The following is a 72,089-nucleotide window of genomic DNA, read 5'->3' as shown; positions in this document are numbered from 1 at the left end:
CATATTTTACTACGTGTAATAACTTACTTTAATAATACCTATCATATTATCTTTATAATATTAAATGAACCCTATAAATTTTATTACTTAATATATATAAAAGTATATTTTATTATATAAATATAATATAAAATTTTATTTATTAATAAATAAATTATATTATTTACTCTAATAAATCTTTTAAAAATATTTAAAAATATAAAACGACGATATTTAAACTATATATTAATCATGTATAGATTTTTTGGAAATTATTTTGAGTCAAATTTACTTTTGTTGACTTTTGCATATTAGTCTCGAGCATTAGGATTGTGGTACACTATGACTTGACCTAATTTGTTAGACAAATATTGACCAACACATAAATATATATAATTAATTTAGGTTCGTGAATCTGAGGCCAACATTGCACTTGTTCAATGACGTTATATGTATTTTTACTACGAAATACAGTATGGTGAGTTTCATTTGCCTTTTTACCCTTTATATTTTTGGGACTGAGAATACATGCGCTTTTATAAATGTTTGATGAAATAGACACAAGTAATTGAAACTACATTCTATGGTTGAATTATCGAAATCGAATATGCCCCTTTTTATTAAAGTCTGGTAATCTAAGAATTAGGGAACAGACACCCTAATTGACGCGAATCCTAAAGATAGATCTATTGGGCCTAACAAACCCCATCCAAAGTACCGGATGCTTTAGTACTTCGAAATTTATATCATGTCCGAAGGAGGATCCCGGAATGATAGGGGATATTCTTATATGTATCTAGTTAATGTCGATTATCAGGTGTTCACCATATGAATGATTATTTTTTGTCTCTATGCATGGGACGTATATTTATGAGAACTGAAAATGAAATTCTTGTGGTCTATTAAAATGATGGAAATAAATGATTATGATAAACTAATGAACTCACCAACCTTTTGGTTGACACTTTAAAGCATGTTTATTCTCAGGTGTTAAAGAAATCTTCCGCTGTGCATTTGCTCATTTTAAAGATATTACTTGGAGTCTTTCATAGCATATTTCGAAGAACGTTGCATTCGAGTCATTGAGTTCATCAAAGATTATTATTAAATCAATTTATAGTTGGATAGTGGATATTATGAAATGGTATGCATGCCTATCAATTTTTTATGTAAAGAAAGATTGTCTTTTAAAAACGAATGCAATGTTTATAAAATGTATCATATAGAGGTCAAATACCTCGCAATGTAATCAACTATTGTGAATCGTTTATAATGTATATGAACGGGTCCTTTCAGTTACCCTAAACATTATTACGTTCGAGATTCACGACGGCGGTTTGTTTTCCGATGACATGGACCGCTACGTGGTAGTGCGGATGGTTATTATACCGATTAATCGGTATTTAGTTTATGTACTAGTTTTTTTTTATGTAATCGTGTGTTTTTTTTTGTACTTGTTTTTTTTTTTTTTTTTTTTGTATTCGTAGTTTAATTTTAATGTAAGCGTATTTTTATTACTTTATGTAATCGGCTTTTTTATTATTTTTAATGTAATTCGTATTTTTTGTTTTTTTAGTTTATAAATGTTATTTATATTTATATTTTAAGTTTTAAATAATAATAAAAAATGGGTAAAGTGGGGTGGTGAAGTTTATGATTGTGAGTGTTTAGTGAAAGAAATGTAAAAGAAATGTTAAAAGGTTTGTGCTGATTTGGCGTTGATGTGGCGGGTAAAATGAGTGTGAAAGAAACTAACGATTGCATGTGGCCTTAGTGTGAGTTAGGAGTATTCTGGTGATGTGTCAAAATATAATTGGGTAAGTATTAAAAAAGGGATAAAAATAATATTTTCAATTAATATTAAATTGATAAAAAAAAAAAAAAAAGCAACGGATGTTGCCTTCTCATTCGTATTTCAACCAACGCAAATTAAAATAAAATCTAACACATGAATACGGATGAAATGAGGCATTGCCTCTTTGCCACCTTGGATCCAATGGGGTTGGACCTCACCCGATACACTACAAACGGTCTTAAGGCCACATGTAGTGGTTCGCCAGAGGAACCGCCACAGGCCGCCACCCCTTTCACCCCCACCACCAGCGCGTCGCCACCACCTCTGCCATTCACGTTTCTAACGGCCTGAATTTGTGGGCCCCACATCGATTATTTTTTTCCTTTTCTTTTTTCCAACCCAATCCATATACATATACACCATTCACAACCTAAATCCAAAAAAAACACGTATCTTAGTTATCTACACTTAAAACGAACCGCAAACTATCACCGTCATTGACGGTAGCGGCGGCGCTGTCACCGTCGTTGATGACTTCGTGAAAAGAGGTACTGCGAAGTGAGGGGGTGATTGGCAAAAGGGTTATTGCAAAGTAAATTAAAGGGATGATGGGAATAGGGTTATTGTTAATTGAATCAATTAACAAGTTATAGTTCTTGTGAATGAAAAGAAATGTGATGTGTGAAGAAGAAATGTAAAAGGGATTATTTTTATACGGTAATTTTTATCTTTTTCTTTATTTTAATTCTAGGTCACAATTTCCATGAATGTTTTTAATAATATAATGTTTTAAATTTATTTAATAAAATGTTATTTGTATTTATTTATTGTATTTAAGTAATAATTTAAAATTGGTTAAAGTTGGAAATGAAGTGTATGATTGTGAGTGTTTAGTGAAAGGAATATGAAAGAAATGTTAAAGGGTTTGTGCTGATGTGGCGCTGATGTGGATGAGAGAAGTTCAGTGAAAGGAGAGAACGGTTGTGTGTGGCCTAAAAATGTATTGATGCAAACTATGTGGTTTTGTACGGCCAATACAGTGCATTCTTAAAACTACTAAACGATTAAGTTTTTTTTTTTTTTTTTTTTGTGTTTTTTTAAAGGCGTGTATTTAATTTTTTTCCTGACTGGTTGTTCATTGAGTATATCCCTAGCTTTTGAGTATTAGACTCCTTGAAAATTGGTACCGGAATGAGAAAAAGATATGAAAATGAATTTACATGTTCAAAATACCGGTGTCACGTAACTCTACAGGTTTCTCTGCCTACTATTCAATAGTTTCATACATATTTCCTTACCCATACAATATTTATTTGTAACAAATACTCTGTTATTTTTATGTGGCCCTAGTATCTTGCATATGTGCTTTTGCAAAAAAAAAAACAAAGCAAGTACAATAAGAAACGAGGGTATATGAGTTTTTGGTATTGTATAAAGAGGTACAATCACAAATCACATGCAACACTGCAAGCACATTGTTATGCACCTCTTCATTTTCTAGCGTACATGTTCATTGTTCTCACAAAATAAGCTTACAAGTTACAACCAGTCAAGAATTTGCGAAACGTTATTATGTAGCTAGAAATTACAACTAAGTTAGTACTAATTTTGTAAGTTGTAAAGTAGATTCTCATATTATCAAAAACTATGAAAAATCACGGTTGTGATTACTTATTTGGTTTGAGCTCCATTCACAGTTAAAGATTGTTTGTGTTTGCATTTTGTATAGGTTATTTAACTATTGCAAAAAATCAGGGTCGAACGTAATTACAAAACACAATTACATAAAAACAAATCGTAGTAACAACATTTAATATGAAAGGTCGAACTAGGACACGGTTATGAAATAATATTTTAGTTCACCATCGATAGAATTCAATTAGTTTAGTTCCATATTTCATCAACACCTTTGTTTCAATTTACTTGAATACGACATGCAATAAAGTACTATTTTGTTAGAAACGAAGATAGCTATTTCTAAAATTAGAAAGAATAAGTACTAAAACAAGTTATGTTAAAAAGTAAAAGGCGAAACCCATATCCACTTTATTATTCACATACGGCGCAAATATCTCATCTCACGTGGTTAGTGTTCCTCCACCGCAAATGTAGCTTTCTAAATACACCAAACTCCTTGTTGCAACATTTGTTTGTACGGTATAACTAGCTAACACTTCTCATTCATGCATCAAGTACTTCTAGTGTAATTGCATGAATAGAGTGCTTCTATAGAGCAAATCAATCATCTTAAGTTAGTTTAGTGGTTGGACCTCTGAGATCCTTGCAAGAGGTCTCGGTTCGAATCATGAGGTGGCCAGAGAAGGGTTGGAAACAGCTAGAGAATATTCCTGATTGGCTGCGTACACTAGAGTATGATGTCGAATTACTCGCACTTAGCTTTCTGGGTAACCCGAACAGTGAAAACCTTACAACTTGTATAGAGCAAAATCGAGCTTGAACTTGATCGAGTTGTAATTTTATTAAGTACAAGTACGAACTCGAGCATAAGAAGTGAGCTCGAAATATATATCTAGTGGATTTTGAACTTTTAAGACCTCAATTCGGACTATCATCGAGTTTTTAGTACCATAGTATATGTATATGTGTATCTGCAAGTTTGCAAAATTTGGTATTTGAAGATTAATCGGTTGCGACTTTGAAAGGGGTAATCGATAATTCGGTGATTAATCGGAAATTTATCAGATTATACTTTGTACATTTAAATATTACAGTAGATTTCAACAATTATGTGTAGATATAAAAGAAAACCATAAACATAAACTTTAACATATTTGTATATAATCGTTCATTTTTTTTTCAAAAACTCTAAAATTCTAGTTTAAAATCATGTTAAAATGTTGACCAATTTTGCCTTTAACCAACTTTGATTATCAAATTCGATTTTGATCTATCAATCGACATTAACCGATTAATCAAACGGATTTTGAAAATTCGGGACGAATTACTTTTAAAAATGATTAATCGTTTAAAAATGATTAATCGCGGAGTAATAGAGTTTTTTTGCAAGAGTGTATGTATGTACATATAAACATAATTTCACCTTTAATATGGGTGTTTTCGACAAACTAGTTTTTTAGGAGCTTTTAAAACTTCAAACTTATGTAACCTTTACAAAATGCCTACAATCCTACATTACCTTCAATTGAATTGAATTAAAGAGGTCGATGAAATTTTGATATCAAATTCATTATTCCAATATAATCTAACAAATTAAAATAACATTGTTATTAATTATTATTACTATATATACATTTGCTATACACTTCCAAAATAAAGAGATGTATTGCCATTACATGTCATTATAACTTATTAATTATAAACGTCTAGCATTATAGAAAGTATGATCATTTCATTCTACTTCTTATTGAGAAGTAAAAATAAACATAGAATAGAAATACAAATGTGAAAACAAAATAAAACCAAATGCTTATCGAGTCCTAGAGGTGAAGAAAGAAAATACAGATTAACACCAATATACGTAACCAATTGAGGGGCAACAGATATGCAGAGTTTAAAGGTTGGTAGACATTTGTATTTGGGGAAGGGTAACCACAGTTTTGCATATATGGTTGACAGTTCCCCAAAACCGGCGGTGGTGGCACTCCATACAGAGGTCCGGTAGGCAATGGTGGTGCTGGTGCTTGTGGTGGCCCACAAGAAGGACAGTTAGATGAGGGTGGGGTATCGTACACGGGTTCGGTTGGTGGTGGTGGGGGCGGACACACGGGCTCAATCGGTGGTGGTGGTGGCGTTCCATATGTTGGCCGAGAGGGCACTGGTTGACAAGAGGGATACTCACAATTTACGGGCAAATCGATGCCATCGGACCTCACGAAACTTACGTAGAAAAGCAATAAGAAAAACATTTTTCTTGTAACAAAATGATGATCAAAGTTCTAAGATGGTTGTGATTGATATAATTTGAATATATGGTTATTTTTGATAAGTATGTGTGTAAACGTTAAGGGTATGAAAATAAGACATAAATAACATAGAGAATGACACTTGGGAAGTGTGGTTTGACTGATAAAGCACACCTAGATAGTGTGGTTTGAAGCCATGTGGCACTAAGCTGACTAGGTGGGTCAGGTTTGATCTCAGCTAAATGGTGCACGATTTGAAAACATTTAGGTAATGCATTCAATTGAAATCTTACAACCATACTTTAGATTAATGATTACCTTCAAATTCGAATTATTACCATCCCAAGTAAATATACGCCTTCATATTTGCTTACCGTTATTTACCCCTTATTTACCCCTTATCTTATAATACTGAAAAGGCGTGGGTATATGTGTCGTATGTGTGTCGTATGACACAACCAAAAGGCCAAAACATGTACAAAACGACACCCCACCAAACTCAATTCAAAAAAATCCAATGAACCCCACTCACCTATAACCAACTTATAAAACCTACACCAAACTTCAGGGGGTAAAACATAAATTCTCTTACTTAAAATAAAAAACTCCACCCAAACACTTCGACAGTCCGTATCTTCCTGCTCACCACGAGTTAAATTCCACCGATCCCACCGTTAAACTCGACATACTATTATGAACAAAACGAAACTAACTACGCTCGAAATGGACATTTTTAAAAAAACGCTAAACACAACGACAACCCGCATCTTCCTGCTCGCCGCGAGTTAAATTTTAACGACAGCACCGTCAGACTCGAAATAATTTTATGAACAAAACGAAACTAACTACGTTCGAAACGGACACTTTTTAAAAAATGCTAAATACAACGACAGCCCGTATCTTCCTGCTCGCCACGAGTTAATTTTTTTCGACAGCACCGTTAGACTCAAAATAATTTTATGAACAAAACGAAACTAACTACGTTCAAAACGGCCACTTTTTAAAAAACGCTAAAGACAACGACATCTACAACGGCACTTAACACATGTGTCGTTTTCCCTTCTGTAAAGACATAAAGCTACGTTAAATATGAATACGCTGGCCGAAAGCCCCCGCCGCATCGCGCGGACCGGATCCGGACTAGTTATTGAATATAAGTAATATAGAAATTTACCCCAATTACTGGATGGGGTACTGGAGAACAGCTTTACTAAGTTAACAACGGTTCGAAGCGTCTTGGTGTTGACATGTCTCACGATGTAAATTTTTTGTAACAATTTGTGTACGAAACTGAATGATTATAACATAACAGATTACAATAAAATATAACCGTATATGAATTAACCAGAAAACACTTGTCAGAAATCAACAATGCCATTATGCTATAGTGGCTCAATTTCAATTCCAAAATCCGTAACTGCAGATGCAATTAACAGCATTAGTGAAGTTGTTATGGGTCTGAAAAGCTCTTTGGACTGCAGCAAACAACTAAATTTGACATAAGATATCTCATTCACTTTTATACCGTTTTGAACACATCTTAGTTCAATTTGCATTGAATACTCACTAACTAAATATTAATATATATTACTTCACCATATAATCATATATTAATTGGTGTTCAAAGTTAGTAAATATACGCTTTTCAACAATTAACCTTGGCCATAGCATTGAAAACATGCGCAAATTTCTTTCGCATGCTAAACTACACTACTTCAGGTTTTCTTTTGTTGTCTCTATAATCTTCCCATTCATTATTTTCTACTCATAAAACACTTCTACAGCCCAAAACCAGCTAGCCATCCTCAATTCTATAAATGGTAGTTTGACCAGTACTTTTAGTTACTTCCATCTTACTTGACCATCATTTCACATTTTCGCATATGATTAGCAACCTCGGTTGTGTATTAGGTGACATGACGGGTGAGTGTCGGTTGATCGAGAGCAAATGGATTGGAGAATTAAACGGTGATTCACTACAAGAGGAGGCTATTTCGTCACTAACAGTACAAAATTTGTCACTAAGTCAATTTAGTGACCAAATAAATTTGTCACTTCTTGTCACAAAAGATCTGTCTCAAAAGCTATTAGAGATTAAAATATTGACTATACTTCATATGGTCACCAAATAAGCGATGATTGACACAATAGTCTTCCATAATTCTTTTTTTTTTTTTTGAACGGCAAATGCAATTTTATTTGGCCTATAGCAAGGAACTAGAAGGCAACAAAAGCAAACATACAAATAGAAAGTTACAACGGCTTCGATAGCCAATTGTTATAATTAACTTTATCTCTACTTCTATAATAAAGCCAAAATCAAATTGAATAAGTCGTCTCTATTTAGCACCTCGTCCTAAAAAACAACACCATTTCAAAAACGCCACATAATCCAAAAATAAGCAGCCACAATACAATAAGCACGAATTTTAATCTTATTGAGCCTAGCCCAATTTTCATACCATGAGGACCATTCGTTCCAGGTAGAAAAATTACAACCAACTATGCCACAACAATAACCCCTTAATCCAAAAAATCTTTTCAGGGGAAAAAAAACAAAAAAGATTTTCAATCACTAAATTCTACCAAGTATCTCATATGATTGCTGAAACATCATTTGCATGTCATATCGTTTTCAGCGGATTTTGAGTACCCTAGGTATGAACGAACATCTTTTGTCATTTCCTTTCATCAAGTTTGATATGTTTTTAAAATAAAACATTAACACAATATTAACAGTGGTTCCTCGTTCTCACGAGGAATCCGAATAGCTTTATCGTAACAGACAATCTCAACTCTATTCTTGAATAATCGATCCATACCAATCACAACATCGAAACTTCTTAGCTTTATATGTATCAAATCTACCTCAAAACTTCTATCGGCCAGAACTATATTACAATTTCGTTACACATTTTCGGCCTTAAGAATCTTACCATCAGCTACTTCTACTATATACATTTTGTCTAACGACGATAATGAAGTGATGATCGTAGGACTCAAGTTGCGAGACACAAAACTCAAATCCCCCCAGAATCAAATTAGACATAAATCATTAGATTGTTGACTGAGAACATAACTGTAACCAACTCAGGATCTTCTTCCGCCTCCTGAGCATTAATATTGAACGCGCTCCCACGAGCATTCCCACCAATCTTCTTCTTATCTGGACACTTGTCACGAAAGTGTCATGTTTTTCCGCACCCGAAACAAGTCTTCGGCGTACTAGGATTAGCTTTAACAACCGGTGTAGCATTAGTCGCAGAAATCTTACAATCTTGCCAACATGGCCCTGTTTATTACACTTCTCACACACCACGATACAGAAACCAGAGTGGTGCTTGTAACATCTTGGGCAAGTTGGGCGTTGATTACGCTGATTAGAGTTCGAAGTCGACTGTTTCTTCTTAGATGCTAGATCGAATTTCGGTTACCATCCCATTTCCTTTTACCTTTATCCTTTACCAAAACTTTCACTAGTCTCCCTAGACGGAGTTTTCTTCTCAAACAAGGGTAAGAAAGAAAGAAATAATCAAATACTTAAAGTGTATTGATTGGTGCGATTTGGAATGAAGACTTAGCCCCTCTTATATAACCAAGTCACTCACCCCTCACATCTTCCTCCCACCTATGTGGGATACACATATCTTCTACTAGCCAAAATAAACCAACAAATCTCCACCTTTTGGATAGAAGAAGATAACCATACATCCACATTGCGAAGATAACCGACGTAGATGCTTCCTCGACGACAACTTCAAGATCCTCATCTTCATGCCGTTGACATTATCTCTAACCCAATAAATAAAATTTGCATCTTCATCAAACATTGTCAATACCCGACAATCATTGTCATCACAGACAATCATAACTCTTAACAGAATTATCATACTCCACCATTAAGAGTATAGCACTTAGAATATCACATTCCAAGCATTTCACCTCGGCACATGTTGTATAACCAGCTGAACAGTTATGGTGCAACTTCCTGTTTGGCTTTCCCTGGAAGTTTCATCAGCTACAACATCAGTTTCCACCACACACCTTGCATCAACGCCAAACCAATGCCCATGTACAATTTGTGAAACCGCTAACGAACATCCCTTTCCATGGTGGCGCGGACACACCATGAGGATGATGTGACTTCAGAAGAATTCGTCACTCTCCGTAACGACGGAGACAATGTTAGCATCTTTGGAGCCATTTGCCGGATTAGTTCCACCTGGACAATTAACCCTTACATGCCCAGTCTTCCCGCACCTCCAGCATACCAGATTCTTCCCAGAGTTTCTCTTTCGCATATCCGAACACAACACTATCGTATCTCCTGATGATGAGACCCCGTTACCTTCCAGTCTTTTCTCCTCGGATAGGAGCTTGCTAGTAACGTCTTCTGATGTGGTAGCGGAGGGGTATAAAATACTATTAAATTTTTACAAGGAAATACTATTAAATACGATACAATTTTACACAAGTTATTTATTTATTTATCGAGTGGGATATACTTAAACCTTGCTACAACACTTATAGGCAGTGTACCTAATCGTATTATAGTATAGTTTTTAGTAAGTCCGGTTCGTTCCACAGGGAGCTCGTGAAGTTTAACGCTATATTTTTTTACACACAATATTTGTAAAAATACAAAAACATATATGTACTAGTAGTATTATTATTATAAAAGGGGGGTTTTTACCGTTTAATGACCGGTTTGTCGATTTTAAAACTTTAGTCGCAGTTAAAACCAAATGTAAAATATTAAAAATAAATACAAGACTTAAATTAAAGCGTAAAGTAAATAACGATAATGAAATTGCGAATAATAAAAGTGCGATAAAATAAACTTGCGATAATTAAAGAGTACGATAATTAAAAGTGTAATTAAAAAAATGCGATAATTAGAAGTGCAATTAAATATAAAATAAAGGAAATTAAATATGAAATAAAAGAACTATGCTTATTTAAACTTCCGTAATCATGATGTTTGACGTGTTGATTTTAGTTTTATGCCCATGGATTAATTGTCCTTTGTCTTGGATTATTTAATATGTCCGTCTGGTTTTTGTCCATAACAGTCCATCAGTCATAAATATAAAGTGCGAGTGTCCTCGTCAAATTATTCTTATACCCGAAGTTAAATATTCCAACTAATTGGGGACTTAAACTGTAACAAGATTTTAATATTTTATTTAATAATTACACCAGGATGTCGACTGAGTGTAACCCAAGGTTTTAATATTTTGTTATCAATTATACCAAGTGTCCTTGTACATAATTTCACCCCTGTTTTAATTATTCTAGTGGCTATTAATCCATTCCCGTGTCCGGTTAAATGAACGATTATTCGTACATATAAATACCCCGCCCATCGTGTCCGATTGAGTGTATATGGTAATTTATAGGGACGCCCAATTGTAAATCTTTATATTAACATTAACAAACTATCATTTAGTTAAACAAATATAAAGCCCATTAATAGCTCATAGTCTAATTTCCACAAGTGTCGTTCTTTTGTCCAAACCCCAATTATGGTACAAAGCCCAATTACCCAATTTTAGTAATTAGCCCAACATCATGATTACTTCGTTTTAAATAAGCATAATAATAACTTAGCTACGAGACATTAATGTAAAAAGGTTGAACATAACTTACAATGATTAAAAATAGCGTAGCGTTACACGGACAGAATTTCGACTTTATACACTCAAACGATCTCTATCATAAATCTTATTATTATCATAATTTAAACTTAAAATTAAGATTATTGTTATATCTTATTACATTAACATTATGATAGAGAATTATAGATATTGATATTAGATATAGAAAATAGATAGATGGATCGATATATAGATAGAAATATGATAGAAAAAGGTATATATAGATTTAAGATTAGAAAAAGATATAGAAAAGGGATCGATATATATAGAAAGATATATTTAGGATAGAAAAGGGTATCTTCCTTTCAACGGAATACGTCGCCTTTTATAGGCAAAATGTTAAATTGAATTTTCACTTACGACCCCTGAACTATGCTCAATTAACAACTTTTTATTATTTAATATTATTCTTATTATGAATTATTTAAATATTATATTTTATTCTTGTGCATAGTTGACTTGTAATTTTTACACCGTTGCGTCGAGCGTTGAGAGTTGACTCATGTCCCGGTTCTGAATTTTCGAACGCCCTTTCGTACAATTTTATATCGTGTACTTTGCGTTTTGTAACTTGTACTCTTGTCATTTTTAGACGTTCTTCATCAATAATTTAAACCTTTTTGTTTGTATCTTGTACTTTTGAGCTTTTTGGACCTTTGTGTCTTCAATTCGTCGTTTTCGCCTTTTGTCTTCGCACTTATTTAATATAAACGAATATTACTTGAAAATGGAACAATTGCAACTAAAATCTTGTATTTCTTGGGGGATAATGCTATGAAATATATGTTCCTTTTTAGCCTTATCAATATTCCCACACTTAAGCGTTGCTTGTCCTCAAGCAATATAGTCTTGAAAAACACTTGAATCACTTCTTTATTCTTCACACTTTGTACATCAGTGACTTCAATACGGCGGTATGAACAATGATAGTAACGATGTGGTTAAAGGTGGGTGTGTCATCCACAGTTGCCTTGGGTTTAGGTCAACGACACTTGCAATCAAATAGCCGATTTACTTTCGGTTTCCAAAGCAAAGTGCACATTTGAAAGGCGGTTTACAGTCCCACATGACTATAAAAATTTAGATCCTTTAAGGCAATTGGATCTTTATGAAAACATTTGATCTTTTGAAAATTCAAGCTAGATTTTACCCTAGACAAGTTTTCTGATTTGATCCATCATTGGTGTTGCAAAATATATTTGTGGATCAATATTTTGGCTAAAACTTTTAGGCTCGTGTAATCCACTGCTATCCCGGTATCGAATAGCACACATCCAGTTTACTTGTTCCGTATATTACCTTTCGGTAAACTACCGTCCGGTTGTAAAGGAAAGCGATGAACAAGAAACTGTTAAGGCAATGTCTAATGACATGTATTTGTTCATGGTCTAATTACGTGTCGGATGCTAGTACTATCCTTGGTAGGAGCAATAGTAAAGATCATCCTATGATTTTTCGGTCTGGCACAAGGTCCTGTCTCCGACCATGCTATGCAACCACCGTTCTTACGGTTGACACCCGATTTGGTTCAGGTGACCTAATGAATTCCAGGTGAATTCCTAGGATTTTACGTTCAATGGTAATGAATGCATTGAAAATGGATTTTCAGAAAACAAATCGGTTTGTATTTTTGATCAAAATATTTTCTCGTTCAAGCTCGAGTTTAGATATCATTGAATTCCATGAGTTTGAATTCTCAATCTTTAAGGTCAATCTCAAGGATTGAGTAATATCAGTCTTAAAAGCTGATTTTTAATCTTTAAGGAGATTATCCTTTCTGGGGATCTGATTCATTAGTCTTATCAAGCTAATTTGCACGGTGCCTCCCCATTGTACGAGATAAATCCTTCTCATGGTTAGGATAAATCTGACCACATGGCGACCCTGTTTGATGCTGAGGTCCGTGGATTTCCAACCGATTTTAGTGATGACTTTTCTAGATTTTTCGTCAACCTACAGCTGGTCTGGACGACAACTTCCTGACCTAAATCAAGAAGCGCGTGTCTTTTTCGAAAGACTTTACTTCCTTTTAATGATGGAATTGATTCATCGTGTAGATCCATCTATTCTTTTAAATATATTACAGTAAATTGGGTAAAACTGATTAGTATTGTCCAAAGCAAAAGTACCTGCAATAATCTTGTACAAAAATATGTGATATATGTTTTAAAGAACTTGGTAAATTCTTCCCACACTTGGCTTTTATTTATGTTTTTCTTTGCCTTTTTCTCCTCTATTCCATTCTTAAATGAATTCTAACATTTTGGTTGTTTCTCAATTTATGTCCTTTCCGAGGTAACGATAATTTCGGCTCAATGACCTAGTTTTAATCGTTCATAAATATATATAAACATGATTTTGAATTCATTTTGTTGAAAATTTTGAAAAATTTACTAGAAGTGGGTAGTCAGTATATAAGACTAGGGCTGTTTCTTGTTATCGGAGAGCACTAGATTCTAATACAACTACTGCTTTACTAGTATTTTTAATGGTAACCCAGTGTTTAAGATAAAATTTTTAAAATCCGAAAGAATTTAACCCCTTCCCACACTTAAGATCTTGCAATGCCCTCATTTGCAAGAAATCAGTAACAATTTAAATTATTGAGGGTGATTTGCGTAGAAAAATGATTAAATTTTACCAAAGTTTCCAAACATATTGGATTTTTTTTTTTTTTTAGAAATCTTTAACTTATAAAAAAAAATATTAATTAATTTTAAAAATTTGTTTCTCTTGTTATTTAGGACGAGGTCGTTTCGGATCGATGTCCTAGTCCGTCCTTCGACAAAATTTTAAAATTTGTCTTTTTGTAGCGATTGTTTTAAAAGCTAAGATTTTTAGGTTTTTTTTTTTTTTTTTTTTTTTTTTTTGTTTTTGACATACTTTAATTCAATAAGATTAAAAATAATGATAATAAAAGTTCTCGTCCCTCCCTCGGGTAAAGCAATTTCGGTTCAATGACCTAGTCTTCAACTTACGACGAATTTTAAAAATCATATTTTTAACTTAATGAGATAAAGTAAATTTTTGTTTTTAAATTCACACAATTTAAATATAAAATTCAAAATTAATATTAAAAATTCACACCAAACTTAAAATTTGAAATGCATAAAATTAAAAAATTCATATTTTAAAAATTAAAAATTCACACCAAACTTAATTTAAAAATTCATATTATAAATTCACACCAAACTTATATTAATTTTTCAAATATTTACAATTTTAAATATATTGTTTTTACAAAGTTTACAATATTAATTTAAGATTTATATATTAATTTTAAAAACATGGTAAAAATAAAATTAAAATCTTTTTGGCTTTTTATCCCACTTTAATCAATCAAATATTATCAAAAATATGCGCCCCTCTTTTCGGTAAAGTAATTTCGGTTCCAAGACCTAATTTAACTCATGACGAATTTTTGAAATATTTTGGGTTGATTGATTAAAGATATTTATACCTTAAGAATAAACGTTAAATTTCGCAGTGATGTAATAAATTTTTGAATGATATCAATAATTTCGGTCGCCAAACCTAATTTTATTCAATACCAATTTAATACTTTTTAGCGAACAAATTAGCGTTTATTATCAAAAGGTTAAAAATAAAAAAAATAAAATAAAAAATAAAAACTGTACAAACATACCTGTGAAATAGATTTCTTAGTTATATGATCTATCCCATTCATAAGATAGTCGGTTTAATTGGTTTTCCATAGCTACATAGGCGTAACCTCGAGCATTCAGTGTCTTTTCTTCTAAACATATGAACGGTCCGTCTCTGCATAAAGTAACAAATTCGGTATTTGAATAGGTTTGATTATTTGAACATTTACCTCCATGTGACCATTTTCCGCATTTGTGACATCTTTCTAGGTGTCGTGCTCTTCTTTTCACTGCAGATTTTGATTTTCCTTTACCAAATTGTAATTTATTATCTTCGCATCTGGATTCTTTTCTAACTCCGTCCATTCTTTCTCTGATTACTGATACTATTTCACTTGGTAGTATGTCATTATTTCTTTTAGTGATCAAAGCGTGTAGCATTAGACCATGGTTTAGTTCACAGGCAGTCTTCATTTCGTAAAAACCTAAAAAAAAAAATAAAAATTCAGAATGGGGGGAGAAGACTAGTTCTTTAGGGTCTGCTAGGGAAAGACCATTCGGGTTCCATTTTCGAGAACTACACGAAAACAGACAATCTAACTCTAACAGAAATACATATTATCCTTTAAAGACTTGATTCTCCCCACACTTAGTTAGCTGTGGTGTCGAAATTGTGATTAACTTCGTTGTCGACTTCCATCGGACCACGTATGTAATGTTTAACTCTGTGACCATTAACTTTAAATTCAATCCCATTTGAATTTATTAATTCTATCGTTCCGTATGGGAAAACTCTTTTGACTATGAATGGTCCAGACCATCTTGATTTCAATTTTCCAGGAAATAGCTTGAATCTTAAATTGAAAAGAAGAACTCTGTCTCCTTCTTTAAATTCTTTTGAACTTCTGATTCTTTTATCATGCCATTTCTTCGTTCTTTCTTTATAGATTAACGAATTTTCGTATGCTTCATGTCTTAATTCTTCTAATTCGTTTAGTTGACTTAATCGTAGACGTCCAGCTTCATGTAAATCAAGATTACATGTTTTCAAAGCCCAAAATGCTTTGTGTTCAATTTTTACTGGAAGATGACATGCTTTTCCATAAACAAGTCTAAAAGGTGTGGTTCCAATTGGAGTTTTGTAGGCTGTTCTAAAAGCCCAGAGTGCATCCTCCAATTTAATGGACCATTCCTTTGGATTTGATCCTACGGTTTTCTCTAGAATACGTTTTAAAGCTCGGTTGGTATTTTCAACTTGTCCACTTGTTTGTGGATGATACGCGGTTGAGATTTTATGAGTTACTCCATAACGTTTGAGAACTTTCTCAAGTTGATTATTACAAAAATGAGTTCCCCGATCACTTATTAAAGCTTTCGGTGTTCCAAACCTTGCAAAAAGACGTTTTAAAAAGTTGACTACAACTCGTGCATCGTTAGTTGGGAGAGCTTGTGCTTCCGCCCATTTAGATACATAATCAATGGCTACGAGTATATATAGATTATTATGAGATTTTGGAAATGGACCCATAAAGTCAATACCCCAAATGTCAAATACTTCACATACTTGGATGACATTTTGTGGCATTTCATCACGTTGACTTATTTTTCCGGCCCTTTGACATGCATCACAGGATTTGCAAAGAAGGTGTGCGTCTTTGTAAATTGTAGGCCAATAGAATCCAGCATCATAAACTTTTCTTGCTGTTAGTTGAGGCCCATAATGCCCTCCTGTTGGTCCTGTGTGACAATGGTTTAATATTTTACTAGCTTCATCTCCAAATACACATCGGCGTATTATTCCATCGGGACAACTTTTAAACAGATGTGGATCTTCCCAAAAATAGTGTTTTATATCACTGAAGAATTTCTTTCGTCTTTGGTACGATAATCCTTTTTCAAGGAATCCACATACTAAATAGTTTGCATAGTCTGCAAACCATGATATTTCTTTATAATCTATCTTCAATAGATATTCATCAGGAAAGTTGTCTTGTATGGCTGATTCATTTAGAACTTCTAAATCGGGATTTTCAAGACGAGAAAGATGATCAGCGGCGAGATTTTCTGCTCCTCTTTTATCTCGGATTTCAATATCAAACTCTTGTAAGAGTAAGATCCAACGGATTAATCTTGGTTTAGCATCTTGTTTTAAAAATAGGTATCTAAGAGCAGAATGGTCGGTATAGACCACTGTTTTTGCTAGAACGAGATATGATCGAAATTTGTCAAAAGCAAAGACAATAGCAAGGAGTTCTTTTTCAGTAGTTGTATAGTTCATTTGTGCTCCTTGTAACGTCTTACTAGCATAATATATAGGTTGAAATCGTTTTTCAATCCTTTGTCCTAAAACGGCTCCCATTGCAAAATCACTTGCATCGCACATTAGTTCAAATGGTAGATTCCAATTTGGTGTGATCATGATCGGCGCATTAGTGAGTTTTTCTTTAATAATATTAAAAGATTTGATACACTCATCTGAAAAGATGAATGGAGCATCCTTTTCTAGGAGTTTATTCATAGGAGTGGCAATTTTAGAAAAATCTTTTATGAAACGTCGGTAAAAACCGGCATGCCCTAGAAAACTCCTAACTCCTCTAACATTGGTGGGATGTGGAAGTTTAGAAATTACATCTACTTTAGCTCTATCCACTTCAATTCCTTCTTTTGAAATTTTATGACCAAGAACGATGCCTTCTTTAACCATGAAATGGCATTTCTCCCAATTAAGAACTAGATTTGATTGTTCGCATCTAATTAGCATTCGTTCCAGATTAACTAGACATGATTTAAATGTATCACCGAAGACTGAAAAGTCATCCATGAATACTTCCATGCATTCTTCTATCATGTCGTGAAAAATCGCCATCATACACCTTTGAAAGGTTGCAGGGGCGTTGCAAAGTCCAAATGGCATGCGTTTGTAAGCAAAAGTACCATAAGGGCACGTGAATGTGGTTTTCTCTTGGTCCTCGGGTGCTATTGGAATTTGAAAATATCCGGAAAATCCATCTAGAAAACAATAGTAACTATTTCCGGCTAATCTTTCCAACATTTGATCTATGAAAGGTAAGGGAAAGTGATCTTTTCTGGTGGCGTCATTTAATTTTCTATAATCAATACACACACGCCATCCTGTTACAGTCCTAGTAGGAATAAGCTCATTTTTCTCATTTGTAATGACAGTCATGCCACCCTTCTTTGGCACGCATTGAACTGGGCTTACCCATGGACTATCAGAAATTGGATATATCAAACCTGCATCTAGCAGTTTAATAATCTCTTTCTTAACTACATCTTGCATATTAGGATTTAGTCTTCGTTGGCGTTGCACATACGTTTTATGACCTTCTTCCATAAAGATTTTATGTGTGCAATACGAAGGACTTATTCCTTTAATATCATGAATCTTCCATGCAATGGTTGGTTTATGAGCTTTCAACACAGAAATGAGTTGTGATTTCTCATTTTCAGTAAGAGAAGACGATATTATTACAGGTAATTCAGATTCACCATGTAAATAAGCGTATTCCAAATGGTTTGGAAGTGGCTTTAACTCTAATTTCGGAGGTTCTTCTATCGATGATTTGTATCGATATCTGTCTTCTTCTTTTAGCATTTGAATTTCTTCTGTTGTTGGTTCATATCCATTAGCTATAAGTGTAGCTAACATTTCAGCTTCATCAATTGGTTCATTACCTTCTCCTAAAGAACATTCTCCTGTTCCTTGTAATTCTGGAAATTCTTCTAATAATTCTGCATGTGCATCTATAGTTTGAATATAATAACATGTATCATCTGCAGATTGTGGTTGTTGCATTGCTCTATCAACTGAAAAGGTAACACTCTCATCCTCTATACTTAGGGTCAGTTTCTTACCGAACACGTCTATCATTGCTTTAGCCGTGTTTAAGAATGGTCTTCCTAATATGAGAGGAACTTGAGAATCTTCTTCCATGTCCAAAACAACAAAATCTACTGGAAATACTAAAGTACCAACTTTAACTAGCATGTTTTCCATTATCCCTCTAGGATATTTTATTGATCTATCGGCTAGTTGTATGCTTATTCTTGTTGGTTTCAATTCTCCAAGGTCTAGTTTAGTGTATAGTGAATACGGCATTAGATTTATACTATCACCTAAGTCTGCCAATGCTTCTATTGAACTAAGACTACCCAGAAAACATGGAATTGTGAAACTTCCTGGATCAGATAGTTTTGCTGGTATCTTATTCAACAGTACTGCTGAACAATTAGCATTCATAGTAACAGCCGAGAGTTCTTCCATTTTCTTTCTATTTGAGATTAGATCTTTCAAGAATTTAGCATATCTAGGCATTCCTGAAATCACATCAATGAAAGGAAGATTTACATTTATCTGTTTAAACATATCCAAGAATTTGGATTGCTCGGCTTCAAGTTTCTCTTTCTTCATTTTACTCGGATAAGGAAGTGGTGGTTGATATGGTTTAACATAAGGTTTATCCTTAACTGTGTTATCTTCATTAACCTTTTCAACTACCAGTTCTTTTTCCTTATCTTGATCAGGTTGTGGTTCTTGTGGAGTAGGAATAGCTTCATCAGAAGTTACAGGTATTTCAGGTGGTTTAAGTGTTGTACCACTTCTTGTGGTAATGGCTTTAGCTGTTTCATTTCGGGGATTAGCATTTGTATTACTAGGTAGACTTCCAGGTTTTCTTTCACCTATTAATCTTGCTAGGTTACTTACTTCTTGTTCCAGATTTTGAATAGAAGCTTGTTGATTTCTAAATGCTTGAGCATTTTGTTCATTGGTTTGTTTTTGAGATGTGAAAAACTGCGTTTGAGTTTCAACTAGCTTCGTCATTATATCTTCTAAATTTGGCTTTTTATCATCGGTTTGTTGTGGTGGTTTGTTTTGAAAATTAGGTCTTTGCTGATTGTAAGTATTGTTGGATACTTGTTGATTGCTAGGACCTTGTTGGTTGTTGTATGGAATATTTCGGTTATAGTTCTGATTTTGATTGTAAATAGGTCTTGGCGGTTGATAATTATTCTGATAATTATTTCCAGGCCTTTGGTTTATGTATGAAATATTCTCTCTTTGTTCCATTGTTAATTCAATACTGAGACAATCTTTTGTCAAATGTGGTCCTCCACACTGCTCACAACTAATTCGTATTGAGTGAATATCTTTAGTCATCTTTTCCATTCGTCGTTCCACAGCATCTATCTTTGCGGAAATGGAATCTAAGTCATGGCTAGAATCGGCTCTAGCTGCTTTAGATGATCTAACGATATCTTTTTCTTGGTGCCACTCATGTGAGTGGGAAGCAGTGTTATCAATAATTTTGTAAGCATCAGTTTCGGTTTTCTTCATAATAGAACCACCAGCTGCTATATCTATGTCTTTCCTTGTAGTGATGTCGCATCCTTGGTAGAATATTTGTACTATTTGACAGGTGTCTAAACCATGTTGCGGACATCCTCTTAACAACTTTCCATATCTTGTCCACGCCTCATATAGAGTTTCATTTGGCTTCTGTGTGAACGTAACAATTTCTGCTTGAAGTCTTACGGCTTTAGATGCAGGAAAGAATTATTTAAGAAATTTTTCAACTAAAACGTCCCATGTATCAATCGCCCCTTCAGGTAACGATTCCAACCAATCTTTGGCTTCTCCCTTTAAAGTCCAGGGAAATAACATGAGATATATCTGTTCATCCTCAACTTCTCGGATTTTAAATAGTGTGCAGATTCTATTAAAGGTACGTAAATGTTCATTTGGATCTTCCTTCGGCGCACCACTAAATTGGCATTGATTAGTCACCATATGTAGAATTTGTCCTTTGATTTCATAATCTGGCGCATTAATGTCTGGATGAGTAATTGCGTGACCTTGGCCAGTGCGTTTAGCTCTCATTCGGTCTTCCATACTTAGAGGTTCCAGATTCTCCATAATTGAATTTGTTGAATCGGTATCACTAGATGATTCTGATTTAATGGTTCGTTCCTCAACAATCTCTGTTTGAATGATTGGTGGTTCCTGAGGAAAGTTTAATGGATCAGGGTCTAGGAATTGTCCCTGAGTATTCTCTGGATTCTCAATTGTGAGGTTTGTTTCAAAAACTGGATTATCGGAAATTTGAGTTTGAGGATTTGGTCGACTTGATGACGATTCTAAAGAAAAATCAACGACGGCGATATTCGTTAAACGATGTCTCGATCGAGTTACAGGTGGTGAACGTATGACCGGCAGCGAACGTCTTGCTCGGTGCATTCACTGAATATCCTATTAGTTTTTAAAAGGACAGAAAAATTATAATAAGTTATCCAATCAATAGACTTTTCTGATTTTGCCCACGTTTCGAATAGCCAAAAGATGCAGTAGAGGGGCAGGATTCGTTTGGTCTCAATATAATTGAGGACTGTCTGGCTCCAATAACCCGGTCCACGTACAAATCCAACTATTACTACGAACCAGAAAATTTTGATGTCTATCAATTTAACCACTTAAAATAAATTTTCGTAATTTTAAGAAATTTAGAGAAGAAGTAGAAAAAATTCTAAGTCCTAAAAACTAGAATGGCGAGAAATAAGAGAGAAAAAGAGTGCGCGTCGAAAAGTGTCGAAAAATGAAAAAGGCGAAGAGTGGCTTAAAAGTCTTTAAAACACGCGACTAATCAATCCTTATTACTATCACTATCTTAAAATTAAAATTGCAAATTGAGATCACTAATTAGAATTGTAATTGTTACATAGGTAAACGGCGTCGAAAAAATAAATAAAAATAAGAAAGTAGCACGAAAAATGGCGTCGCAAAATTCTAAAGCGCCTAAAACTTAGTTTAAGGAATAAGCACTTAAGGGATTTTACGGCAAAGCCTTAAAAAAAAATTCTAGAAATAAAAATAAAAACTACGGCAAAAACTATACTTAATACTACAAATTGTGACTAGAGTCCAAAAATCTAAAGGTAAATAAAAACTTAAAATATTTTTTTTTTAAACAGTTGAAACTTGAAATAAAAACACCCGTACAATATGATTCACAGTCCACAATAAACTAGTACATGGAAATTAAAATAGAAATGGAACATGGAACTCGTGTGTGTGTGCAGGGACGGAGCCAGAAATTTAAATGAGTGGTGTCACAAAATACTTATTGAATCCACTGGTAAAAAGAGAAAAATTAAGTGATCTACTAGTAATTAAGTGAACTGAGAAAACAGAAGTATCAAATAACAAATATATATTATAAAATATTATGAGTATCCTTGCGAATGGAGTTACGAAATTCTTTATTCAATATGTAAGATTAGTCATGATCCGGACAATTTTTTGGCGAAGACTACTTTAGAAGAATCCGGACAATTTTAAGTGGTGTGTTTTCAACAAACATTAGTCATGATCACTTTTCTTCTTTATAGAGTACTTCATTATTGCATATATTCCTACTTTACCCAAATCATTTATTGAAGTAAATTAGACTGATCACCAACCAAGACCAAGATTTTTACAAGGAGACGTGATCAAATAAAAGTCTTCACGCTTTAATTCATACTCATATATACATACAGTTACTGTCAACTTTGATCTAACAAAAGCGTATTATATATTATTATAGACACATTAAATTAAAAGATCCCAAATTGAGTGGATGCTATCCAGGTGATGTCGTATTTTTTTTTTTTTTTTTCAACACTTATTACAATATATTAAAAATAAAAATTACTTTTAAACAAACATAGTTTACAAAAATATAGCGTTTTTCAGCGTTCCCCGGCAGCGGCGCCAAAAATACTTGATGTGGTAGCGGAGGGGTATAAAATACTATTAAATTTTTACAAGGAAATACTATTAAATACGATACAATTTTACACAAGTTATTTATTTATTTATCGAGTGGGATATACTTAAACCTTGCTACAACACTTATAGGCAGTGTACCTAATCGTATTATAGTATAGTTTTTAGTAAGTCCGGTTCGTTCCACAGGGAGCTCGTGAAGTTTAACGCTATATTTTTTTACACACAATATTTGTAAAAATACAAAAACATATATGTACTAGTAGTATTATTATTATAAAAGGGGGGTTTTTACCGTTTAATGACCGGTTTGTCGATTTTAAAACTTTAGTCGCAGTTAAAACCAAATGTAAAATATTAAAAATAAATACAAGACTTAAATTAAAGCGTAAAGTAAATAACGATAATGAAATTGCGAATAATAAAAGTGCGATAAAATAAACTTGCGATAATTAAAGAGTACGATAATTAAAAGTGTAATTAAAAAAATGCGATAATTAGAAGTGCAATTAAATATAAAATAAAGGAAATTAAATATGAAATAAAAGAATTATGCTTATTTAAACTTCCGTAATCATGATGTTTGACGTGTTGATTTTAGTTTTATGCCCATGGGTTAATTGTCCTTTGTCCTGGATTATTTAATATGTCCGTCTGGTTTTTGTCCATAACAGTCCATCAGTCATAAATATAAAGTGCGAGTGTCCTCGTCAAATTATTCTTATACCCGAAGTTAAATATTCCAACTAATTGGGGACTTAAACTGTAACAAGATTTTAATATTTTATTTAATAATTACACCAGGATGTCGACTGAGTGTAACCCAAGGTTTTAATATTTTGTTATCAATTATACCAAGTGTCCTTGTACATAATTTCACCCCTGTTTTAATTATTCTAGTGGCTATTAATCCATTCCCGTGTCCGGTTAAATGAACGATTATTCGTACATATAAATACCCCGCCCATCGTGTCCGATTGAGTGTATATGGTAATTTATAGGGACGCCCAATTGTAAATCTTTATATTAACATTAACAAACTATCATTTAGTTAAACAAATATAAAGCCCATTAATAGCTCATAGTCTAATTTCCACAAGTGTCGTTCTTTTGTCCAAACCCCAATTATGGTACAAAGCCCAATTACCCAATTTTAGTAATTAGCCCAACATCATGATTACTTCGTTTTAAATAAGCATAATAATAACTTAGCTACGAGACATTAATGTAAAAAGGTTGAACATAACTTACAATGATTAAAAATAGCGTAGCGTTACACGGACAGAATTTCGACTTTATACACTCAAACGATCTCTATCATAAATCTTATTATTATCATAATTTAAACTTAAAATTAAGATTATTGTTATATCTTATTACATTAACATTATGATAGAGAATTATAGATATTGATATTAGATATAGAAAATAGATAGATGGATCGATATATAGATAGAAATATGATAGAAAAAGGTATATATAGATTTAAGATTAGAAAAAGATATAGAAAAGGGATCGATATATATAGAAAGATAGATTTAGGATAGAAAAGGGTATCTTCCTTTCAACGGAATACGTCGCCTTTTATAGGCAAAACGTTAAATTGAATTTTCGCTTACGACCCCTGAACTATGCTCAATTAACAACTTTTTATTATTTAATATTATTCTTATTATGAATTATTTAAATATTATATTTTATTCTTGTGCATAGTTGACTTGTAATTTTTACACCGTTGCGTCGAGCGTTGAGAGTTGACTCATGTCCCGGTTCCGGATTTTCGAACGCCCTTTCGTACAATTTTATATCGTGTACTTTGCGTTTTGTAACTTGTACTCTTGTCATTTTTAGACGTTCTTCATCAATAATTTGAACCTTTTTGATTGTATCTTGTACTTTTGAGCTTTTTGGACCTTTGTGTCTTCAATTCGTCGTTTTCGCCTTTTGTCTTCGCACTTATTTAATATAAACGAATATTACTTGAAAATGGAACAATTGCAACTAAAATCTTGTATTTCTTGGGGGATAATGCTATGAAATATATGTTCCTTTTTAGCCTTATCATCTTCAAACTTCAGAGTTTCTTTCCCATACATCAAAATAGGTTTCATGTGTTCATAAGACGATGACAAAGATAATATCAACCTCAAAGCTTTATCTTCATCATCCACTTTAACTCCAATAGCTTCAAGTTCTGAAACAATACCATTAAGAATACTTAGATGATCTGAAATCTTTGAACCCCCATCCATACGCAGAGTATGAAATTGTTCTTTAAGACACAACCGATTTGAGATGCCCTTGCCCTGGTACAACTGCTCTAGTTTAACCCAAAGCTCATTTTCCGTTGATAACCCGTGCACATTTGCAAGCACGTTCTTTGCAAGACACAAACGAATCGCACTTGCCGCCCTCAAATCCATATCATCCCATTCTTCTTCATCGAACTTCTTGCTAGAATCACTACCGGGAACAAGGGTGGGTTTACCCTTCAAAGCCTTGTGTAAACCAGACTGAATCAACACATCCTTGACTTGAACCTGCCATAAGCCAAAATTGATCCTCCCATCAAATTTCTCAACATCAAACCTCATTGGACTGATCTTCGACATCGTATCCGTATCCTATAAACAACACTTTCTCTGATTTTGCTCACGTTTCGAATAGCCAAAAGATGTAGCAGGTAGGCAGGACCCTTTAAATCGGAAATCCACAACTAGGCCACTAACAAATCCAACTATTACTACGAATCAGAAAAAATATTGTCTAACCAGATACCCTATACGATCAATAGAACTCGTTTCTGATGTGGACGATCCACTCCCGTGGCAACCACAGAGCATACTCCGACTCCTATAACCGAGACCCCCGTCAAACCTGACGCTCTGATACCAGTTGTTGGGAAATTACGGTCTCACTAATTCCCACCACCCAGCCCAACAATAATAGTAAAGAAATAAGAACAATACACAACACAAGATTTAACGTGGAAACTCCAAAACAGGAGAAAAACCACCGGCCCCCAAAGAGAGAAAATACACTATATCACAAATTGTTACAATGATATAGACGACTCTCTTAAGCCAACTACACTCTCCAAAATATTTAACTAATACAACTCTCAAACAAGGGTAAGAAAGAAAGAAATAATCAAATACTTAAAGTGTATTGATTGGTGCGATTTGGAATGAAGACTTAGCCCCTCTTATATAACCAAGTCACTCACCCCTCACATCTTCCTCCCACCTATGTGGGATACACATATCTTCTACTAGCCAAAATAAACCAACACTTGTGGTGCACGACTTGGTCCTCAGTTACAGGTTCTAGATGGTGACAATCTTGCAGCAAATTTTGAGTTCCTAGCATTCATAAAACAAGAAGATGACTGCATGGAGGGAACTAGCCTTTGTACTAATGGTAAAGGTAATCATTAGAATCCTTGTTTTTTGTTTCCATGCCCCACTTGAAACACACACACATACACATATTTATATATAAAACTGATGATGCTTTTATGAGGATGAATATAGGTAGGAACATACGTGGCATGGATGTCTCAGCCTCAGTGAAGTTTGCGGATCTGAAGACGAAAATCTCTCAAAGCTTTCATCTGGTTTCCAACGCTTACTGGCTCACTTACTTACTTAACGGGTCCAATGGACGGTTATGGAAAAAGCTAGATGGTGATCAAGACTTGAATACGTGCATTAGTTATTGCACAAAGGAAAAAATCATCCAACTTCTAATCCGTGTTCTACCTTGTCCCATCTCAAATCAAGGATCAGTCCACACACAATCACCCAAACCTAGTACCATCTCAAATCAAGAATCAGTCCACACACAATCACCCAAACGCATGAAGCTAGGTTGATATTTCAAGCAACACAAACGAACTTAACTGCTAAGTTTTTTTCGTTATATATTTATAATAATATTAATTAATGTGAAACACTGTTAGTTCTTATGATTATACCCGGTGGCAGTACCCGGATTTTTTTCACCGGGGGCAAAAAAAAAAAAAACGTAGCAAATTTTTTGGCCAAAATATGGAGGTTTTGGGGCAAAAAATGGAGGTTTTAGCTAAAATTTGAAGGTTTGGAGGCAAAATTTGAAGGTTTTGGGGCAAAATATGTAGGTTTTGCGGCAAAACAAAAAATTCACTGAGGCAAAGTCGAAAAATCCAACATTTTTACACTGAAAATTGCAAATCCACTGGGGCGACCGCCCGTGCTTGTCCCTTCATAAAATCGCCCTTGATTGTACCATGCTTATGAGGTTTTGTATGATCCCAATTGCTAAGTTGTTAATAACTTGAATGGTCCGTTCTACGCTTTTGAAGAAAATTGACGTTTTCAAAAGTATTATACAATTATCGAATCTTATGAATTTATCTACTCATATAATATTTAGAGTATTTGATAGTTTCCACACTCGTAATTAGTTCTGTCTATTGATTATTCATATAATAGAAACAATGATGTATATATAGTGAAATGACACGTGGAACTACGAGTTTATTTAAACGAAACAGTTTAATGACATGTATATTTATTATGTGAATGTAAATATAAAAGTCATTTAGTTTAATGACCCGTGGAGCGACGGATTCTGACTACGAATTTTGTTGTTTTTAAAAACATATTTAGCTACTTAACTTTATTATATTTCTTGTCATAAAAGTCTATATTAAAACATTTTATTGAGATGTGTATTTTATGTAACGTAATTAATTCCGTAATGAGAGCATCATTATTATAATAATTATGATAAATAATAATAATAATAAAGTTTGTTTAAAAATTGAGTATTGATAATTTTAATAATAATTATTAGTAATAACAAATGTATCTTGAAATTTTTTTGAATTTAAAATACAATTATTATTTTATGAATGTTGTACAATATATTTCAATGTTCGTACGTGTGTTCATGGGATATTTTGTAAAAGATTGTCCAATTTGTTTTAAAGTTTGTATATATGAATTTATCATAATATAAAATACTTGAGATGTCCCTGTGTTTTACCCTAAATTTCACGCGGAGTCCCTGTATTTCTATTTTGACTTGGATGGTCCCTGTGATTTGCAAATGTTACGTTGGTGAATTGTTTATAGTTAATGTCACCAAGTTTCATGTACTAGCTTCATGGCACAACAAAAATGAATGTAGTTTAAATAAAACAACTACCAATCAATGTAATAACAAAAAAACAGTCTTCTCATCTATATCTCGAATCAATGTGTATAGTTATAGATAATATGGAGTAAAACATACACGTTTGTCCTGATACAGTAAATATTGAATTGTAAACTATACTTCATAAATGAAAGAAATCATGTAACTGAATACCGATTGAAAGTCTTTGTAATGGAATGGATTCAATTTGATTGATGGATCGTGCAAAGACGATTAAATATCGATCGAAGGAGATGAGATCAGTGGAATGGATTCAATCGACCGACATCGTTTGAGTAATGTTAGAGATTGAAGGTGTGGCCCGTGGGTATGTTTTTAGAAAACTGTCGTGCAAATTATGAACCCTAATAGAAAAGGATGCAGACTCCTATTTTTCACTAACTCAACCCGTTCTCACTTGAAGTTCATTCATGGCACGTGTTTTTATAAGAGGTTAGATAGATAGTTTTATGATGTCGTGCGTTGCACGAAATTATAAAAACTAATTAAATTTAAATAATAAAAATTATAAGTAAATTGTTAAAAATAAATGAGGTTAGTTCATGATGTATATATACATTAAAAAATGACCTTAAGTAAAAACAATGATGTATATATATATACATAAATAAAAACAAGGATGTATATATACAAAATGAATTGTTAAAAATAAATGAGGTTAGTTCATGATGTATATATACATTAAAAAATGACCTTAAGTAAAAACAATGATGTATATATACACATAAATAAAAACAATGATGTATATATACAAATGAGGGTGAGCCCGACCTAACCCAAATAATAACAAATGATGGTGAGCCCATACAAAAAAGACCATAGAACAAAGACTCTTTTTGTTAACTTGTTTAATCAAATCTATGACATGATGTGAAGCAAGTCATCTTCAAATGAAACACTGAAATAGCATTTCATCAATTTTCTTTTTTAAGCTTCCGTCATTTTTCTTTCTGTCCCATGAACGAAATAGACCAACGACTCTTTTTGTTATGATAAAGATGTCAAGCAAATAATCTTTCGTTACTGTATAGTGGTGTATACAATCCTCCTTATACAGGTTCTTTTCAAAAGGTTTGAAACCTTGATGATGTAGAGATGTTTTTACAAGAAATTGATAGAAAAGCTTGCTCAAGCAGAGGCAAACCGTTTTACTTTAAAAATTCATGAAATACAACCAAACATTTACATAAAATCTAAGCATTTATCAAACACCACAATATAAGAAGGGAAAAAAAGAAAAGAAGGAAACACATCCATGGCATTTGATCATATCATGATGATAAGTAAAACACCAGAAGCAACTGATTTACTTCTTATAGTCGTAGATGCATACATTCATCAACTCTTCGTCCTCATCAACAAACTCAGAGAAATCGTCATCTTCATACAAGACGGCACTACAACTACAACGCACGGATCGCCACCGTCATTGATAAACAAAAAAGCAAGTATGATCAGAAATACATAAGAAGAAAAAGTAGAATTAGATAAAATCGGAAACATAATAAATAAATAAAAAAGAAAGAAAGAATACTGACCGCCTTCTCAAAAGGAAATGTGCTGTTAGCCATAGACGTCTACAATATATTAATTAAAATGTGAGAGGATAACACAATTAGGCAAGGTGGGGAGAGGCAGGGTTTATATATTATGTAATAATGTAATGTAATTAAAAATAGTACACACAAATAAAATAAAATAAATAAAATAAAAAGACCAAAAGAGTAGAGTAATAATAAAAAGTATAGTAAACTCACCGTTCTTCAGGGGATAGGAGTTTAAACACATCGAATGACACTTTTAATAACTCAGGATCCCATTCATCGGCTACAATCGATCAATCAATTCAAATTGTTATTAATAGAAAAATATTTAACATTTGGTATTAGTTTACTTAATAATTATAATAGTTATTGGAGAGAAAAACATAAGTATGCAAGTACGTACAGACTAGTTTCGAGAGAGAATTTTTGCTAAACTTCTCCGTTTTAATTCTGCTTTCAAAAGCCCACCCGTTTTTCTTATCCTCGACAACATCTTTCATAGACTGAAATTCATCGTTCAAATTAACGGTGAAGATGTTGTGAGCCTTAGCTTCATCAGTAGTCATTTTGGTGAACATGTTAACAACGTCTTCCATCATAACGTCGACGAGGCTCTTTATCTCCAAATCAAAAGCAGCCTGAAATGATAACAAAAGCAAACTAATTATTAATTAAAAAATGATAGATGAACAAGAAAAAACACGAAATAAGAAGGGGTAAAGTGTTGTGTCAGTTGTGTTCTGTCAAATTATGAATTAATTTATACATAAATAAATAAATAAATTCCTAACTAGGTTTTAAGGTTAAAGTTAAGGCATATGAGGAGAAGGAAAGATAAGAGGGTCCAAACTCGGAACACGATTCTTCTTTTAATGTGATTATATATATGACTGATTCCGAACCTTATAAAGCAAACAAAATTTCTTCTAACAGGCATGCATGCTAAAATTGAAAAAAAGAAGAAGAAGAAGAAGGAATAGGCATACAATCATAAGGTCGAGAGCAAAGGTCCGATAGCGTTGGCGAAATGTGGAATAGAAGTCATTCAACTTGTGATGGAGAAGGGTTTCATCATCGGCATAACGATCGTGGATCTGGGCCCGTCTTTTACAGAAGAAATCAACCCTTGCGATGATTTGAAAATTGCCTTGGACTTTTATGAAGACAGAGACGCGCTCGTAATCGGCTTCCTCCACTATAGACATCCTGTGAAAGAGCTTGGTGTCAATGGATAAAAGAAACAAAGAAACAAAAGAAATAAAGAAAGAAAGAATACCGACCGTCTTCTCAAAAGGAGGAAATGTGCTGTTAGCCATTGACGTCTACAATATATTAAATAAATTCAACAAGATAACACAATTAGGCAGGCGGGGCGGGCTTTATGCGTACATATGAAATGTAATTAAAAATAGAAACCATAAAAGAAAAAAAGTACCAAAAGGGTACAAGTAATGATGATAGTATAATAAACTCACTGTTCTTAAGGGGATAGTTTTTTAAACCCATCGAATGACACCTTTAATAACTCAGAATCCCAATTATTGTTTTCTTCAGCTACAATCAATTAATCAATCTTTAACAGTTAGAGATTAGTTTAATTATTATTATTTAAAGTAGGAGTGAGAAGAATATATAAGTATGCAACTACGTACCGACCGATTTATCATGAGCCTCAGTGGCTGCTATTTGTTTATTATTATCCTTGTCAATGATGATTTTGGTAGAGCCAAAAGAATAGTTTTGGTTGTAACAAAGTTGGACCACTCTAGACTCCCTTTTAAAGTATTTGGGGTCAATGTATTTCCCGTCAGAACAAACAATATTCACGCTTTTATCATTGCTTTCAAAAGCCCATCCAAATTTTTTATCCTCGATATCATCTTTCATAAATTCATATTTATCCTTTCTATCATTTTGCCCGTTCAAATTCACCTTGAAGATCTTGTAAAACGCATCAGCACTAGTCATTTTGCTGAACATGTCATCAACGTCTTCCATCATAAGGTCGATCAGGCTTTTTATCCCCAAATCAAAAGCAGCCTGAAATGAAATGAAAACAACAGACACAAATTAATTAATTAATTAGAAATAATGACTCCGAACCCTTATAAATCAAACAAAATTTCTTCTAACAAACTAAAAAAGAAGAGACGTACGTACAATCATAAGATGAAGAGCATTGTCCCGATTGCTTTCGCAAAATTCGGAATAGAATTTAGCCAACATCTGCCGGAAGATGATTTCACTATGCGCATAAAGATCCTGGATGTTTGCCCGTTTTTCACAAAACAATTTAACAGCCTTAATGATTTCACTATTGCTTTCAACTTTTGTGGACCCGTTATTGTATTTGTAAGCGTCTTGGACCACTCTAGACTCCCTTTTAAAGGGCTCGGCATCAATGGATATCCCGTCCGAACAAACAATTTTCATCTCAATGTTTTCTCTATTACCTTCGACTTCCATGGAGCCATCATCGTATTTGTAAGCTTCTTGGACCACTCTAAAGGGCTCGGCGTCAAAGAATACACTGTCCGAGCAAACAATATTCATCTCAATGACTTGGCTATTGCTTTCAACTCTAAAGGGCTCGGTGTCAACAGATGCCCAGTACGAACAAACAATATTCATCTCAATGACTTTGGTCGATGCTACTAGTTCATCCTGCTGCTGCGTGTTCTCTGCTAAAATCAATCAATCAATCAAGTTGTTAATAATAGAAAACTAATTTAATTCTTAAACCTCATTCAATCATTTGGTATCTGTGTTAAAATATACACATTGCCAACTACTCTGAATTAATTAATTTGAGAATGTTCAAGTATATATTAATTTAGAAAGAAAAAAAAAACAGACATTGATGCTCTCACAAACTTTTACTTTTACTTAAATGATTATACAGAATAGTTTACTTCAAAATACTTATCCGTCTATGAGTGACACAAATTAAAATGACAAGGATGAAAGTGTCTCAAAGTGTTAGTTATATGAAAGGAAAGGATGATAAAATTACAAACAAAGTAGAAATGTGATTTTTAGACAAGTGCTGCAAGCTTATTTATTAATAATTAATAATACCTTTTACAGGGATTCTGTCACCGGTTGGTTTCTCTGAATCGTCGTCATCATCATCATCATCGATAAAATCATCGGCAAAATAATCGGCAAAATAATCAGAACTTTTGTATTTTTCAACTATAAACCGACCATTATCAACCATATCCTTGATGTTTTCCGATTCTACCAAATCCGATCTTTTAACCACAAACTTTGCTCCATCCTTACTTTTGAGAATAATCATGTCGGATGATGATGAAGACGACATGGTGACGAGGTTGGTGCCGAATCTGGAGATAGATTTCTCTTGTGAATTGAAAACCCTAGACTAGACTAGATGAAAAAGGGAAAATAATCTGATTGCCGACTGGGCCAATTAATATTGACGATTTGTATCGGCAGTGAGAAACGCGGTGACTCGCTGATGTGGAGGAGAAATGCCCAGATTCAGCCGTAGTGGTGCGTCACTTGTCGGCTTTTCATAGGCGTCAGTTCGAAAGAGACCGGAAGAGAAACTCATGTCTCTTTATTTTTTTTATTTTTTTATTAACTTAAAAATATTATTTTTATTCCTTTTAATACTCGAACCCAATTATATTTTTACACATCATCACAATACTCCTAAACAATACCAAAAAGAAACACCACCACTACTCCACCAAAAAAAAAAAAAAAACAAATCCTACTCATTCAAAAAGTACAAAAAGTCAAGTGACGCGAGCAAGAAACGCGCCAACCAATACAAGTGGTCTTAGATAGACTTAGTTTTGTATAGCCCACCGGGCCGTTCGTGAGTTTTCTACGTTTTCTTGTCTACATGGAAATTAGCTCATATATGTACACAATTTTTCAAATTTTATGTAACACTACATTTTTTTTTTAAATAATAAATATTTAGATATTGTTGTTGTCGTCTTATACCAAAGGTCACAAGCAGACATAAAAATGATATAGTTATCATACCTTCTAAGTGTGAAAAGGAATTAACAGTAATCAGGGGTACAATCGTAATTTTATGCCAATTGACATTTGTCATAGTTACACACAGTTTGATCAGGGGTAAGGTCGTCACCATTTTGTCACTTGTCTTGCTTATATGTTGTGTGTTGTCCTTGCTGCTACGTGTTTCTTTCTCCACTACTCTCCAGAACATTTCACACACCAAATATACTAATCTAATACCTATTCTTCATTCATCTCTTCAATTTTTTTTTCCTACATTAATAATCACCATCCGTCATCACGCTCAGAAATTAGGGTTTTTTTGTCGTCATTACAGAAACCGTCACCGCCGCCATCACTAACTCCGTTTAGGCAATTCCGTCAATTACTTACACAAACACCACCGCCGCCACTAATGCCGGTTCCGGGGTCTACACTTTTTGTGACCACCACTGCGCCGCCGCTTCTGAATATCCGTTTTTCTACCATGCCGCCGCCGTCGCCGCAGAACCACCGACCGAACAATCAGATGTCGATCTTACACTCAGGTTGTAATTGTACGGGTTTAGCTTAGTAGAACATTAATTATCGTTTTTAATTAGGTTTTAATTTGTTGTTTCGTATTTCCATTTTTGTTTGGTTTTCCATTTGCAGATCCAGATATTGTAGTTAATAGTATTAATTATGTTTTTGTTAATTATGTAGTTATTAGCTATTTTACTGTCTTTGTGTATTTTTATTTGATATAACTGAATGCAGCGGTGCAGTTTCGGATTGCAATTTAAGGTTTGTTTAGTTGCTAATATCGTTGTTTATACTTGATAGGGTATGGTGACAGGTAGACACGTTCTTTATTCTTTTGTAATGGTGTTACTATTGGTTTTGAGTTGCAAATTTGAAAGGGATGACGTATGAGGATGCTTATAATTTGCTTTGTGTTTGTTTTTCAGGCTCTATTTTCGTTTTTTGCTGAAAATAGAATCTGTGGTGCCAAATTTTTGTTGCAGGAGGTAATTTGTGACGACCCGGGAATTTCTGACCAAATTTAAACTTAATTTTTGTATGATTCCAATACGATAAGCAAAGTCTGTAATGTTGAGTCTCAAAAATTTTGAACTATTTCATAAACTCAATTGACCTTCGACCATTCCCGACGATTCACAAACAACTAATTTGTAAAATAGATATATATATAATTTTATTTGAAATATTATTTGAAATAATATATGATTTAATTGTTGGAAATAAATATATTAAATAATATCAGTATATTTGATATTATTAATTTAATATATAATATATAGATATGTAGATAATTAGATATATATATATATACATATATATATATATATATATACATATATATATATACATATATATATATATATATATATATATATATATATATATATATATATATATATATATATATATGTATGTATGTATGTATGTATGTATGTATATTATAAAATGAAATATTATATATTGTAATTGTTATAAGCAATGTTGAAAATAATAATAATAATATATAACAATTATTATTTAAAGAGTATATATATACATATATATATATATATATATATATATATATATATATATATATATATATATATATATATATATATAGAATATATATTTTGTGATTTCGAAGTTATTTAATAAACGACGGTAACGCTCAATTGTCATTCGATAGATAGTAAACGAGTTAAAAAGGAACTCATGTGATTTTAAAATAAACAGTGATCCGAAAATGGGTTCTATAAATTATAGGCTTAGTAAAAATGTATTTAGAAGCTATTTATTAAATTTTAAAACTTTTTATATTTTACTTGGGATCGGGGGTGAATAATTAATGTAATTTTTATTTAATAGTTAATGATCGAATTTATATCATCATGACCAAAATAAATAAATATAATTACTGTTAAAATTTGGGAATTTTTCGAAGAGTGTCGGTACAATACCCGTGTTAGAGTGTCGGTAGACTAATAGTAATTTATATCCGTGACTCTTGAATAATTACTTACTGTGTTTGTCTCCCATTTAAGTGCCGCTTTTTTTCTTTTCTATATATTATATGCTTATACCTACATGAAGAGAAGAACTTAAAACTCAACTGAGTTTCTCATTTACTTCTTTACTTTCGAAAACACCCATCAACCTTGATCTCTGCCCGTCATTTACAGCCACTTTCGCACCAACTGAAAATATATAAACATATATATATGCCTATGATTACAACCATAAACACCATCTAATCATATATATATATATATATATATATATATATATATATATATATATATATATGTATATATATATATATATATATATATATATATATATATATATATATATGTACACTTACTTATAGGTGCACATACATACTAAAATCATCCCCCATCGTCACCCCTCATCCATCTACAACCATCACCACCACAAGATCACCTTAGACACCACCATATCATCACCTTCTTGTTTTGCTATACGGACACCTTCACCTTCAGCTACCTTGTATTTTTTTCTCGTAAAACCTAAACTGAACCAAATAATCACCACCTTCATCTTAAAACGTTTCCATCACCATGACAACCACTATCACTTCTACGTTTATATTTTTATTTCTGTTTTATGTTTCTGGTTCGTCCCATCACCACCGTACCCCCAATCGAACTAAACCAATTCATTGTTTTTCTTTTTCATTGTTTCCTGTTCTAGTTCTTTCGAACAAACCACCAACAAACGCCATCATTAAAACTTGCTCGTGAAATGTCCCATTCATATCGATTATAAAGTTCCATATTAATTGATTTCGTTGCGAGGTTTTGACCTCTATATGAGACATTTTTCAAAGACTGCATTCGTTTTTAAAACAAACCATAACCTTTATTTTATCGACAAGGTTAAAAAGACACCACCTAGATTATCCAGAAATGATAATCTAAAAATATCACACTTACACACTACCAATACCTATTGGTTTATAATATTAATATGTTACAACAAAATAAATCTCGAATGCAGTTTTAAACAATATTATACAACCATGCTGACACCAAATCTTGTCCACTTATAAGCATGCAACAGCGGAAGCTATTAATAATCACCTGAGAATAAACATGCTTTAAACGTCAACAAAAATGTTGGTAAGTTATAGGTTTAACCTATATATTTATCAAATTGTAATAATAGACCACAAGATTTCATATTTCAATATACATCTCATACATAGAGATAAAAAATCATTCATATGGTGAACACCTGGTAACCGAAATTAACAAGATGCATATAAGAATATCCCCTATCATTACGGAAAATCCATCGGACATGATAAAACAACATCGAAGTACTAAAGCATCCGCAACCATGGATGAGGTTCGTTAGGCCCAATAGATCTATTTTTAGGATTCGCGTCAATTAGTAGATCGGTTTACTAATTCTTAGGTTATCAAACAAAAAGGGGCATATTCGGCTTCGATCATTCACCCATATAATGTAGTTTCATTTACTTGTGTCTATTTCATAAAACATTTATAAAACTGCATGTATTCTCATCCCAAAATATTAGATTTTAAAAGTGGGACTATAACTCACTTTCACAAATTTTTACTTCGTCGGAAAATAAGACTTGGCCACTGGTCGATTCACAAACCTATAACAAATATGTATATATATATCAAAGTATGTTCAAAATATATTTACAACATTTTTAATACGTTTATGTTTTAAGTTTATTAAGTCAGCTGTCCTCGTTAATAACCTACAACTAGTTGTCCACAATTAGATGTACAGAAATAAATCGATATATATTATCTTGAATCAATCCACGACCCAATGTATACACGTCTCAGGCTAGATCACAACTCAAAGTATATATATTTTTGGAATTAACCTCAACCCTGTATAGCTAACTCAAACATTACTGCATATAAAGTGTCTATGATTGTTCCAAATAATATATATACATGGGTCGATATGATATGTCAAAATATTTGCATACGTGTCTATGGTATCCCAAGATTACATAATATATTGGAATACATGTATAATACAATATAAGTTAGCTAGGATATGATTTGTATAGAATTGTTACAATATTTCCCGTAGCTAAAACAATCAAAAAATATCCAATCTTGTTTTACCCATAACTTCTTCGTTTTAAATCCGTTTTGAGTGAATCAAATTGATATGGTTTCATATTGAACTCTATTTTATGAATCTAAACAGAAAAAGTATAGGTTTATAGTTGGAAATATAAGTTACAAGTTATTTTTGTAAGAGGTAGTCATTTCAGTCGAAAGAACGACGTCTTGATGACTATTTTGAAAAACATACTTTCACTTTGAGTTTAACCATGATTTTTGGATATAGTTTCATGTTCATAAGAAAAATCATTTTCCCAGAAGAACAACTTTTAAATCAAAGTTTATCATAGTTTTTAATTATCAAACCCAAAACAGCCCGCGGTGTTACTACGACAGCGTATATCCGATTTTACGGTGTTTTTTTCGTGTTTTCAGGTTTTAAATCATTAAGTTAGCATATCATATAGATATAGAACATGTGTTTAGTTGATTTTAAAAGTCAAGTTAGAAGGATTAACTTTTGTTTGCGAACAAGTTTAGAATTAACTAAACTATGTTCTAGTGATTACAAGTTTAAACCTTCGAATAAGGTAGTTTTATATATATGAATTGAATGATGTTATGAACATCATTACTACCTCAAGTTTAGTAGGTAAACATACTGGAAATGATGAAAAAATAACTTGAGCTTCAAAGGATCTTTGGATGGCTTGAAAGTTCTTGAAGCAGAACCATGACACGAAAACAAGTTCAAGTAAGATTTCCACTTGAAATAAGATTGTTATAGTTATAGAAATTGAATTAAAGTTTGAATATGAGTATTACCTTATATTAGAAAGATATCTTACTGTAAATAAGAAAGATTTCTTGAGGTTGGATGATCACTTTACAAGATTGGAAGTAAGCTAGCAAACTTGGAAGTATTCTTGATTTTATGAAACTAGAACTTATAGAATTTATGAAGAACACTTAGAACTTGAAGATAGAACTTGAGAGAGATCAATTAGATGAAGAAAATTGAAGAATGAAAGTATTTGTAGGTGTTTTTGGTCATTGGTATATGGATTAGATATAAAGGATGTGTAATTTTGTTTACATGTAAATAAGTCATGAATGATTACTAATGTTTTTGTAATTTTATGAGATATTTCATGCTAGTTGCCAAATGATGGTTCCCATATGTGTTAGTTGACTCACATGAGATGCTAAGAGCTGATCATTGGAGTGTATATACCAATAGTACATATATCTAAAAGCTGTGTATTGTACGAGTACGAATACGGGTGCATACGAGTAGAATTGTTGATGAAACTGAACGAGGATGTAATTGTAAGCATTTTTGTTAAGTAGAAGTATTTTGATAAGTGTCTTGAAGTCTTTCAAAAGTGTATGAATACCTATTAAAACACTACATGTATATACATCGTTACATGTAAATGTTGTTTTGAAACCTTTAGGTTAACGATCTTGTTAAATGTTGTTAACCCATTGTTTATTATATCTAAAGAGATGTTAAATTATTACATTATCATGATATTATGATATATTAATATATCTTAGTATGATATATATACAGTTAAATGTTGTTACAACGATAATCGTTACATATATCGTTTCGAGTTTCTTAATTCAATAAACTCAATTTTATGTATATAACTCATTGTTAAAATACCTAATGAGATACTTACTTATCATAATATCATGTTAACTATATATATAATCATATATATGTCATCATATAGTTTTTACAAGTTTTAACGTTCGTGAATCACCGGTCAACTTGGGTGGTCAATTGTCTACATGAAACTCATTTCAAATAATCAAGTCTTAACAAGTTTGATTGCTTAATATTTTGGAAACATTTAATCATGTAAATATAGTTTTCAATTAATATATAATCATGGAAAAGTTCGGGTCACTACAGTACCTACCCGTTAAATAAATTTCGTCCCGAAATTTTAAGCTGTTGAAGGTGTTGACGCATCTTCTGGAAATAGGTGAGGGTATTTCAGCTTCATCTAATCTTCACACTCCCAGGTGAATTCGGGTCCTCTACGAGTATTCCATCGAACCTTAACAATTGGTATCTTGTTTTGCTTAAGTCTTTTAACCTCACGATCCATTATTTTGACGGGTTCTTCAATGAATTGTAGTTTTTCGTTAATTGTAATCTCGTCTAATGGAATGGTGAGAACTTCTTTAGCAAAACATTTCTTCAAATTCTAGACATGAAAAGTATTATGTACCCCGGCGAGTTGTTGCGGTAAGTCAAGTTGGTAAGCTACTGGTCCGACACGATCTATAATCTTGAATGGTCCAATGTACCTTGGATTTAGTTTCTCCCATTTACCAAATCGAACAACACCTTTCCAAGGTGAAACCTTAAGCATGACCATCTCTCCAATCTCAAATTCTATATCTTTTCTTTTAATGTTCGCATAGCTCTTTTGTCGACTTTGGGCAGTTTTTAATCGTTGTTGAATTTAGATGATCTTCTCGGTAGTTTCTTGAATTATCTCCGAACCCGTAATCTATCTATCCCCCACTTCACTCCAAAAAATCGGAGACCTGCACTTTCTACCATAAAGTGCTTCAAACGGCGCCATCTCAATACTCGAATGGTAACTGTTGTTGTAGGAAAATTCTGCTAACGGTAGGTGTCGATCCCAACTGTTTCCGAAATCGATAACACATGCTCGTAGCATGTCTTCAAGGGTCTGTATTGTCCTTTCACTTTTCCCATCAGTTTGTGGATGATAAGCAGTACTCATGTCTAGACGAGTCCCCAATGCTTGTTGCAATGTCTGCCAAAATCTTAAAACAAATCTGCCATCCCTATCTGAGATAATAGAGACTGGTATTCCATGTCTGGAGACAACTTCCTTCAAGTATAATCGTGCCAACTTCTCCATTTTATCATCTTCTCTCATTGGCAGAAAGTGTGCTGACTTGGTAAGACGATCGACTATTACCCAAATTGTATCATAACCACTTGCAGTCCTTGGCAATTTAGTAATGAAATCCATGGTAATGTTTTCCCATTTCCATTCCGGGATTTCAGGTTATTGAAGTAGACCTGATGGTTTCTGATGTTCAGCTTTGACCTTAGAACATGTCAAACATTCTTCTACGTATTTAGCAATATCGGCTTTCATACCCAGCCACCAAAAGTGTTTCTTGAGATCTTTGTACATCTTCCCCGCTCCGGGATGTATTGAATATCTGGTTTTATGTGCTTCCTTAAGTACCTTTTCTCTCACATCTCCAAACTTTGGTAACCAAATTCTTTCAGCCCTATACCGGGTTCCGTCTTACCGAATATTAAGATGTTTCTCCGATCCTTTGGGTATTTCATTCTTCAACTTTCCTTCTTTTACAACTCCCTGCTGCGCCTCCTTTATTTGAGTAATAAGGTTAGTACGAATAATTATATTTATAGCTTTTACTCAAATGGGTTCTCTATCCTTTCTGCTCAAGGCGTCGGCTACCACTTTTGCCTTCCCTGGGTGGTAACGAATCTCAAAGTCGTAATCATTCAACAATTTAATCCACCTACGCTGCCTCATATTCAGTTGTTTCTGATTAAATATGTGTTGAAGACTTTTGTGGTCGGTATATATAATAATTTTGACCCCATATAAGTAGTGCCTCCAAGTCTTTAATGCAAAAACAACTGCGCCTAATTCCAAATCATGTGTCGTGTAATTCTGCTCGTGAATCTTCAATTGTCTAGACGCATAAGCAATTACCTTCGTTCGTTGCATTAATACACAACCGAGACCTTGCTTTGAGGCGTCACAATATATCACAAAATCATCATTCCCTTCAGGTAATGACAATATAGGTGCCATAGTTAACTTTTTATTCAATAATTGAAACGCTTTCTCTTGTTCATCCTTTCATTAAAATTTCTTCCCTTTATGCGTTAGTGCAGTCAAAGGGTTTTGCTATTTTGGAAAAATCTTGGATGAATCTCCTGTAATAACCAGCCAGTCCTAAAAAATGGCGTATATGCTTCGGAGTTTTCGGGGTTTCCCGCTTTTCAACGGTTCAATCTTTGCCGGATCCACTTGAATACCTTCTTTGTTCACTATGTGATCGAGAAATTGAACTTCTTCCAACCAAAATGCACACTTTGAAAACGTAGCGTACAGTTTTTCTTTCCTCAACAACTCTAGCACTTTTCTCAAATGTTCTTCGTGCTCTTGATCATTCTTTGAGTAAATAAGTATGTCATCGATGAAAACAATGACAAACTTGTCAAGGTATGGTCCACACACTAAGTTCATGAGGTCCATGAACACAGCTGGTGCGTTAGTTAACCCAAACGGCATAACCATAAACTCGTAATGACCGTAACACGTCCTGAAAGCAGTCTTCGGAATATCATCCTCCTTCACCCGCATTTGATGATACCCGGAACGTAAATCAATCTTCGAATAAACCGACAAGCCTTGTAGTTAATCAAATAAGTCATCGATTCTCGGTAGTGGGTAACGATTCTTGATGGTAAGTTTGTTCAACTCTCGGTAGTCGATACACAACCTGAATGTACCATCCTTCTTTTTGACAAACAAAATAGGAGCTCCCCATGGTGATGTACTTGGTCGTATAAAATCATGCTCTAAAAGTTCTTGTAATTGGCTTTGGAGTTCCTTCATTTCGCTGGGTGCAAGTCTGTATGGAGCACGAGCTATTGGTGCAGCTCCTGGTACGAGATCTATTTGAAATTCAACAGATCGGTGTGGTGACAGTCCCGGTAATTCTTTCAGAAATACATCGAGAAATTCTTTTACGACGGGAACATCATTGATGTTCTTTTCTTCGGTTTGTACTTTCTCGACATGTGCTAGAACAGCATAGCAACCTTTTCTTATTAGTTTTTGTGCCTTTAAATTACTAATAAGATTTAGCTTCACATTGCTCTTTTCTCCGTACTCCATTAAGGGATTTCCCTTTTCTCGTACAATGCGAATTGCATTTTTGTAACATACGATTTCTGCTCTCTCCTTTTTCAACCAATCCATACCGATTATCACATCAAAACTCCCTAACTCTACTGGTATCAAATCAATCTTAAATGTTTCGCTAACCAAATTAATTTCTCGATTCCGACATATATTATATGTTGTAATTAATTTACCATTTGCTAATTCGAGTAAAAATTTATTATCCAAAGGTGTCAGTGGACAACTTAGTTTAGCACAAAAATCTCTACTCATATAGCTTCTATCCGCACCCGAATTAAATAAGACATAAGCAGATTTATTGTCAATAAGAAACGTACCCGTAACAAGCTCCGGGTATTCGTGCGCTTCTGCCTTATTAATATTGAAAACTCTTCCGCGGCCCTGCCCACTAGTATTCCCCTGATTCGGGCAATTTCTACTAATGTGGCCCGGTTTTCCACATGCAAAGCAAACTATGGCGGCATTATCTGTTCCGACATTATTTGTTCTTTTAATTATGTTAAACATTGGTTCGTAGGCCTCACACTTTGCCGCACTATGACCATTTCTTCTACACCTAGTGCAAAATGTCGTGCAGAACCCTTGGTGATTCTCTTCACACCTTTGGCATGACTGTTTTTGGTTTTTGTTGCCATTGTTGTTATTGAGATTGTTGATGGGATTGTTATTGTTGCTATTGTTGTTGTTGTTGTTGTTATTGTTATTGGGACAGTTATTGTAGTTGTTGTTAGGTCGTTTGTTGAAGTAGTTGTTGCGATTGATGTTGCGGTTGTTGGGATAGTTATTGCGATTGTGGTTGTGATTGTTGTTGTTGTATTGGTGACTCTTGTCATTAGTTTCTTCCCACTTTCTCTTGAATTATTTCATGTTAGCCTCTTCAGTCGTCTGCTCTTTAATCCTTCCTTCGATCTGGTTCACTAATTTGTGAGTCATTCGACTTGCCTTTTGTATGGAGGCGGGCTCGTGTGAACTCACATCTTCTTGAATCCTTTCCGGTAACACTTTTACAAATGCGTCGATCTTCTCTTCTTCGTCTTCGAACGTTCTGGGGCACAATAGGCACAATTCGGTGAATCGTCGTTCGTACGTGGTGATATCGAAACCTTGCGTTCGTAATCCTCTAAGCTCTACCTTGAGCTTGTTGACCTCGTTTCTGGGACGATACTGCTCGTTCATCAATTGCTTGAATGCTGACCACGGTAGTGCGTAAGCAGCATCTTGTCCTACCTGCTCGGGATAGGTATTCCACCATGTTAGCGCCGTACCTGTGAAGGTATGCGTAGCGTACTTTACTTTGTCTTCTTCAGTACATTTACTTATGGCAAACACCGATTCAACCTTCTCGGTCCACCGTTTCAATCCAATTGGACCCTCGGTTCCATCAAATTCCAAAGGTTTGCAGACAGTGAATTCTTTGTAGGAGCATCTTACACGATTTCTTGTGAAATTAGTTCCACTGCTAGATCCAGAGTTATTGTTATTTTACATCGCAGCCTGTACTGCGGCTATGTTTGCTGCAAGGAAAACACGGAAGTCTTCCTCGCTCATGTTCAAATTCTGATGAGTCGTCGGTGCCATTTCCTTCAAAAATAGCCCAAAAGAATTAAGTTAATCATATAGAATTTTAAGAGTAGTCAATAGTATTTCGTAGCATAGTATGAACTTAAAAAGCTTTTTCTTCATATTAGCATTTTATAGTTTTTAATTCGGGTACTATCTACCCGTTAAGTTCATACTTAGTAGCTAATATACAATTCAACTACTACAATTCCATATAAAAAACTGATTATAATAATATATCACATACAAATATTCTTCAAACTTACAACTTCACTATATTACATATAACATGAAATATAGTACACTTTGATACAGGACAGTTTTGAAGATAAATCTAGTTAATACGCAAGTTGTTCAGCAAAGGAAATAAAGACACGTAATTCATAAGTCCAGAAACAAGTCATGCATTCTGGTTTTACTAAGACGACTTCCCATCCTTGGTCTTGTGGAAAATAACATTTATGACCATTGGCTAGGCAACATGTTGTAATGTCGTCAAAAGGACGAGGGTTTCGTAATGTCCAACAGCCCCGTAATAATCTAAAAACCTTGTTTCTCACCCCAACTACTGAATCCGTCACTTGCGGGAAGGTTTTATTTAAAAGTTGCAATCCGATGTTCTTTTTCTCACTTTGGTAAGAAGCGGACATCACTAACCCATAAGCATAACATGCTTCTTTATGTTGCATGTTAGAAGCTCTTTCTAATTCACGAAATCCTATGTTGGGATATGTTGAGTCAAAATAGGTTCTTAACCCGTAGCGTAAAATTGCATTTGGGTTCCCCGCATTTAACGCTTTAAAGAAAACACGGCGTAACTTACGGTCTTCCCAATGTGATATACCCCACCTATCAAAGGAAAGCCTTTTATAAACTAAGGCATTTCTGAAAAGTCTTTCAAATGTTTGACAAGTTAATTTTGCCATAATTATTTATGCTGATGAATTCTGACCTACTCTAGACAAGATTTCCTCAATTATATCCTCTGGTAGATCTTCTAAAATATTCGGTTGTCTACCCTTAACGTCCATTTTGTTTTTATACTGTAAAATAGACAAGGATTAGATTCGTAAAAGATAATTAACAAACAATAATAGTAATTTTTACATAGAACATAAAAGTACAAGCACACTACAATACATATAATACACAACATGATTACAACCCTCTAATCTGAATCATTGGTTTCTTCTTCTTCGGACTTGGTTCGTTTTCCTAATTTTCTAGGAATATATGGTGTTCCTCTAATACGAGCCATCGTTTTCCACAATGGTTTAGAAAAACCTGGTGGTTTAGAGGTTCCCGGGTCATTGTTACATTTTAGGAAATACGGATGTTGCTGATACATATAAAGTTCATCGGGGTTGGAATCAGGTTTCTCTATTTTTATACCTTTTCCCTTATTATTTTCTTTCGCTTTATTAAATTGGGTCGAGGTAATTTCTATAACATCATCGGAATCCTCATCGGGATCCGATTCATCGGAAAGTTGGTAATCTTCCCAATATTTTGCTTCCTCGGCGGAAACACCATTGACCATTATTAACTTTAGTCTGTTGGTTGAGGATTTTCTTTTTTTTAATCGAATTACTGTAGGTATCAATATTTCTTCCTCCGAAACCTCTTCTTCTTTCGGTTCCTCCTCTTCCGGTTCCTCCTCTTCCGGTTCCTCTTCTTTCGATTCCTCCTCTTCCAGTTCCTCCTCTTCCGGTTCCTCCTCTTCCGGTTCTTCTTCGGGAATTTGTGAATCTTCCCAAAATATATTCGACTCTTCATTATTATTGGGTGAATCGATGGGATTTGTACTAGTGGTAGACATCTATCACACCATATCAGACACATTAAGAGGTTAATATATCACATAATATTTACATGTTAATAATATATAGTTTCCAACAAAAGTGTTAAGCAATCGTCTTTAAAGAAAACACGGTCGAAGTTCAGACTCACTAATGTATCCTAACAAACTCGATAAGACACACTAATGAAAATTTCTGGTTCTCTAAGACCAACGCTCGGATACCAACTGAAATGTCCTGTTCATATCGATTATAAACGTTCCATATTAATTGATTTCGTTGCGAGGCTTTGACCTCTATATGAGACGTTTTTCAAAGACTGTATTCGTTTTTAAAACAAACCATAACCTTTATTTTATCGACAAGGTTAAAAAGACACCACCTAGATTATTCAGAAATGATAATCTAAAAATATCACACTTACACACTACCAATACATATTGGTTTATAATATTAATATGTTACAACAAAATAAATCTCGAATGCAGTTTTAAACAATATTATACAAGCATGCTGACACCAAATCTTGTCCACTTATAAGCATGCAACAGCGGAAGCTATTAATAATCACCTGAGAATAAACATGCTTTAAACGTCAACAAAAATGTTGGTGAGTTATAGGTTTAACCTATATATTTATCAAATTGCAATAATAGACCACAAGATTTCATATTTCAATATACATCCCATACATAGAGATAAAAATCATTCATATGGTGAACACCTGTTAACCGACATTAACAAGATGCATATAAGAATATCCCCTATCATTCCGGGAAATCCATTGAACATGATAAAACAACATCGAAGTACTAAAGCATCCGCAACCATGGATGAGGTTCGTTAGGCCCAATAGATCTATCTTTAGGATTCGCGTCAATTAGTAGATCGATTTACTAATTCTTAGGTTACCAAGCAAAAAGGGGCATATTCGGCTTCAATCATTCACCCATATAATGTAGTTTCATTTACTTGTGTCTATTTGGTAAAACATTTATAAAACTGCATGTATTCTCATCCCAAAATATTAGATTTTAAAAGTGGGACTATAACTCACTTTCACAGATTTTTACTTCGTCGGGAAGTAAGACTTGGCCACTGGTCGATTCACGAACCTATAATAAATATGTACATATATATCAAAGTATGTTCAAAATATATTTACAACATTTTTAATACGTTTATGTTTTAAGTTTATTAAGTCAGCTGTCCTCGTTAGTAACCTACAACTAGTTGTCCACAATTAGATATACAAAAATAAATCGATATATATATTATCTTGAATCAATCCACGACCCAGTGTATACACGTCTCAGGCTAGATCACAACTCAAAGTATATATATTTTTGGAATCAACCTCAACCCTGTATAGCTAACTCAAACATTACTGCATATAGAGTGTCTATGGTTGATCTAAATAATATATATACATGGGTCGATATGATATGTCAAAACATTTGCATACGTGTCTATGGTATCCCAAGATTACATAATATATTAGAATACATGTATAATACAATATAAGTTATCTAGGATATGATTTGTATAGAATTGTTACAATATTTCCCGTAGCTAAAGCAATCAAAAAATATCTAATCTTGTTTTACCCATAACTTCTTCGTTTTAAATCCGTTTTGAGTGAATAAAATTGCTATGGTTTCATATTGAACTATATTTTATGAATCTAAACATAAAAAGTATAGGTTTATAGTTGTAAATATAATTTACAAGTCATTTTTGTAAGAGGTAGTCATTTCAGTCGAAAGAACGACGTCTTGATGACCATTTTGAAAAACATACTTCCACTTTGAGTTTAACCATGATTTTTGGATATAGTTTCATGTTCATAAGAAAAATCATTTTTCCAGAAGAACAACTTTTAAATCAAAGTTTATCATAGTTTTTAATTATCAAACCCAAAACAGCCTGCGGTGTTACTACGACGGCGTATATCCGGTTTTACGGTGTTTTTTTTCGTGTTTTCAGGTTTTAAATCATTAAGTTAGCATATCATATAGATATAGAACATGTGTTTAGTTGATTTTAAAAGTCAAGTTAGAAGGATTAACTTTTGTTTGCGAACAAGTTTAGAATTAACTAAACTATGTTCTAGTGATTACAAGTTTAAACCTTCGAATAAGGTAGTTTTATATATATATGAATCAAATGATGTTATGAACATCATTACTACCTCAAGTTTAGTAGGTAAACATACTGGAAATGATGAAAAAATAACTTGAGCTTCAAAGGATCTTTGGATGGCTTGAAAGTTCTTGAAGCAGAATCATGACACGAAAACAAGTTCAAGTAAGATTTCCACTCGAAATAAGATTGTTATAGTTATAGAAATTGAATTAAAGTTTGAATATGAGTATTACCTTATATTAGAAAGATATCTTACTGTAAATAAGAAAGATTTCTTGAGGTTGGATGATCACTTTACAAGATTGGAAGTAAGCTAGCAAACTTGGAAGTATTCTTGATTTTATGAAACTAGAACTTATAGAATTTATGAAGAACACTTAGAACTTGAAGATAGAACTTGAGAGAGATCAATTAGATGAATAAAATTGATGAATGAAAGTGTTTGTAGGTGTTTTTGGTCGTTGGTATATGGATTAGATATAAAGGATGTGTAATTTTGTTTACATGTAAATAAGTCATGAATGATTACTAATGTTTTTGTAATTTTATGAGATATTTCATGCTAGTTTCCAAATGATGGTTCCTACATGTGTTAGGTGACTCACATGGGCTACTAATAGCTAATCATTCGAGTGTATATACCAATAGTACATACATCTAAAAGCTGTGTATTGTACGAGTACGAATACGGGTGCATACGAGTAGAATTGTTGATGAAACTGAACGAGAATGTAATTGTAAGCATTTTTGTTAAGTAGAAGTATTTTGATAAGTGTCTTTAAGTCTTTCAAAAGTGTATGAATACCTATTAAAACACTACATGTATATACATTTTAACTGAGTCGTTAAATCATCGTTAGTCGTTACATGTAAATGTTGTTTTGAAACCTTTAGGTTAACGATCTTGTTAAATGTTGTTAACCCATTGTTTATTATATCTAAAGAGATGTTAAATTATTACATTATCATGATATTATGATATATTAATATATCTTAGTATGATATATATACAGTTAAATGTTGTTACAACGATAATCGTTACATATATCGTTTCGAGTTTCTTAATTCAATAAACTCAATTTTATGTATATAACTCATTGTTAAAATACCTAATGAGATACTTACTTATCATAATATCATGTTAACTATATATATAATCATATATATGTCATCATATAGTTTTTACAAGTTTTAACGTTCGTGAATCACCGGTCAACTTGGGTGGTCAATTGTCTACATGAAACTCATTTCAAATAATCAAGTCTTAACAAGTTTGATTGCTTAACATGTTGGAAACATTTAATCATGCAAATATAGTTTTCAATTAATATATAATCATGGAAAAGTTCGGGTCACTACAGCTCGGTTACCATTGTCTTGCTGCTACTGTTCCTGTGGAGTTTAAACGCGATAAAGATGATGATGTTATGTTTTCTGTTCGAACCCAAATAACCATAACAATCTGCAATTTCATATCTCCTATTTCTTGTTTTAATTGACTAAACCAAAAACCATGAACCCATTTAATCATTTCCATTTAACCATTAAATCGTTATTATTATTTCTGTTTTGAAGATGTTATTGGCCGACCAAATAAAGGGACAAATAAAGGGATGTGCTATTTTGTTTATTGATTAGGTAAAGCTTATGATTATGATCAAACCCCACTTGACTCAAATAAAGTATTGTATGATAATGGGGAATACAGGCGTAATTCTTTTCCCTTTTACTTCTACCGTTCGAGTTATTGCTTTCCAAACCAAAGCCACAAAAATTCTTTTGGATCGGGCTGTAGTGAGCTGTTATTACATCGTGGGCCGAAGCCCATTTCACATTTGATTTAAAGCTATTCTAAACTGGCCCAAAAAAAATCTCAGCTGGACTAACTATTGTGGTTTTCGACGTGCTGCTGCCACCATACGCATTTTTTTTTATTTCTGTGCAATCAAACAAGAATGATATTTCCGTAATATTATAACAACTACGATGGCAAGGTCTCAATGTTGAGTGAGAAAGATGATGTCAAGATAATAAAGGTAAGATGAAGGCGATACGATTACGAAAATATTAATCGATGATGAGGATTTAAGATGATTAACGAAGAATGATGATGATGATTATGTTACTGTAATGATACAGTAACGTGTTGGTTAATGATGATATACGGATCGTGATGTATTATGATGATTATGTTAATGAAGAAGAAACAGATTGATTACGGGTTAAATAAAAATAAGTATGAACATAATCAGAAACACGGAAACAGATCAATGGTTAGGCGTGTTTATGGTGAATGGGAGGTCGCGGGTTCGAGTCCCGGCCATGGCGTTTTTTTTTAAGCTCCTCTTCAAAGGTTGTAACATTTACTATTATCATTATTATTAATTTTATTTTAATCATTATTATTACTATCATTAATATTATGAATATTATTATTACTACTAAAATTAATATTAATATCATTATTATTAGTATTATAATTATTATTATTGTCATCTTAATCATAAGTATCATAACCATTATTAGTATTATTATTGCTATTATTAGTATTATTAATTATTGTTATTGTTATGTTGATATAAATATTATGATTGTTATTATTATCCTTTTAGTTAGTATTATGTAATATTTCTAAGTATTAATAGTATTATTATTATTATTAACATTGATATAAGTATGATTATTATTATTATTATTATGAATATGATTATCATTATTATTATTATTATTATTACAAAAATAACACAAACTATTATTATTGTCATTAATATTAGTATTAATATCTTTCTATAAATAATAGAAGTATTAATATTGACATAAGTAATATTATTATCATGAATATTATTATTATATAATTACTAAAACCATTATCATGACTATCATTCACAGTAGAATTAATATTCTGACGGTTATTATTATTAATATCATTATTATTAAAGAATTATTAACATTAATATCTTTATTAGTAATATTAAGTATTATAATTATTATCATTTTTACTATTATTAATATTACTCTAGTATTATTATAACTATTATTTTGCAAACAAAAGATTTTTCATATAAAAATAAATATAATAACCATCACTTAAATATATAAATACTTTTATTTAAAATATATAAAATGAAAATATAATGAAGTAAATAAGTTATTGATATAAAGATTACATCACTAATAATAATATATAAATTTGTTCAATTACGATTATACGTTTTAATATATATACAAATGATATAGGTTCGTGAATCCGAGGCCAACCCTACACTTGTTCAATGTCGTCATATGTATTTTTACTACAAATGTGACGATCACTCCAAATCCATATGGACGAACACGTCATTCATCGATTTCATTGCGAGGTATTTGACCTCTATATGATACGTTTTGTAAACATTGCATTCTTTTGAAAAGGCACACCATAAATGAATATTTAAATCAAAGGTTTTTGACATCTGATGATTTCTACATATAGACAATCACCGTAATATAATAATTTACAATAATACTTCCGTTGACAATGCAGTTAAAATAAGATACATGGTGATGATTTGGTGAATGCAACGTTTCCTTGAAAAATATGCCATGTATGACTCCATGCACATAGCTTGTCTAACATATAAGAAAACAACGGAAGACTTCTAGAAAACCTGAGAATAGACATGCTAACAAGTGTCAACACAAAGGTTGGTGAGTTCATAGTTTTAATGTTGCGCATAATCTGTATATAAAGGTGGATCACAAGATTTCAGTTGTTCAATCCAGAAATGTTTATTAAAATATTCTATGAAATTGAGCACCCTGGTAACTAAACTTAACGTATATATAATTTGTACCCTTTGTATAATCATCTTAATAATACACGCAAACCAACGTGTACGCTTCTCAAATAGCATACGTCCGTTAAAAGGCTAGGACTCTAGCTCGGACGGGGATATCAAGCCCTATGGATCCATATACTACTACTCGCGCCTACCAGTTCTTATAACTGGCAGTTAATAGTTACCAAAGCTAAGGGATTTTCGGTTCAAACTCAATGTAGAATTTAGTATGTACTTGTATCCATTGCGTTTAAAATAAAGTGCATGTATTCTCAGCCCAAAAATATATATTGCAAAAGCAATTAAAAAGGAATCAATGAAACTCACCTTAGCAGCATATAAAGTCGGTCACCAAAATGTGATCGAAACTCGGATTACCAAATAACCGTAGATATCAACATATCAATATTGAGATTCAATATTGTATAAAAGTACGTAGACGTAACGGAGATGATAACACTAGGTTTGACTTGCAAATAATACCCATGAATATTACCCATAACCTCCATAGCTATATCCCATAATTTTCTTAGTTTTATCCCGCTCATAAAACCATTTTGAAAGTGATACGCTCATGACCTCGTCGTAGTATTTTATGTATAATACTAATTAATAATATTACTACTAATAATATTAAGATTAATAATAATATTAATCTTAATAATAATAATAATAATAATAATAACAATAATAATAATAATAATAATAATAATAATAATAATAATAATAATAATTAAATAAATAAATAATTACTTACGGAGTAATTTAAATCAAAACAGAGGCAGATATCTCGAGCTTTTATAGGTGTGGCCTGTCCAGGACTGCCATGCGATCACATGGCTTCCTAGCCCATTTTCCATGCGATCGCATGGGGTGGGTTTCCAGCTCACATTGTTTTTGTAATCTAGCTTGTCGACATATTTATTTAATATATATATAATATATTTAATTTATATAATTAATTATATATTATATTAAATTCACATGCATAGTTGACTTGTAAATTTCGTTCCGATAAGTCGTACGTCGTCACTCGACTTATGTCCCAGTTCCGGTTTTTCGAACGTCCTATCGTATACTGAGAAAACTTGTACTTTACGTTTCGTGAATCGTACCTTTGTCAAAATATAGTCTTAAATCATCCATAAACTATACCACTCGAGGTATAACTTATACATTTGAGTGTTTTGGTCATTTACTTCTATAAATCATCGTCTCGCTATTTGTTAATATATATATATATATATATATATATAATACATACATTTTCATTTTGAAATAGTGTTTTACTGTAGCAAAGTCAATTTCACTGTAGCAAATAGTGATTTTCAAAAACACTGTAGCATTTTGGGTACTGTAGCAATTTGAAAATACTGTAGCAAATTAGTGTTTTACTGTTTCATCTTAAACGCTTTAGTTAACTTATCTAAATATCAATCGAATCAATAAAAGAATGTTACTATCGTTTACTAAATAACTTGAAATTATATATATGTATATATCTTTTTAATATACATAAATCAGTTTTTAAATACACATTGGAAGTTATTTATAAATAAATTTTAATAATAAATATTTCAATTTATCATATATATTCAAATAGATATTTAAACCAACAAGTTTAATGTACGATATCAAACAATTAATACATTGTTACCTTTTCAAGTTATAGTATATATGTATCTATTTACATATAATTGTTCGCGAATCGTCGAAAACAACCGAAGGGTATTTAAATATATAAAAGTAGTTCAAAAATTTTGAGATTCAACTTCATAGACTTTGCTTATCGTGTCGGAAACGTTAAATCATTTAAAGATAAAGTTTAAATTTGGTCAAAAATTTCCGGGTTGTCACAACAAAATACAGTATTGTGAGTTTCATTTGCTCCCTTTTTAAATGCTTTTGCAATATATATTTTTGGGACTGAGAATACATGCGCTGCTTTTATAAATGCTTTACGAAATAGACACAAGTAATCGAAACTACATTCTATGGTTGGATTATCGAATCGAATATCACCCCTTTTAGCTTGGTAGCCTAAGAATAGGAACATACACCCTAATTGACGCGAATCCTAAAGGTAGATCTACGGGCACTAACACCCCCCATACTGGAAAATGGTATGCTTTAGTACTTCGAGTTTATATTATACAGATGGATTTCTGTTTTGGGGATATTCTATATGCATGATTTTAATGTCGGTTACCAGGTGTTCAATCCATATGAATGATTTTTAAACACTTGCGAGTGTATGATTATTGAATAAAAGAAATCTTGTGGTCTATTAAAATGATGAATGATTATGATAAACTAATGAACTCACCAACCTTTTGGTTGACACATTAAAGCATGTTTATTCTTAGGTATGAAAGAAATCTCCCGCTGTGCATTTGATCATTTTAGAGATATTACTTGGAGTCATTCATGACATATTTCAAAAGACGTTGCATTCGAGTCGTTGAGTTCATCAAGATTATTACTAAGTCAATTATAGTTGGATATATTATGAAATGGTATGCATGCCGTCAACTTTCAATGTAAAGAAAGTTTGTCTTTTAAAAACGAATGCAATGTTTATGAAATGTATCATATAGAGGTCAAGTACCTCGCGATGTAACCAAATGTAATGTATTCATCCAGATGGATTAGGACGGGCTGTTATATAATTTATCATGTTGTTTGCCTTTTTATTGGTGTTCTTTTTATCAGCTCCATCTTACCTAGGGTTTTTTCAGCGTAAGCTGTGGTGATGGTAGCGGTTGTTGATTTCCACCCTTCCATTTGCTGAGGGTTTTGGGATTACTGATGTGCGTAGAGGTGTATACAAAATAGTTATATTTTTACTACAAAATACTATTAAATATGATACAATTTTACACAAGTTATTTATTTATTTATAGAGTGGATATACCTAAACCTTGCTACAACACTTATAGGCAGTGTACCTAATCGTACAGTAGTGTAGTTTTTAGTAAGTCCGGTTCGTTCCACATAGATCTTAGCCAAATTTAACGCTATATTTTTAAAACTATATTTGTAAAAATATATAAATATATATAAGTAGTATTATTATTATAAAAGGGGGTTTTTACCGTTTAATGACCGGTTTGTCAATTTTAAAACTTTTGTCGCAGTTAAAACCTAATGTAAAATATTAAAAATATAAAAGACTTAATTTAAAGCGTAAAGTAAATGACAATAATGAAATTGCGATAAATAAAAGTGCGATAAATAAAATGACGATAAATAAAATTGCAATAATTAAAAAGTACGATAAATGAAATGACAGTAAATAAAAGTGCGATAATTAAAAGTGCAATTAAATATGAAATAAAGGAATTATGCTTATTTAAACTTCCGTAATCATGATGTTTGACGTGTTGATTTTAGTTTATTACCATGGGTTAATTGTCCTTTGTCCTAGATTATTCAATATGTCCGTCTGGTTTTTGTCCATAACAGTCCATCAGTCATAAATATAAAGTGCGAGTGTCCTCGTCAAATTATCCTTATATCCGAAGTCAAATATTCCAACTAATTGGGGACTTAAACTATAATTACACCAAGTGTCCTTGTATATAATTCACCCCTGTTTTAATAAGCCCATTGACTATTAATCCATTCCCGTGTCCGGTTAAATGAACGATTATTAGTACTTATAAATCTCCCGCCCATCGTGTCCGATCGAGTGTATATGGTTATTTATAGGTACGTCCAATTGTAAATCTTTATATTAAATTAACAAACTATCATTTAATTAAACAAATATAAAGCCCATTAATAGCCCATAGTCTAATTTCCACAAGTGTCGTTCTTTTGTCTAAACCCCAATTATGGTACAAAGCCCAATTACCCAATTTTAATATTTAGCCCAACATCACGATCACTTCGGCTTAAATAAGCATAATAATAACTTAGCTACGAGACATTAATTTAAAAAGGTTGAACATAACTTACAACGATTAAAAATAGCGTAGCGTTACACGGACAGAATTTCGACTTACACCCTTACAACATTCGCTAACATACCCTTATTATTATTAAAATTAAAATTATAACACACACACACACACACACACACACACATATATATATATATATATATATATATATATATATATATATATATATATATATATATATATATATATATATATATATATATATATTACGTTGAGATAGAGAGATAGATGGTATGATAAATTCGAGCACCAGACTGCCTTTTATAGGGATGTGGCCAGAAAAAGTGTCCCATGCGATCGCATGGAAATATAGCCTACAGGCCATGCGATCTCATGGCCTGCTTTTCCAGCTCACATTTTGTTGTTTGCTTCTTGCCGACGGTTTTATAAATATATATATAATATATATAATTTTTAAGAATTATTTTTATATTATATTATATTTATGTGCATAGTTAACTTGTAATTTTAGCTCCGTTGCGTCGAGCGTTGAGAGTTGACTCTGGACCCGGTTCTGAATTTTCGAACGTCCTTGCGTACAATTTAATATCTTGTATTTTGCGTTTTGCGTCTTGTACTCTTATAATTTTGAGACTTTTCTTATCAATAATTGGAACCACTTTGATTGTAATTTGTACTTTTTAGCTTTTTGGTCGTTTGCGTCTTCAATTCGTTGAATTTATCTTTTGTCTTCACTTTTTATTATTTAAACGAATATCACTTGTAAATAGAACAATTGCAACTAAAATCTTGTCTTTTTTTGAGGGATAATGCTATAAAATATATGTTCGTTTTTAGCATTATCAAGTATTCCCACACTTGAGCGTTACTTGTCCTCAAGCAATATAGTCTTGAAATACAAATACTAGAATCACTTCTTTATTCTTCACACTTTGTACATCAGTGATTTCTATACGGCGGTATGAACAATGGTAGTAACGTTGTGATTTACAGTCCCACATGACTATGAAAATTTAGATCCTTAAGAAAATTGGATCTTTATGAAAACACTTGATCATTTGAAAATTAAATCTAGCTTTTACCCTAGATAAGTTTTCCAGAATAACCCTTCACCGGTGTTTGCAAATTGTTTTTGTGGGTTTGGTGGGTTTCAAATTTGAAAATTTTAGCTAAAAACTTGCGGTTTTGTGTCACCCACTTGCTATCCTTGTATTGAAAAAGCAATACGTCCAGTTTACTTGCTCCGTATATTACCTTTCGGTAAACTACCATCCGGTTGTAAAGGAAAGCGTTGAACAAGCAATTGTTAAGGCAATGTCCCATGACACGCTTTTAATTATGGTATATAACGTGTCGGATGCAATTACTATCCTTGGTAGGAGCAATAGTAAAGATCACCCTATAGTTTTTCGGTCTGGCACAAGGTCCTGTCTTTGACCGTGCTATGCAACCACCGTTCTTACGGTTGACACCCGATTTGGTTCAGGTGACCTAATGAATTCTAGGTGAATTCCTAGGATTTTACGTTCAATGGTAATGAACGCATTAAAAATGGGTTTTCAGAAAATAAATCGGTTTGTAATTTTGATCAAAATATTTTCTCGTTCAAGCTCGAGTTTAGATATCATTGAATTCCATGAGTTTGAATTCTCAATCTTTAAGGTCAATCTCAAGGATTGAGTAATATCAGTCTTAAAAGCTGATTTTTAATCTTTAAGGAGATTATCCTTTCTGGGGGTCTGATTCATTAGTCTTATCAAGCTAATTTGCACGGCGCCCTCCCCATTTTACGAGACAGATCCTCTCATGGTTAGGATAAGTCTGACCACTTGGCGACCCTGTTTGATGCTGAGGTCCGTGGATTTCCAGCTGATTTTTGAGAAAACTTTTCAAGATTTTTCGTAGACTCTACAACTCGTCTGGACGACAACTTCCTGACCTAAATCAAGAAGCGCGTGTCTTTTTCGGAAGACTTTACTTCCTTTTAATGATGGAATTGATTCATCGTGTAGATCTATCTTTCTTTCAAATATATTATAATTTACCGGGTAAAACGGTTAATTTTGTCCAAAACAAAAGTATCTTCAATTATTTGTACAAAAATATGTGATATATGTTTTAAATAACTTGGTAAATTTTTCTCACACTTGGCTTTTTATTTTCCTTTCTTTGCCTTTTTATTGTCCTCTATTCCATTTTAAATGAATTCTAACATTTTGGGTTGTTTCTCAATTTATGTCCTTTCCGAGGTAACAATAATTTCGGTGTCAACACCTAGTTTTATCGTTCATAAATATGTATAAACATGATTTTGAATTCATTTAATTGAAAATTTTGAAAATTTTTACTAGAATTGGGTAGTCAGTATATAAGACTAGGGCTGTTCTTTATTATCAGAGAGTACTAGATTCTAATACAACTACTGCGTTACTAGTATTTTTAATGGTAACCAAGTGTATAAGTTAAAATTTTAAAAATTCGAAAGAATTTAATCCCTTCCCACACTTAAGATCTTGCAATGCCCTCATTTGTAAGAAATCAGTAACAATTTAAATTATTGAGGGTGATTAGCGTAGAAAAATGATTAAATTTTACCAAAGTTTTCAAACATATTGGCGTTTGTTTGCTGAATGATAAATGGTGCACATCATTTGTTCATTCCGTCTTGTTGTTACATCACATTTGTTTTTTGTTTTGTCGTCAAAATTAGTAGCTTTTGCTGAACTTAATGCCAGTCTTTGAAAATGCGCTGTTTTATCCTGTTGTGTATATGAAATAAAATACATACAATACAAATATAAACATGCATGGTAATTTGAAATGGGACTTAAAATCCCACTTTCAAATCAAATATGAAATATTAGTACAAAATAATAAAAATATTAAACAATACATTAATGTATCACAATATCATATGTTTAAACATAAATAAATAAAAATAATAAAAAGATAAAAATCATAAAAATACCAAAGGGAACTATATCAATCTGGATAGGGGTTCCAGTTCATGTCGTCGGTCGGGTTCCATGGTTGGTGATAGGTGTACTGATAGGCATGGTTAGGGTCGTAGAGAGTATATGGTGGTCTCATCTCGGGCTGGTGTGGAGGATAGTAAGCGGGTCGGGTCGGTACGTAGTGATCCTGAGGTGATAGCCGGCTCATGATCTGACGCTGATGATAGTCCCATCTATCATGCTATCGTTGCCTGGAATGCTCATAATTATTCCGGGCTTGCCACAGCTCTAACCGACTAAATCTCTCCTCGTTTGTCATTTCTACCTCATCTATACGCTGGTAGACGTCAGTCATAGCCTCCCTAATGACATCCCTAATGTCATCCGCTTCCTCCATTTCCTCATCTGAACCTCTCTCTACCTGTGGATGATTACCATCATAGGGTACTGCCTGGTTACGTCTGCTCTTTAATACCTTAGCACCCTGATAGACCCTCAATCCTAAAGGCTCAACCTGTTCCCTACATACCAAAAGTGAACCCCCTTGATCCCTATCTACACCCAAATACTCTCCAATGAGAGTAACAAAAATACCTCCTCCTATTACTCCCCCTTCCTGTATTCCTTCCGCCATCTTAGACAAATAAAAACCAACATAGTAAGGGATATTAACAAAGCCTCTTGGGACTCGAATACACTTAAGGTAAAATAAATCATGTAAGGTCATTTTCTCCTTGTTGTGACCTCTCTGTGTAATCGAGTTAGCCAGAAATCTATGAATTATACGAAGCTCGGCTCTGTTAATATGTAAGTAGGAGTGTGTTCCTGCCCGGCCAAAAACATTAAAATCTGACATACGCCTCCAGACGGCGTTAGCGTCAAAATTTCTATCTACCCTTTCACCATGATAAATCAAGTTTGTACAATTGGGTAATAGTAATTCAACGGGCGTATATATCTGTAAAGCCCTGGCCATATCCAGCATGGACATCATGTACATCCTACGGCCAAGTATAAATCTAAGAAAACTTCTATCATCTAACGTATCTACATCCGCATTTAACGCTATAGTACTCATAAGCTCAACACACCATTCCTTATATACAGGTCTACGAATAGTGAATAAACGTTCCCAATCGGGAAAAGAAGAGCTGCCATACCTTTGGATCAGATGCTGTCTAACTGAGTTAGCAAGTTGGACCCTTTTCAAAGGCTCCCAATCGATTACCCTCGGTACTTCTACATTTTTTGGTACCAGTTTGAATTTGTTACTTTGATATGATGGGTAATCTCTCCAACTTCGATCAAACCTCAAATTAGGATGCAACTGTTCTTCATGAATCGTTGGGTGTGCTACTATCGGATGCATCAGAAATACTATGTAGGCATCAACATATTCTTGTTGCGGATCATAATAAGGTACGTTTTGATCAGGTTGTTGTTGTTGTTCCTGTTGTTGCTCCGGTTCATATTGCATTTCTGGTTCAGGTTCTGGAGCAGGTTGTCTAGATGATGATGATGCACTATCAGTATCGGTATTTCTCTGCAAAACACATTAAACACAAAATTTGTGCATCCAAATATGCATTAGTGTTAGCAAAATAACAACTTGAAACAATTACAATAACATGTTTAATCAAAATTAAACTTATACACATTTTCACAATTTTAACAATTCTATACTTTTTCAAATAAGCATATATGAAAATGTATACAAAGTTCATAAGCATTCTACTCAAATAACATGTTAAAATAACCATTACTAGTAATTAAACAAGTTTCAAATGACATTTACATCAATTTAATCAAGTTCATGAATTTTATACCTAAAAAGTCCACTTTAATTCTCAAAAATCATGTTTAGGATCAAAGTTTGGATTATTTAGCTACCTAAACATGTTACACTACTTAATTTAGCAATAATTCATGACAAAAGTCGGCCATAACCTGTTTATATCAAAAAGCCCCAAATTGCTCAAGAACACAAACCCTAGATTCCTAAAATTTTTGAAGTTTTTGGCTTCAAATCATGTTAAATAGCATCAATCTAGGTTATACATGCATAATATACTAACAATTTAACTCTAATTACACTAGAAATTAACAAAATCAAATTAGGTAAAATATTGGTAAATATCACAAAAATTAAGAAATTTAAGAGTTTAGGGGTGTAATTTTTACCTTCTTATTGAAAAATCCGAACCTAGGCATGATTGTAGCGAAGTTTTGTGAGAAATTTGGAGTAATTTGGTGAATTTTTGAGAGAGTTTGTGTGTGCGTTCGTGATATGTGTGTGTATGGAAGTGAGACAGAGAGCAGACGATTTGCTCTTTTGATCCTGACCTGAAATTGGTCCTCATGCGATCGCATGAGGTTGAAGGCCAAACCCCATGCGATCGCATGGGGACCTGGATTTTTTTTTTTTTTAATTTATAAAAACCTTATACTTTTAAAATATAGATTAATAAATTTTAAAAATTTGTTTCTTTTTAGGAGTGAGGGCATTTCGGAGCTTTGTCCTAGTCCGTCCCTCAACAAAATTTTAAAATTTGTCATTTTTAAGCGCAGTTTTAAAAGCAAAGATTTTTGTGTTTTTTTAAATATTTTTGGCATACTTTAATTCAATAAGATTAAAAATAATGATAATAAAAGTTCTCGTCCCGCCCTCGGGTAAAGCAATTTCGGTTCAACGACCTAGTTTTCAACTCACGACGAATTTTTAGAAATCACATTTTTAACTTAATGAAATAAAGTACATTTTTGTTTTTAAATTCACACCAAATTTAAATTTAAAATGCATAAAATTAAAAATTATTATTATTAAAATTAAAAATTCACACCAAATTTATATTATATTTTTTTTATACATACAAACTTATATTAAAAATATTAATTTTTTTTTAATATTTACAAACTTAATTATATTGATTTTAAAAAGTTTACAATAATAATTTAATATTTATATATTAATTTTAAAAACATGGTAAAAAAAATTAAAAATCTTTTTGGTCTTTTATCCCACTTTAATCAATCAAATATTATCAAAAATATACGCCCCTCTTTTCGGTAAAGTAATTTCGGTTACATAACCTAGTTTTACTCGTGACAAATTTCTGAAATATTTTGAGTTGATTGATTAAAGATATTTATACCTTAAGAATAAACGGTAAATTTCGCAGTGATGTAATAAATTTTTATATGATATCAATAATTTCGGTTACGCATACCTAATTTTATTGAATACCAATTTAATACTTTATAGCGAACGATTCAGCGTTTATTATCAAAAGGTTAAAAGCAATAAAATAAAAATAAAAACTGTACATACTTACCTGTGAGAAAGAATTCTCAGAGACCCGCTTTAGCCGACTCATAGGAGAGTCGTGTGATTTGGTTCTCCATAGCTACGTAAGCATAACCTCGAATCTTCAATATCTTTTCTTCTAAACATATAAACGGTCCTTCTCTGCATAGAGTAACAAATTCGGTATTTGAATATGTTTGATTATTTGAACATTTACCTTCGTGTGACCATTTTCCGCATTTGTAACATATTTCAAGGTGTCGTGCTCTTCTTTTCGTTGCGGATTTTGATTTTCCTTTACCAAAATGTATCTTATGATGATCTTTTCTAAGTTCTTTTCTTACTCCGTCCATTTTGCCTCTTATGAATGATACCAGTTCACTCGGAAGTGTGTCATTATTACGTTTAGTAATCATAGCGTGTAGCATTAGACCATGGTTCAGATCAAAGGAATTCTTCATCTCGTAAAACCTAAAAAAAATAAAAATTCAGAATAGGGGAGAAGACTAGTTCTTAAGGGTCTGCTAGGGAAAAACCATAAGGATTCCATTCTCGGAAACTACACGAAAATAGAATATCTAACTCTAACAGAAATAACTATTACCCTAAAAAGATTCGAACCTTCCCATACTTAGTTAGTTGTGGTGTCGAAATTGTGATTAACTTCATCTTCAACTTCCATCGGACTATCTATGTAATGTTTAACTCTGTGACCATTAACTTTAAATTCAATCTCATTTGAATTTATTAATTCTACTGTTCCATATGGGAAAAATCTTTTGACTATGAATGGTCCAGACCATATTGATTTCAATTTTTCAGGAAATAGCTTGAATCGTGAATTGAAAAGAAGAACTCTGTCTCCTTCTTTAAATTCTTTTGAACTTCTGATTCTTTTATCATGCCATTTCTTCGTTCTTTCTTTATAGATTAATGAATTTTCATACGCTTCATGTCTTAATTCTTCTAATTCGTTTAATTGACTTAACCGTAGACGTCCAGCTTCATGTAAATCAAGATTACATGTCTTCAAAGCCCAAAATGCTTTATGTTCAATTTCTACTGGAAGGTGACATGCTTTTCCGTAAACGAGTCTAAAAGGTGTGGTTCCAATTGGAGTTTTGTAGGCTGTTCTAAAAGCCCAGAGTGCATCCTCCAATTTCATGGACCATTCCTTCGAATTTGATCCTACGGTTTTCTCTAGTATACGTTTAAGTTGGTATTTTCAACTTGTCCACTTGTTTGTGGATGATAAGCGGTTGAGATTTTATGAGTTACTCCATATCTTTTGAGAACTTTCTCAAGTTGATTATTACAAAAATGAGTACCCCGATCACTTATTAAAGCTTTTGGTGTTCCAAACCTTGCAAAAAGACGTTTTAAGAAGTTGACTACAACTCGTGCATCATTAGTTGGGAGAGCTTGTGCTTCCGCCCATTTAGATACATAATCAATGGCAACGAGAATGTAGAGATTATTATGAGATTTTGGAAATGGACCCATAAAGTCAATACCCCAAATGTCAAATACTTCACATACTTGAATGATATTTTGTGGCATTTCATCACGTTGACTTATTTTTCCGGCCCTTTGACAAGCATCACAGGATTTGCAAAGAAGGTGTGCATCTTTGAAAATTGTAGGCTAATAGAATCCAGCATCGTAAACTTTTCTTCCTGTGAGTTGAGGCCCATAATGCCCTCCTGTTGGTCCTGTGTGACAATGGTTTAAGATTTGACTGGCTTCATCTTCGAATACACATCGGCGTATTATTCCATCGGGACAACTTTTAAACAAATGTGGATCTTCCCAGAAATAGTGTTTTATATCACTAAAGAATTTCTTTCGTTTTTGGTACGACAATCCTTTTTCAAGGTATCCACATACTAAGTAGTTTGCATAGTCTGCAAACCATGGAATTTCATTATAATCTATCTTTAATAGATATTCATCAGGAAAGTTGTCTTGTATGGCCGATTCATTGAGAACTTCTAATTCAGGATTTTCAAGACGAGAAAGATGATCAGCGGCGAGATTTTCTGCTCCCTTTTTATCCCGGATTTCAATATCGAACTCTTGTAAGAGTAAGATCCAACGGATTAATCGTGGTTTGGCATCTTGTTTCGAAAATAGGTATCTAAGAGCAGAATGGTCAGTATAGACCATCGTTTTAGCTAGAACGAGATATGAACGAAATTTGTCAAAAGCAAAGACAATAGCAAGGAGTTCTTTTTCAGTAGTTGTATAATTCGTTTGTGCTCCTTGTAACGTCTTACTAGCATAATAAATAGGTTGAAATTATTTTTTAATCCTTTGTCCTAAAACGGTTCCCATTGCAAAATCACTTGCATCGCACATGAGTTCAAACGGTAGATTCCAATTTAGAGTTATCATGATCGGCGCATTAGTGAGTTTTTCTTTAAGAATATTAAAAGATTTGATGCATTCATCTGAAAAGATGAATGGAGCATCCTTTTCTAGGATTTTATTCATAGGAGTGGCAATTTTAGAAAAATCTTTTATGAAAAGTCGGTAAAAACCTGCATGCCCTAGAAAACTCCTAACTCCTCTAACATTGGTGGGATGTGGAAGTTTAGCAATTACATCTACTTTAGCTCTATCCACTTCAATTCCTTCCTTTGAAATTTTATGACCAAGAACGATGCCTTCTTTAACCATGAAATGACATTTCTCCCAATTAATTACTAGATTTGATTGTTCGCATCTAATAAGCATTCGTTCAAGATTAACTAGACATGATTCAAATGTATCACCGAAGACTGAAAAGTCATCCATGAAAACTTCCATGCATTCTTCTATCATGTCATGAAAAATCGCCATCATGCACCTTTGAAAGGTTGCAGGGGCGTTGCAAAGTCCAAATGGCATGCGTTTGTAGGCAAAAGTACCATAAGGGCACGTGAATGTAGTTTTCTCTTGGTCCTCGGGTGCTATTGGAATTTGAAAATATCCGGAAAAACCATCAAGAAAACAATAGTAACTATTTCTGGCTAATCTTTCCAACATTTGATCAATGAAAGGTAAGGGAAAGTGATCTTTTCTGGTGGCGTCATTTAATTTTCTATAATCAATACAAATACGCCATCCTGTTACAGTCCTAGTAGGAATAAGCTCATTTTTTTCATTTGTGATGACAGTCATGCCACCCTTCTTAGGTACACATTGAAATGGGCTTACCCATGGACTATCAGAGATTGGATAAATTAAACCTGCATCTAGTAGTTTAATAATTTCTTTCTTAACAACATCTTGCATATTAGGATTTAGTCTTCGTTGGCGTTGCACATACGTTTTATGACCTTCTTCCATAAGGATTTTATGTGTGCAATACGAAGGACTTATGCCTTTAATATCATGAATCTTCCATGCAATAGCTGGTTTATGAGCTTTTAGTACAGAAATGAGTTTACATTTTTCATTTTCAGTAAGAGAAGACGATATTATTACAGGTAATTCAGATTCACCATGTAAATAAGCATATTCCAAATGGTTTGGAAGTGGCTTTAACTCTAATTTCGGTGGTTCTTCTATCGATGATTTATATCGATATCTGTCTTCTTCTTTTAGCATTTGAATTTCTTCTATTGTTGGTTCATATCCATTAGCCATAAGTGTAGCTAACATTTTAGTTTCATCAATTGGTTCAGTTACTTCTCCTAAAGAACATTCTCCTGTTCCTTGTAATTCTGGAAATTCTTCTAGCAATTCTGCATGTGAATCTATAGTTTGAATATAATAACATGTATCATCTGCAGATTGCGGTTGTTGCATGGCTCTATCAATAGAAAAGGTAACACTCTCGTCCTCTATACTTAGGGTCAGTTTCTTACCAAACACGTCTATTATTGCTTTAGCCGTGTTTAAGAATAGTCTTCCTAATATGAGAGGAACTCGAGAATCTTCTTCCATGTCCAGAATAACAAAATCTACTGGAAATACTAAAGTACCAACTTTAACTAGCATGTTTTCCATTATCCCTCTAGGATATTTTACTGATCGATCGGCTAGTTGTATGCTTATTCGTGTTGGTTTCAATTCTCCAAGGTCTAGTTTAGCGTATAGTGAATACGGCATTAGATTTATACTAGCACCTAAGTCTGCCAATGCTTCTATTGAACTAAGACTACCCAGAAAATATGGAATTGTGAAACTTTCTGGATCTAATAATTTTTCTGGTATCTTATTCAACAGTACTGCAGAACAATTAGCATTCATAGTAACAGCCGAGAGTTCTTCCATTTTCTTTCTATTTGTGATTAGATCTTTCAAGAATTTATCATAGCTAGGCATTCCTGAAATCACATCAATGAAAGGAAGATTTACATTTATTTGTTTAAACATATCCAAGAATTTGGATTGCTCGGCTTCAAGTCTCTCTTTTCTCATTTTACTCGGATAAGGAAGTGGTAGTTGATATGGTTTAACATAAGGTTTAGCCTTAACTGTGTTATCTTCATTAACCTTTTCAACTACCGGTTTTGTTTCCTTATCTTGCTCAGACTGTGGTTCTTGTGGAGTAGGAATAGTATAACAACCCTCATATTTCCATACCTGAATTGACTAATCTGACTATAGGGTTATTATCCATACGTAATATATAATTAAATTTGACATTGATCAAATATTTATTTTTAGTCGACACTTTTTGTTAACTAAAGTTTACACTAATTATATAAAATAACTTTAGTTAATATTAATATTAATGCGTATTATATGTAAAACTATATGAAACATAATTATTAATTAAATGATAAGTTATTTTAATCATTATATATATATTTTTAGCTTATAAAAAAAAGAGATTTTTTTTATAAATTAAATAATGAGCCCATGAATTTTGACTAAATATTTTCAAAAACAAAAACTTATTAAAAATATTTTTAACATGTTTTTATTTTTTGTCAAAATTGGCACCTTTATTTTATTTATATTTTTTTTCACCAACCATTTTTTTCCTATAAATACCCATTTCCATTTCATAAAAACTTGTATCAAATCTTTGGAAAAACTCTCTCACAAACTTGGGAAAGTACTTGAGGTATTTTCTATTTTTTTATCAAATTGCTTTTATTTTTTTATATATTCTTTAAAAATTTTAATTTAATATATATAAATTATTTTTACATGTTATAATTAGTATTATAAGTATTATGATGTATAAAAATAATTTTGATAATTTATGGAATATTATTTATAATTAAATACGAATTATGTAGTATTTAAACATAAAAACAATATAAAATTCGTAATAAAATATTAAACAGTAATAAAAATAATTATAATTTTTTTTTTGAGATTATTATACTTTTATAAACAAGCAAAAATTATAAAAATTAAATAAATGGGATGATTAGTATTTAAAAATAATTTACTTTTGCATTATTCTAAACCGAGAGAAATAATAAAGAAAATACAAAATAAATACAAACTTGCATTAAATATTTTTATAAAATTTTTATATGATTAGTAGTATCACTAGATACTTTAAAAAAATATAAAAATTAATTTTAAATTATTTTCCTATTTATTTAATTATAGGCCGATTACAATGGTTAAATAATTAGAAAACATTAAATAAATAATATTTTGATATAAAATTTGATTTAATAATTTTTATAACATTTTTACATAATATAGAACCTGTAAAAAAAATATAAAATTATTTATTTAGTTCGATTTAATATTTATTACCTAATTAAATTTGATTAATATAAACCGAGTATATATATAAAGAAAAGTGGGAAATAAATACAAAAACTTGATAAAATTATTTTTATAAAATATCCTACTGAATTGTATAATTAACTAAGTTTATAAAAATTATAAATATAATATTTAATGAATTAATATTCGAATTAACATATATTAGTATGATTTTCGATTAACATAAGTATATTACATATACTAAATTAATATTATTATTATAACTTACGGTTAATAACTAAGTATACTATATAATAAAGTATAATGCTTATAATGTATGTTAATAACAATAAATTATTAATAAACACTTATTTTATAACTATACTAATTTAATAATAATAACTTATAGTATATAATATAAGATAATCAAATTGTTAATACATTAATAAATATAATATAACATATATAATAACATATAAACCTAAAGTGAAGGTTAATCAAAGATAATGTACAATTCATGTGAACTTCATCGCTACTCACGGTCGTAAGTGAATGATGTCTAGGTTGCCATTTGTGGGTAAGCTTGTGGATCTCGAATGCCATGACTTAGATTCTGGTCAAGAGTCCTGGGCCCCCGGTTACATCTGGTCATTCCTGACTTATTTGATAGAAACGAAGTTTGAGTAAAGTTATACAACGTCTTGCTAAAGATTAACCCGAACTTTCTAAAATTAGAAAATTACTATAAGTGGAAACTTTCCATAAATAGTAACCTTCTGAAAATCGAAATTTTTTAGTGAACCATTACTATCAATATAGTACTATATACTATTGTCTGTTAGGCAATGTCTGATCATACATTCTATCTCTAGGTTGAGATCTCGGTCACGTCCTTCCGTTTAATTCTTTCGTGGAATACTCTTTTGTGCTACTAAGGTGAACTTCATAGCCCCACTTTTTACTGTTTCATAACTGTTTTACAACTTTTGGGGTGAGAAACATGCTTGCTTTATAACTGTTTTACGCTTAGACACAAGTACTAAATTGTTAACTATGCTGTCATGCTTTGATTCATGCTAAATCCCTACCGTAATATCGTTAATTGCTACATTTAAATGCAAACTTAATTATTGTGAGTAGGCCTATTGAGAGTAACGTCTCTAACCATTCGACCGTTGGTCTTTGGTTACATAATAATGATTCCACGACACTGACAGTACAAGGTGTCATAGGGTAAACTTGTTTAGTAGCGATATTACAAAATGCAGCAATACTTTTAGATTGATATTTCTATATCAATCAACTTTAAACTAAATCTTGTGGTCTAAAACTTTGAATATTATTTATAATCCTGTGAATTTCACTCAACCTTTTTGGTTGACACTTTAAGCATGTTTTGTCTCAGGTGATGATTGAGCTAGCTGTTTGCAACTTTGTGATGATAGATTTGATGCTTTCATGGAGTCCACATCGCATATTATATTTTAGTTCATAAACATTGATTTTACGTTTTAATAATAATGTAAACATGTATTACTGCTTCCGCTGTTTTATTAACAAAGGTTTTATTTAAAAAGTCTCATATAGAGTCGTTCTTGTTTATACAACTGTGTTATGATATGATTGGTCACAATTACCCCTGGTCCATTTTGGGGGGTGTGACAGATTGGTATCAGAGCAGTGCTGTTGTAGAGAACTAGGATTACATTTTAAGTGTGCCTTATACAATTAGTTACCTTAGCAATGTAGGACTACAACTTTCCTTGACTATAGTGTCTTTAATTGTTGCCTTTAATTGTTAAATACTACACTATACTTTAGAAACTTTACTTATCTTAGAATGCCAAGTCAATCTAAGAACTCTGTTCACTTTTCTAAGTACTATCCAATTACGCCACCACGTTTAAATGCGACACTACGATTTCTGAAATTCTTGACATTCCTAAGTCATCTATCATGGTTTGTGTATTACATATGTATTACATGAAATATTATCCATGAATTTTGAAACTCCTATATTTGTTACTATTCATACTTAAACGTATATAACTCCCTGTTATATCACGTAACTATATGCCTTATGCCTTTATGCATCGGTTTGCGAACCAGAAAATGTTATTGAGTTATCGAGAATCTCAAAGACATTATAATGTCATCACTATTCATATTCATTACTTTCTTTGCTTTCTTGTTGTTTTGATCATTGAATTTTCCTGACGGATGACGTCTACGAAACTAAAGAATAGAAAGCGTTTGGATTACTGATTTAAAGGATCCTATAGCTCAAGCCCCTGGACCTGAATAGGACATTACGAATTGAAAATCTTTAATCAAAAGATTATCAGATTACATACTTATCATCTAGACACGTCATACTACCATTATTAGAGTATAGACACATCATATCTTATTATATCTTATCGTATCTATCCCAATAATCTTTGTCTAACACTTTTCCTAAATTTCCTCCGTAAATTATGGAAATCTTTTTGCTACATATACATATTCAAGGAGATGAATATATCATCCAGTATTCAACACTAATCTCATATCAAACCCTAATTTAAATCACATAATATGGATTTCTCAACCGATTCCTCGAGCTCCAATGGCAGCGTAACCAGAACAAACGAACCAATCAGCCATCATCTATTTTGGATGAAAGGGGATGGGTTCGTAGTAAACTTAATCATTGGAGACAAGAAGAAGGTAATCCCTTCCACCAACCGAATTCACCTCTTGGTGAAGAACCTGAAGCACTTACCGGCGAACCCGTTTGGAACACTATTTTCACCCTCATTTCCAGGATATCCAGTCACGAATATATAATATCTAAAATTCTAGATCTTATTCATCCACTTGTCCGAACCGCCAATCATCCCGGAATAATAGAAGAAGTCAACGAGCTTCGCGCTCGAGTGGTGGCTCTGGAGAATATGGTGCGAAACCTACGAATACCAGCAGCAGCACCAGCAGCATAACCAGTACCATCAGCATCACCACCAACAGCATCAGTTTCACCAACAACAACATCCGCATCCCACGCCTCAACATCACACTCAGTACCTCGAACATCAACATCATACGCCCCATAGATACCAAGGAATATTAGTAATAATGAGTTAAGATGTATTGACTCATTCTTCCTGAAGAACTATATATGTATACTTTATATATATGGATTGGAACAATAATAAATCTTTTCGTACTAAGCTATTACGTGTGAATCTTGAAATGTCCCGTTCTTATTGATTAAAAACATTCCATATTAATTGATTTCGTTGCGAGGTTTTGACCTCTATATGAGACGTTTTTCAAAGACTGCATTCATTTTAAAACAAACCATAACCTTTATTTCATCAATAAAGGTTTAAAAAGCTTTACGTAGATTATCAAATAATGATAATCTAAAATATCCTGTTTACACACGACCATTACATAATGGTTTACAATACAAATATGTTACAACAAAATAAGTTTCTTGAATGCAGTTTTTACACAATATCATACAAGCATGGACTCCAAATCTCGTCCTTATTTAAGTATGCGACAGCGGAAGCTCTTAATAATCACCTGAGAATAAACATGCTTAAAACGTCAACAAAAATGTTGGTGAGTTATAGGTTTAACCTATATATATCAAATCATAATAATAGACAACAAGATTTCATATTTCAATACACATCCCATACATAGAGATAAAAATCATTCATATGGTGAACACCTGGTAACCGACATTAACAAGATGCATATATAAGAATATCCCCATCATTCCGGGACACCCTTCGGATATGATATAAATTTCGAAGTACTAAAGCATCCGGTACTTTGGATGGGTTTTGTTAGGCCCAATAGATCTATCTTTAGGATTCGCGTCAATTAGGGTGTCTGTTCCCTAATTCTTAGATTACCAGACTTAATAAAAAGGGGCATATTCGATTTCGATAATTCAACCATAGAATGTAGTTTCACGTACTTGTGTCTATTTTGTAAATCATTTATAAAACCTGCATGTATTCTCATCCCAAAAATATTAGATTTTAAAAGTGGGACTATAACTCACTTTCACAGATTTTTACTTCATCGGGAAGTAAGACTTGGCCACTGGCTGATTCACGAACCTATAACAATATATACATATATATCAAAGTATGTTCAAAATATATTTACAACACTTTTAATATATTTTGATGTTTTAAGTTTATTAAGTCAGCTGTCCTCGTTAGTAACCTACAACTAGTTGTCCACAGTTAGATGTACAGAAATAAATCGATAAATATTATCTTGAATCAATCCACGACCCAGTGTATACGTATCTCAGTATTGATCACAACTCAAACTATATATATTTTGGAATCAACCTCAACCCTGTATAGCTAACTCCAACATTCACATATAGAGTGTCTATGGTTGTTCCGA

At 32.7% G+C, this 72,089-nt stretch overlaps 1 protein-coding gene and 1 long non-coding RNA gene across 3 annotated transcripts; both read right to left on the bottom strand.

Moving 5' to 3' along the window:
* Positions 1 to 29,856: 29,856 nt before the first annotated feature.
* On the bottom strand, positions 29,857 to 31,018 carry LOC139850664 (uncharacterized). Of its 2 annotated transcripts, XR_011760106.1 has the most exons (4): positions 30,882 to 30,923; positions 30,727 to 30,768; positions 30,433 to 30,652; positions 29,857 to 30,084 (listed from the first exon to the last, which is right to left on the bottom strand). It is a non-coding gene; the product is annotated as an uncharacterized lncRNA (long non-coding RNA). The 2 variants fall into 2 exon arrangements; XR_011760105.1 differs by having other exon boundaries at positions 30,727 to 31,018.
* A 72-nt stretch (positions 31,019 to 31,090) lies between these two features.
* On the bottom strand, positions 31,091 to 32,795 carry LOC139848488 (uncharacterized). The gene is made up of 3 exons (XM_071838216.1): positions 32,525 to 32,795; positions 31,607 to 32,130; positions 31,091 to 31,486 (listed from the first exon to the last, which is right to left on the bottom strand). The coding sequence occupies exons 1-3, from the start codon at positions 32,769 to 32,771 to the stop codon at positions 31,091 to 31,093; spliced, it is 1,167 nt and encodes a 388-aa protein (XP_071694317.1). The 5' UTR covers positions 32,772 to 32,795.
* Positions 32,796 to 72,089: the final 39,294 nt, after the last annotated feature.

This window comes from Rutidosis leptorrhynchoides, chromosome 5 (assembly GCF_046630445.1).
Source record: "Rutidosis leptorrhynchoides isolate AG116_Rl617_1_P2 chromosome 5, CSIRO_AGI_Rlap_v1, whole genome shotgun sequence".
NCBI classification, from domain to species: domain Eukaryota; kingdom Viridiplantae; phylum Streptophyta; class Magnoliopsida; order Asterales; family Asteraceae; genus Rutidosis; species Rutidosis leptorrhynchoides.
This window is presented reverse-complemented; position numbering and strand designations above follow the sequence as displayed.

Excerpts from the sequence above, each read along its gene's own strand:
- LOC139848488 (XM_071838216.1), bottom strand. The coding sequence starts at position 32,771 with ATGTCGTCTTCATCATCATCCGACATGATTATTCTCAAAAGTAAGGAT. Across the intron at positions 32,131-32,524 it reads TGACAGAATCCCTGTAAAAG|CAGAGAACACGCAGCAGCAG; the intron begins GTATTATTAATT and ends GATTGATTTTAG. Across the intron at positions 31,487-31,606 it reads ATGCTCTTCATCTTATGATT|GCTGCTTTTGATTTGGGGAT; the intron begins GTACGTACGTCT and ends ATTTCATTTCAG.